The sequence below is a fragment of the Salvelinus namaycush genome, chromosome 8 (assembly GCF_016432855.1).
Source record: "Salvelinus namaycush isolate Seneca chromosome 8, SaNama_1.0, whole genome shotgun sequence".
Taxonomy (NCBI): domain Eukaryota; kingdom Metazoa; phylum Chordata; class Actinopteri; order Salmoniformes; family Salmonidae; genus Salvelinus; species Salvelinus namaycush.
In genome coordinates this window covers 47341723-47413811 of record NC_052314.1, presented here as the reverse complement: position 1 = coordinate 47413811, position 72089 = coordinate 47341723, and the positions used below count along the sequence as shown (strand labels likewise).

General features: G+C 43.5%; 1 protein-coding gene across 2 annotated transcripts; it reads right to left on the bottom strand.

Annotated features, from left to right (window-relative positions):
- Nucleotides 1-34705: 34705 nt before the first annotated feature.
- On the bottom strand, nt 34706-68502 carry LOC120052756 (tetraspanin-5-like). Of its 2 annotated transcripts, XM_038999852.1 has the most exons (10): nt 68148-68502; nt 60435-60485; nt 59135-59281; nt 54379-54549; nt 44806-44931; nt 43902-43949; nt 39374-39490; nt 38124-38185; nt 37580-37625; nt 34706-37303 (listed from the first exon to the last, which is right to left on the bottom strand). In XM_038999852.1, exons 1-9 carry the CDS (start codon nt 68229-68231, stop codon nt 37613-37615), a joined length of 819 nt encoding a protein of 272 aa, XP_038855780.1. In that variant the 5' UTR covers nt 68232-68502; the 3' UTR covers nt 34706-37303; nt 37580-37612. The 2 variants fall into 2 exon arrangements, with proteins under 2 accessions (XP_038855780.1, XP_038855778.1); XM_038999850.1 differs by lacking the exons at nt 34706-37303; nt 37580-37625; nt 38124-38185 and having other exon boundaries at nt 38562-39490.
- Between the last annotated feature and the right edge of the window lie 3587 nt (nt 68503-72089).

The window sequence follows — 72089 nt, the reverse complement described above, 5'->3', positions numbered from 1 at the left end:
CCAGGCTCTGGGCGTGGTCCCCATCCCACCTTAGTCAAACCCCGCTTTTGTAGCCTCCTCCAAATGGCCACCCTCCAAATTAATCCCACCGGACTAAGGGGCAGCACCGGACTAAGGGGCAGCACCGGACTGAGGGGCAGCACCAGAATGAGGGGCAGTACCAGAATGAGGGGCAACACCAGAATGAGGGGCAACACCAGAATGAGGGGCAACACCAGAATGACTGGCGGATCCTGGCTGGCTGGCTCTGGCGGATCCTGGCTGGCTGGCTCTGGCGGATCCTGGCTGGCTGGCTCTGGCGGATCCTGGCTGGCTGGCTCTGGCGGATCCTGGCTGGCTGGCTCTGGCGGATCCTGGCTGGATGATGGCTTAATGCTGGATGACGGCTCTGGCTGGTCATGGCTGGATGACGGCTCTGGCTGGTCATGGCTGGATGACGGCTCTGGCTGGTCATGGCTGGATGACGGCTCTGGCTGGTCATGGCTGGATGACGGCTCTGGCTGGTCATGGCTCGCTGACGGCTCTGGCTGGTCATGGCTCGCTGACGGCTCTGGCTGGTCATGGCTCGCTGACGGCTCTGGCTGATCCTGTCTGGCGGAAGGCTCTGGCTGATCCTGTCTGGCGGAAGGCTCTGGCTGATCCTGTCTGGCGGAAGGCTCTGGCTGATCCTGTCTGGCGGAAGGCTTTGGCGGCTCCTGTCTGGCGGAAGGCTCTAGCGGCTCCTGTCTGGCGGAAGGCTCTAGCGGCTCCTGTCTGGCGGAAGGCTCTAGCGGCTCCTGTCTGGTGGACGGCTCTGTAGGCTCATGGCAGACGGGCGGTTTTGCAGGCTCATGGCAGACGGGCGGCTTTGAAGGCTCAGTACCGACGGGTGGCTTTGAAGGCTCAATACAGACGGGCAGTTCATGCGGCGCTTGGCAGACGGACAGTTCAGACGGCGTTGGGCAGACGGGCAGTTCAGGCGCCGCTGGGCAGACGGCAGACTCTGGCCGGCTGAGACGCACTGTAGGCCTGGTGCGTGGTACCGGAACTGGAGGTACCGGGCTAAAGACACGCACCTTCAGGCTAGTGCGGGGAACAACAACAGGGCACACTGGACTCTCAAGGCGTACTATAGGCCTGGTGCGTGGTACCGGCACTGGTGGTACCGGGCTGAGGGCACGCACATCAAGGCGAGTACGGGGAGAAGGAACAGTGCGTACAGGGCTCTGGAGACGCACAGGAGGCTTGATGCGTGGTGCCGGGACTGGAGGTACCGGGCTGGAGACACGCACCACAGGGAGAGTGCGTGGAGGAGGAACAGGGCTCTGGAGACGCACTGGAAGCCTGGTGCGTGGTGTAGGCACTGGTGGTACTGGCCTGGAGCGGGGAGGTGGCGCCGGAAATACCGGACCATGCAGGCGTACTGGCTCCCTTGAGCACTGAGCCTGCCCAACCTTACCTGGTTGTATGCTCCCCGTCGCCCGACCAGTGCGGGGAGGTGGAATAACCCGCACCGGGCTATGTAGGCGAACCGGGGACACCATGCGTAAGGCTGGTGCCATGTAAGCCGGCCCGAGGAGACGCACTGGTGGCCAGATGCGTTGGACCGGCTTCATGACATCCGGCTCAACGCTCAATCTAGCCCGGCCGATACGTGGAGCTGGAATGTACCGAACCGGGCTATGCACTCGTACAGGAGACACCATGCGCTCTACTGCGTAACACGGTGTCTGCCCGTACTCTCGCTCTCCACGGTAAGTACAAGGAGTGGGCGCAGGTCTCCTACCTGACTTCGCCACTCTCCCTTTAAGCCCCCCCCCAAGAAATTTTTGGGGTTTACTCACAGGCTTTTCGGGTTTCCAGCCACGTCTCCTTGCTGCCTCCTCATACCACCGCTCCTGGGCTTTAGCTGCCTCCCTCTCTTCAACAGAGCGGCGATATTCCCCTGTCTGAGCCCAGGGTCCTTTTCCGTCCAATATTTCCTCCCATGTCCACGAGTCCTGGTTTCGCTGTTGCGCTCTCCCACGCCGCTTGGTCCTAGGTTGGTGGGTGATTCTGTAACGGCTGTCCTCCTCCTCTTCGGAAGAGGAGAGGAGAGAAGGATCGGAGGACCAAAATGCAGCGGGTTGTGAATACATAATGAATTTATTGAAAGACGAAGACGAACACGAAAAACACTTGGAAAATTACAAAACAACAAAACGACGTAGACAGACCTGAACATGGAACTTACATAAATACACGAAGAACGCACGAACAGGTACAGACTACAACTAACGAACGAACAACCCGAAACAGTCCCGTGTGGTGCAACATACACAGACACGGAAGACAATCACCCACAAACAAACAGTGTGAACAGCCAACCTTTATATGGTTCTCAATCAGAGGAAACGTCAAACACCTGTCCCTGATTGAGAACCATATAAGGCTAATTACAAGTGACCTAAACATAGAAACACAAAACATAGAATGCCCACCCCAACTCACGCCCTGACCAACTAAACACATACAAAATAACAGAAAACAGGTCAGGAACGTGACATAACCCCCCCCTCAAGGTGCGAACTCCGGACGCACCACCAAAAGTCTAGGGGAGGGTCTGGGTGGGCATCTGTCCACGGTGGCGGCCCAGGCTCTGGGCGTGGTCCCCATCCCACCTTAGTCAAACCCCGCTTTTGTAGCCTCCTCCAAATGGCCACCCTCCAAATTAATCCCACCGGACTAAGGGGCAGCACCGGACTAAGGGGCAGCACCGGACTGAGGGGCAGCACCAGAATGAGGGGCAGTACCAGAATGAGGGGCAACACCAGAATGAGGGGCAACACCAGAATGAGGGGCAACACCAGAATGACTGGCGGATCCTGGCTGGCTGGCTCTGGCGGATCCTGGCTGGCTGGCTCTGGCGGATCCTGGCTGGCTGGCTCTGGCGGATCCTGGCTGGCTGGCTCTGGCAGATCCTGGCTGGCTGGCTCTGGCGGATCCTGGCTGGATGATGGCTTAATGCTGGATGACGGCTCTGGCTGGTCATGGCTGGATGACGGCTCTGGCTGGTCATGGCTGGATGACGGCTCTGGCTGGTCATGGCTGGATGACGGCTCTGGCTGGTCATGGCTGGATGACGGCTCTGGCTGGTCATGGCTCGCTGACGGCTCTGGCTGGTCATGGCTCGCTGACGGCTCTGGCTGGTCATGGCTCGCTGACGGCTCTGGCTGATCCTGTCTGGCGGAAGGCTCTGGCTGATCCTGTCTGGCGGAAGGCTCTGGCTGATCCTGTCTGGCGGAAGGCTCTGGCTGATCCTGTCTGGCGGAAGGCTTTGGCGGCTCCTGTCTGGCGGAAGGCTCTAGCGGCTCCTGTCTGGCGGAAGGCTCTAGCGGCTCCTGTCTGGCGGAAGGCTCTAGCGGCTCCTGTCTGGTGGACGGCTCTGTAGGCTCATGGCAGACGGGCGGTTTTGCAGGCTCATGGCAGACGGGCGGCTTTGAAGGCTCAGTACCGACGGGTGGCTTTGAAGGCTCAATACAGACGGGCAGTTCATGTGGCGCTTGGCAGACGGACAGTTCAGACGGCGTTGGGCAGACGGACAGTTCAGGCGCTGTTGGGCAGACGGGCAGTTCAGGCGCCGCTGGGCAGACGGCAGACTCTGGCCGGCTGAGACGCACTGTAGGCCTGGTGCGTGGTACCGGAACTGGAGGTACCGGGCTAAAGACACGCACCTTCAGGCTAGTGCGGGGAACAACAACAGGGCACACTGGACTCTCAAGGCGTACTATAGGCCTGGTGCGTGGTACCGGCACTGGTGGTACCGGGCTGAGGGCACGCACATCAGGGCGAGTACGGGGAGAAGGAACAGTGCGTACAGGGCTCTGGAGACGCACAGGAGGCTTGATGCGTGGTGCCGGGACTGGAGGTACCGGGCTGGAGACACGCACCACAGGGAGAGTGCGTGGAGGAGGAACAGGGCTCTGGAGACGCACTGGAAGCCTGGTGCGTGGTGTAGGCACTGGTGGTACTGGCCTGGAGCGGGGAGGTGGCGCCGGAAATACCGGACCATGCAGGTGTACTGGCTCCCTTGAGCACTGAGCCTGCCCAACCTTACCTGGTTGTATGCTCCCCGTCGCCCGACCAGTGCGGGGAGGTGGAATAACCCGCACCGGGCTATGTAGGCGAACCGGGGACACCATGCGTAAGGCTGGTGCCATGTAAGCCGGCCCGAGGAGACGCACTGGTGGCCAGATGCGTTGGACCGGCTTCATGACATCCGGCTCAACGCTCAATCTAGCCCGGCCGATACGTGGAGCTGGAATGTACCGAACCGGGCTATGCACTCGTACAGGAGACACCATGCGCTCTACTGCGTAACACGGTGTCTGCCCGTACTCTCGCTCTCCACGGTAAGTACAAGGAGTGGGCGCAGGTCTCCTACCTGACTTCGCCACTCTCCCTTTAAGCCCCCCCCCCCCAAGAAATTTTTGGGGTTTACTCACAGGCTTTTCGGGTTTCCAGCCACGTCTCCTTGCTGCCTCCTCATACCACCGCTCCTGGGCTTTAGCTGCCTCCCTCTCTTCAACAGAGCGGCGATATTCCCCTGTCTGAGCCCAGGGTCCTTTTCCGTCCAATATTTCCTCCCATGTCCACGAGTCCTGGTTTCGCTGTTGCGCTCTCCCACGCCGCTTGGTCCTAGGTTGGTGGGTGATTCTGTAACGGCTGTCCTCCTCCTCTTCGGAAGAGGAGAGGAGAGAAGGATCGGAGGACCAAAATGCAGCGGGTTGTGAATACATAATGAATTTATTGAAAGACGAAGACGAACACGAAAAACACTTGGAAAATTACAAAACAACAAAACGACGTAGACAGACCTGAACATGGAACTTACATAAATACACGAAGAACGCACGAACAGGTACAGACTACAACTAACGAACGAACAAACCGAAACAGTCCCGTGTGGTGCAACATACACAGACACGGAAGACAATCACCCACAAACAAACAGTGTGAACAGCCAACCTTTATATGGTTCTCAATCAGAGGAAACGTCAAACACCTGTCCCTGATTGAGAACCATATAAGGCTAATTACAAGTGACCTAAACATAGAAACACAAAACATAGAATGCCCACCCCAACTCACGCCCTGACCAACTAAACACATACAAAATAACAGAAAACAGGTCAGGAACGTGACATAACCCCCCCCTCAAGGTGCGAACTCCGGACGCACCACCAAAAGTCTAGGGGAGGGTCTGGGTGGGCATCTGTCCACGGTGGCGGCCCAGGCTCTGGGCGTGGTCCCCATCCCACCTTAGTCAAACCCCGCTTTTGTAGCCTCCTCCAAATGGCCACCCTCCAAATTAATCCCACCGGACTAAGGGGCAGCACCGGACTAAGGGGCAGCACCGGACTGAGGGGCAGCACCAGAATGAGGGGCAGTACCAGAATGAGGGGCAACACCAGAATGAGGGGCAACACCAGAATGAGGGGCAACACCAGAATGACTGGCGGATCCTGGCTGGCTGGCTCTGGCGGATCCTGGCTGGCTGGCTCTGGCGGATCCTGGCTGGCTGGCTCTGGCGGATCCTGGCTGGCTGGCTCTGGCGGATCCTGGCTGGCTGGCTCTGGCGGATCCTGGCTGGATGATGGCTTAATGCTGGATGACGGCTCTGGCTGGTCATGGCTGGATGACGGCTCTGGCTGGTCATGGCTGGATGACGGCTCTGGCTGGTCATGGCTGGATGACGGCTCTGGCTGGTCATGGCTGGATGACGGCTCTGGCTGGTCATGGCTCGCTGACGGCTCTGGCTGGTCATGGCTCGCTGACGGCTCTGGCTGGTCATGGCTCGCTGACGGCTCTGGCTGATCCTGTCTGGCGGAAGGCTCTGGCTGATCCTGTCTGGCGGAAGGCTCTGGCTGATCCTGTCTGGCGGAAGGCTCTGGCTGATCCTGTCTGGCGGAAGGCTTTGGCGGCTCCTGTCTGGCGGAAGGCTCTAGCGGCTCCTGTCTGGCGGAAGGCTCTAGCGGCTCCTGTCTGGCGGAAGGCTCTAGCGGCTCCTGTCTGGTGGACGGCTCTGTAGGCTCATGGCAGACGGGCGGTTTTGCAGGCTCATGGCAGACGGGCGGCTTTGAAGGCTCAGTACCGACGGGTGGCTTTGAAGGCTCAATACAGACGGGCAGTTCATGCGGCGCTTGGCAGACGGACAGTTCAGACGGCGTTGGGCAGACGGACAGTTCAGGCGCTGTTGGGCAGACGGGCAGTTCAGGCGCCGCTGGGCAGACGGCAGACTCTGGCCGGCTGAGACGCACTGTAGGCCTGGTGCGTGGTACCGGAACTGGAGGTACCGGGCTAAAGACACGCACCTTCAGGCTAGTGCGGGGAACAACAACAGGGCACACTGGACTCTCAAGGCGTACTATAGGCCTGGTGCGTTGTACCGGCACTGGTGGTACCGGGCTGAGGGCACGCACATCAGGGCGAGTACGGGGAGAAGGAACAGTGCGTACAGGGCTCTGGAGACGCACAGGAGGCTTGATGCGTGGTGCCGGGACTGGAGGTACCGGGCTGGAGACACGCACCACAGGGAGAGTGCGTGGAGGAGGAACAGGGCTCTGGAGACGCACTGGAAGCCTGGTGCGTGGTGTAGGCACTGGTGGTACTGGCCTGGAGCGGGGAGGTGGCGCCGGAAATACCGGACCATGCAGGCGTACTGGCTCCCTTGAGCACTAAGCCTGCCCAACCTTACCTGGTTGTATGCTCCCCGTCGCCCGACCAGTGCGGGGAGGTGGAATAACCCGCACCGGGCTATGTAGGCGAACCGGGGACACCATGCGTAAGGCTGGTGCCATGTAAGCCAGCCCGAGGAGACGCACTGGTGGCCAGATGCGTTGGACCGGCTTCATGACATCCGGCTCAACGCTCAATCTAGCCCGGCCGATACGTGGAGCTGGAATGTACCGAACCGGGCTATGCACTCGTACAGGAGACACCATGCGCTCTACTGCGTAACACGGTGTCTGCCCGTACTCTCGCTCTCCACGGTAAGTACAAGGAGTGGGCGCAGGTCTCCTACCTGACTTCGCCACTCTCCCTTTAAGCCCCCCCCCAAGAAATTTTTGGGGTTTACTCACAGGCTTTTCGGGTTTCCAGCCACGTCTCCTTGCTGCCTCCTCATACCACCGCTCCTGGGCTTTAGCTGCCTCCCTCTCTTCAACAGAGCGGCGATATTCCCCTGTCTGAGCCCAGGGTCCTTTTCCGTCCAATATTTCCTCCCATGTCCACGAGTCCTGGTTTCGCTGTTGCGCTCTCCCACGCCGCTTGGTCCTAGGTTGGTGGGTGATTCTGTAACGGCTGTCCTCCTCCTCTTCGGAAGAGGAGAGGAGAGAAGGATCGGAGGACCAAAATGCAGCGGGTTGTGAATACATAATGAATTTATTGAAAGACGAAGACGAACACGAAAAACACTTGGAAAATTACAAAACAACAAAACGACGTAGACAGACCTGAACATGGAACTTACATAAATACACGAAGAACGCACGAACAGGTACAGACTACAACTAACGAACGAACAAACCGAAACAGTCCCGTGTGGTGCAACATACACAGACACGGAAGACAATCACCCACAAACAAACAGTGTGAACAGCCAACCTTTATATGGTTCTCAATCAGAGGAAACGTCAAACACCTGTCCCTGATTGAGAACCATATAAGGCTAATTACAAGTGACCTAAACATAGAAACACAAAACATAGAATGCCCACCCCAACTCACGCCCTGACCAACTAAACACATACAAAATAACAGAAAACAGGTCAGGAACGTGACAGAGTGGTTACATTTCTCCCGGCCCATCCCTCAGTTTTTTACCAAAACAGAGGTGGGGCGACCGTTTTGTTATTGTTTCATCTGTGGATTTGCCCTTTAAACAGCTACATATTATCAAGATATCAAAGTATCAATAACAAAAAGTTAAACAATAGGCCTATAGAAAATGCAGCATATGGCATTCATTTTTCACATGTAAATAGCACTTTTCAGTAGTGCTCAAAGCATGCTATTCCATGAGCTCAGCATTTATTTTTCAACTCGAATCAATGAGCCCAATCATAAACAACAGAGTAGGCTGGCTAATAAGTCCTTAGTTTTGGGGTTATGCTCACGTAAAACAATTTGGCTAATCTATACTTCCATATTTCCAAGTCCTATTCTTGAAGATCAAGTGGTATAACATTAATTGGAATGACTGAAATTCTGATAGACTTTGGTTTTTAATATTATTATATGTAGTAGAAAGCGTTGGGTTAGAAGAAGCCTACATAACCAACCCATAAAGTAAAATTTAACATCCATATATGACCTGCTTTTACATTGATTTATACTGCAATAGATGTGGTTATATTGGTAACATACATTTTTGTCTTCTTCTAATGCCTCTTAAGGGGAAAGTAATATAAAAGTAACAGAATGAAATCAGATTACGTTACTGAGTTTGGGTAATCCAAAAGTTACGTTACTGATTACAATTTTGGACAGGCAACTAGTAACTGTAACAGATTACATTTAGAAAGTCATCTACCCAACACACACACACACACACACACACACACACACACACACACACACACACACACACACAGATTACATTTAGAAAGTCATCTACCCAACACACACACACACACACACACACACACACACACACACACACACACACACACACACACACACACACACACACACACACACACACACACACACACACACACACACACACACACACACACACCACTGATTACATTATCAATGGTGGTTATGAGATTAGCCTGGTGGAAGTAACCTGATCGCTACGTTCACCTTTCTATACTGAACAAAATTATAAACGCAGCATGCAACAATTTCAACAGTTTTACTGACTTACAGTTCAGAAAATGAAATCAGTCAATTGAAATAAATAAATTAGGCCCTAATTCATGGATGTTACATGACTGGGCAGAGACGTGAAGAAGCCGGATGTGGAGGTCCTGGGTTGGCGTGGTTACACGTGGTCTGCAGTTATGAGGCCATTTGGACATACTGCCAAATACTTTAAAACAACGTTAGAGGCGGCTTATGGTAGAGAAATTAACATTCAATTATCTGACAACAGCTCTGGTGAACATTCCTGCAGTCAGCATGCCAATTGCACACTCGCTCAGAACTTGAGACATCTGTGGCATTGTGTTGTGTGACAAAACTGCATATTTTAGAGTGGCCTTTTATTGTCCCCAGCACAAGGTGCACCGGTATAATGTTCACTAATAGGTCTGGTATTACGTCATCAACTTGTATCGATCACATTTTTACTAACATGGCTGAACATTCTTCTAAAGCTGTAACAGTGGCACTAGGTTACAGTGATCATAACTTGGTTGTGTTGTGGAAAATATTGATTCAAATACTTCTAAGATACCAGAGCTTGTGAATTCAAATAGACTTTATTACAGAGTAACAAAGCCGAGCAATTCCATGGAAGAACTAACTCTACATTCTTAGTACTTGGCTTTTATACAGTCTTATCCTTACATAACATCGTCACTCCACTTTATGAATCTTGTTGTCTTACTTAGTTTCCATTCTCTTATTGGCTCAGACATTGGGGCATAGATTCTATTGGTGGCGTGACATGCCCCCTCATACTGTTGCCCCTCACTGATTAGCTAATGTTCCTGTCCAAAGGTCTTTACAAGTTCAGGCCAATGTTGTCTATGTATGATTAATATATTAAGCGTATCTTTAAAATATATTGTGAGCTAAATTGAGTCTAGGCATCAGGTATTGTTATGGAAAAAGCTTATTTTAATTTTTTTCCCTCTAGGGGGTGGATCAGCTTTAATATTGTCCATGTCCATTTGGCTAGCTAGTCCGACACCAAAGCCAGCCAACTACGCTGTCACAGCCGTTGTAAGGAGGAGACCAAGGCGCAGCGTGGTAAGCGTACATTCTTCTTTATTATAAGAACGAACACTGAACAAACGAACATGGCTAGCTAAATATGATCCCCAATCAGAGACAACGATAAACAGCTGCCTCTGATTGGGAACCATATCAGGCCACCATAGACATACAAATACCTAGACCAACAAAAAACCCTAGACAATACAAGAACTAACGTATCCACCCTAGCCACACCCTGACCTAACCAAAATATAAAGAAAACAGAGATATCTCAGGTCAGGGCGTGACAGTACCCCCTCCCAAATGTGCAGACTCCCGGCCACAAACCTGAACCCATAGGGGAGGGTCTGGGTGGGCATCTACCCTTGGTGGCGGCTCCGGTTCTGGACGCAGCCCCCCCTCTTTACGCTGATCCCTCCACCTTTGTAGACCCGGACCGTGGATCATCGCCGAGGCTTTCGACTGCGGATCATCGCCAGAGGCCCCGGACTGGGAACCGTCGCCGGAGGCCCCGGACTGGGAACCGTCGCCGGAGGCCCCGGACTGGGAACCGTCGCCGGAGACCCCGGACTGGGGACCGTCGCCGGAGGCTCCGGACTGTGGAACGTCGCCGAAGGCTCCGGACTGTGGAAAGTCGTTGGAGGTTCCGGACTGAGGCCCGTCGTTGGAGGTTCCGGACTGGGGCCCGTCGTTGGAGGTTCCGGACTGTGAAACGTCGCCGGAAGCTCTGGACTGGGTACTGTCGCTGGAAGCTCTGGACTGGGTACTGTCGCCGGAAGCTCTGGACTGGGTACTGTCGCCGGAAGCTCTGGACTGGGTACTGTCGCCGGAAGCTCTGGACTGTGGAAGCGTACTGGAAGCCTGATGCGTGGTGCCGGAACTGGTGGTACCGGGCTGAGGACACGCCCCTCAGGGCGAGTGCGGGGAAGAGGCACAGGCCGTACTGGACTGTGGAAGCGCACTGGAGGCCTGATGCGTGGTGCCGGAACTGGTGGTACCGGGCTGAGACACGCCCCTCAGGGCGAGTGCGGGGAAGAGGCACAGGCCGTACTGGACTGTGGAAGCGCACTGGAGGCCTGATGCGTGGTGCCGGAACTGGTGGTACCGGGCTGATGACACGCATCTCAGGGCGAGTGCGGAGAGGAGGCACAGGACGTACTGGACTGTGGAAGCGCACTGGAGATCTAGAGCGTAGAGCTGGCACAATGCATCCTGGCCGGATGCTCACTTGAGCCCGGCAAGTGTGGGGAGCTAGCACATGACGCACGGGGCTGTGCAGACGCACCGGAGATACAGTACGCAGTGCCGACGCAGGATATCCTGGTCCAAGGAGGTATACTGGAGACCAGGAGCGCTGAGCCGGCACCATCCGTTCTGGCTGGATGCCCATTCTAGCCCGGCAAATGCGAGGAGCTGGAATAGAGCGCACCGGGCTATGAATGCGAACAGGAGACACCGTGCGCATCTCTGCATAACACGGTGCCTGACCAGTTACACGCTCCCCACGTTAAGCACGAGGAGTTGGCTCAGGTCTCCAACCTGACTCAGCCAATCTCCTCGTGTCCCCCCCCCCCAAAATAATTATTGGGGTTGCCTCTCGTGCTTGCCGCGTTTGTATTTCTCCTCGTAATATCGCCGTTCCGCTTTCGCTGCCTCTATTTCTTCCTTCGGAAGGCGATACTCCCCCGCCTGCGTCCAGGGTCCTGCTCCATCCAGAATCTCTTCCCATGTCCATTCCTCCTGAACATGCTGCTTGGTCCTTTTGTGGTGGGTTCTTCTGTCACGGTCGTTGTAAGGAGGAGACCAAGGCGCAGCGTGGTAAGCGTACATTCTTCTTTATTATAAGAACGAACACTGAACAAACGAACAAAATAACAAAACGAACCGTGAAGCTAATATGAGTAGTGCAGACAGGCAACTAAACATAGAACAAGAACCCACAAACACCAAAAGGAAAATGGCTACCTAAATTTGATCCCCAATCAGAGACAACGATAAACAGCTGCCTCTGATTGCGAACCATATCAGGCCACCATAGACATACAAATACCTAGACCAACAAAACCCTAGACTTACAAAAAACCCTAGACAATACAAAAACTAACGTACCCACCCTAGTCACACCCTGACCTAACCAAAATATAAAGAAAACAGAGATATCTCAGGTCAGGGCGTGACATACGCTAACGTAATTCACAATTGTTAGTCACGGGTAAATGTAATACATTTAATGGCGAAAAATCTAACTACTTACCCAAAGTTCGGTGCAGGTGTTGTTAACTGGTTCACCATGTTTAGAACATGTGGACATAGTGGGAAGATTTGATGCGTAGTGTTGACGTCAGGCCATCTGGTTAAGTAGCCAATTGTCACGCCCTGGCCTTAGTTATCTTTGTTTTCTTTATTATTTTAGTTAGGTCAGGGTGTGACATGGGGGATGTTTGTGTGTTTTTGTCTAGTCTAGGGTGTTTGTATTGTCTAGGGGGTTTTGTAGAGTTCATGGGGTTGTGTTCAGTGTAGGTGTTTATGTAAGTCTATGGTTGCCTGGATTGGTTCTCAATCAGAGACAGCTGTCTATCGTTGTCTCTGATTGGGAGCCATATTTAAGGCAGCCATAGCCATTAGGTAGGTTGTGGGTAATTGTCTATGTTTGACGTTAGTAGCTTGTGTCTGCACTTTCGTTTGTTAGCTTCACGGTCGTTTGTTGTTTTGTCTAGTTTGTATTAGTGTTCGTGTTCGTTTCATCTTCAAATAAATAGAAGATGTATTTATATCACGCTGCGCCTTGGTCCTCTCTTTCACCTAAAGACGATCGTGACACCAATAGAAAAATAGGCTGTCTATCATGTTCATTGATTGGGTTAAGTTGAACCGTCACTCCAAAATGAGTGGACCAATGGAGGCTCATTGTCTACACCTCCCTCTAAACCCTGCCCTTCATGGAATAATAATGCCAAAACTCGCAATCGAAAAAACTGGCAGTGAAAGCCAAGAAACACACATCAAAAACAAAGATACGAGTAGCGTAACCAAAGGTAGTAAATGCTGGCAAGAGCGTAGGCAAAATGTATTCAATAGGATTGGTTGCTGGGAAAGTCTAACTGAAAACAATTTTTGCATTCGTTTTCATTTTTTTAAATCATTTGTCACAGAGTTTTGCTCTCGCTTTAAAATGATTTGCTTTGTGCTTTGTTTTTTGGGTTTTGATTTTAAAACATGTATGTATTACAGACTCTGACAGGGAGAGGTTGAAAATGTTATTGAAGACACTTGCCAGTTGGTCAGCGCATGCTCGCAGTACACGTCCTGGTAATCGGTCTGGCCCTGCAGCCTTGTGAACGTTGACCTGTTTAAAGGCTTTACTCACATTGGCTGTGGAGAGCGTGATCACACAGTCTTCCAGAACAGCTAGTGCTCTCATGCATGTTTCAGTGTTATTTTCCTCGAAACGAGCATAGATGTAGTTTAGCTCGTCTGGTAGGCTCGTGTCGCTGGGCAGCTCTCGGGTGTGCTTCCCTTTGTAGTCTGTAATGGTTTGCAAGCTTTGCCACATCCGATGCGCATCACAGCCGGTGTAGTACGATTAGATCTTAGTCCTGTATTGACGATTTGCCTGTTTGATGGTTCGTCGGAGGGCATAGCGGGATTTCTTATAAGCTTCCGGGTTAGAGTCCCATTCTTTGAAAGCGGCAGCTCTAGCCTTTAGCTCTGTGTGGATGTTGCCTGTAATCCATGGCTTCTGGTTGGGGTGTGTATGTACGGTCACTGTGGGGACGACGTCATTGATGCACTTATTGATGAAGCCAGTGACTGATGTGGTGTACTCCTCATTGCCATCGGAGGAATCCCGGAACATATTCCAGTCTGTGCTAGCAAAACAGTCCTGTAGCTTAGCATCTGTTTCATCTGACCACTTTTTTATTGATCGAGTCACTGGTCCTTCCTGCTTTGATTTGTGCTTGTAAGCAGGAATCAAGAGGATAGAATTATGGTCAGATTTGCCAAATGGAGGGCTAGGGAGAACTTTGTATGTGTCTCTGTGTGTGGAGTAAAGGTGGTCCAGAGTTTTTTCCCCCTCTGGTTGCACATTTAACATGCTGATAGAAATTTGGTAAAACTGATCTAAGTTTCCCTGCATTAAAGTCCCCGGCTACTAGGAGCGCCACCTCTGGGTGGGCGTTTTCTTGTTTGCTTATGGCGGAATACAGCTCATTCAATGCTGTCTTAGTGCCAGCCTCTGACTGTGGTGGTATGTAAACAGCTACGAGAAATACAGATAAAAACTCTGTAGGTAGATAGTGTGGTCTACAGCTTATCATGAGATACTCAGATGAGCAATAGCTTGAGACTTCCTTAGATAACGTGCACCAGCTGTTATTTACAAAAAATACATAGTCTGCCGCCCCTCGTCTTACCAGACGCCGCTGTTCTATCCTGCCGGTACAGTTTATAACCAGCCAGCTGTATGTTGATAGTGTCATCATTCAGCCACGACTCCGTGAAGCATAAGATATTACAGTTTTGAATGTCCCGTTGGTAGTTTAATCTTTTGCGTAGGCCATAGATTTTACTCTCCAAAGATTGCACCTTTGCTTGCAGAATGGAAGGAAGTGGGGGTTTATTTGATTGCCTACGAATTCTCAGAAGGCAGCCCGCCCTCTGGCCCCTTTTTCTCCGCCGACTCTTCACGCAAATCACGGGGATCTGGGCCTGTTCCCAAGAAAACAGTATATTGTTCGCGTCGGGTGAGTAATCACAGTCCTCATGTCCTGAAGTTATTTTCGGTCATAAGAGACAGTAGAGGCAACATTATGTACAAAATAAGCTTAAAAAATAAGTTACACAAAATAAACAAAAAAAAACAATCGGTTGAGGACATGTAAAACGTCTGCCTTCTTCTCCGGCACCATACTACATCACATTAATCCAGCAATGATAATTAGTTTGATGAATACCCTAGGCTTTTATATGACGTTATAAGTTACGTTGAGATTCCATCTTAATTTGATCTAACTTTACAGAAAAAAGTTTATTCAATAAATAAACCATCTCCTCTCATACCGGGAAGGGAAAAAATGAATTTCCAGGCCTTAGGGGCAGTTTTATTTCAAATTTAGTACCCGGACGGAGAAAATCCAATAAGCGTTTTATAGTTACATCGTTAGGGTAAGTTAACCAAAAGTGGACACTCCAATCAGTTTGAGACAATTGCCCAGACTTTGTAGACAGTTTAATAATGCTTAAACCTCATCTTTATCAAATGATCCATTAAAGCAGGTATTCCCAAACTTCCCAGTACGCGCAATGCCCTCGGGGGTACGCCAAATAACAATGTGATTCACATTTCAAATAATTTGTTGGGGGGTATCTGGACTGGTGGCGCAAAAGCCATGACAGGGAGACATAGTGGAGTGGTCACGCTCGTGCAAGCAGTTGCTCCCCACTCCGCTTGGGTACACTGCAGCATCCACCGAGAGGCTCTTGCTGCCAAGGGAATGACTGACAGCTTGAAAGACATTTTGGACACTACAGTGAAAATGGTTAACTTTGTTAAAGTAAGGCCCCTGAACTCTCGTGTATTTTCTGCACTATGCAATGATATGGGCAGCGACCATGTAACGCTTTTACAACATACAGAAGTGCGCTGGTTATCAAGGGGCAAAGTAATGACATGTTTTTTTTTTAAATTGAGACGAGCTTAAAGTTTTCTTTACTGACCATCATTTTCACTTGTCTGACCTTTTGCATGATGACGAGTTTCTCACACGACTGGCCTATCTGGCTGATTTATTTTCCTCGCCTGGATGATCTGAATCTAGGATTACTGGGACTCTCCGCAACTATATTCAGTGTGCTAGACAAAATTGAGGCTAAGAAGTTGGAGCTCTTCTCTGTCTGCATTAACAAGGACAACACACAGGTCTTTCCATCATTGTATGATTTTTTGTGTGCAAATGAATTTAAGCTTACGGACAATGTCAAATGTGATATAGCAAAGCACCTGAGTGAGTTGGGTGCGCAATTATGCAGGTACTTTCCCAAACAACTGGATTTGTTATCCCTTTCATGCCCTGCCTCCAGTCCACTTATCGATATCTGAACAAGAGAGCCTCAACGAAATTGCAACAATCAATTTTGCTCATTTTCTGTGAAAATGTAATTTAATCAAAGCCACTGCAAGATTTCTGGATTGGGCTGCGCTCAGAGTAACCTGCCTTGGCAAATCGTGCTGTTAAGACACTGATGCCCTTTGCAACCACGTACCTATGTGGGAGTGGACTCTCGGCCCTCACTAGCATGAAAACTAAATACAGGCAGAGACTGTGTGTGGAAAAATTATTTACGACTGAGACTCTCTCCAATACAACCCAACATTGCAGAGTTATGTGCATCCTTTCAAGCATACCCTTCTCATTAACCTGTGGTGAGTTATTCACAATGTTTGATGAACAAATCAGGTTTTATATGTAAGATGATTAAATAAAGAGCAGAATTATTAATTATTATTATATTATTATTTGTGCCCTAGTCCTATAACAGTTCTGTCACTTCCCACGAGCCGGGTTGTGATAAACTCACACTCATTCTTATGTTTAATAAATGTACTGTATAGTGTGTGTGTGGCAGGCTTACAATGAATGCAAAAAACAACATTTGAGTGTGCTGACCCTGGTGCTAGAGGGGGTACGCAGCTGAGGGTTGAATGTTTGAAGGGATACGGGACTATAAAAAGTTTGGGAACCACTGCATTAAAGGGACCAACTCAAAACCTACGTACGTCTACGTATGGGTTGTTTAAGTTGCATCTCATTATATTCCCAGTATTACTTTAGCAAATCTCTAGTAATCGATTATACACACATACAATTCATCATATTTTCATATCTTCACAGAATCCATATAGAATGTTAGAAATTCTTAGGTACTCACATCAACCAAATACATTGGTTCAGCAATCTCCCAGCAGAAAAAAAACGTACGTTTCCCGGACACTGCCCAAGCGGGTCGTAGGAATAATGCTCTTCAGGTATAAAATAACATCCCGCTCTCAATTCCACCCAGTGATATTCTATGATGGGTAGTGATGGACAGAACCCCAAGATAATATTATATCAAAACTTATTATCCAAATGTCAATCTTATTTAGCAAAGTTCTATATCTTATTATTCAAATTTCAGATTAACACTTTTTTCTACCCTCACACACTCTCGTATACAATTCACAGAAAACACGAACAAAAGACAGAGGGGAATGAGACAGACAAAAGGAAAAACCGGTTAGGGTTTTAAATTTAAAAAACAGCACTGTCTATATGAACAGGGAAACCCATACCATTATCAAAATATTGCCTAATTAGTGGTCCCAAAACCAGGTGTTGTATCTACACTGGGATATCGCCTACTGCGATTACTATGGTATAGATTATTTTACATCTATCCAAATGTGCAAAACTCCCCTACAGATTACCCATGTTTCCTATCTAATTATGTAACATGGTCCCAAAAATCCAATCTTACCTTGTATTTAAGTACCAGGAATATCAAAACACGCACAATAACACCTAACAATAGTAACCCAGGGCATACCGGTTTACCTCATTTAACAAAACATTTTATCAATTACATACACGTTAAAATGTGAACTTAACCAAGTCAGATGCCCTCACAAGGTGTCACCTGCACTATAGTCCCTCATTCAATGAGCTTCACCAAGCCGAGTTCTCGCAAGATTAACTGTGCTCTCGTCCTTCACTCTACATTAACCTCACCAGTCCTACTGTGATCAACTCAGTACCACGGATCTGGTCTTTTGGTTGCCTGCAACTGGCTAATTAACAATTATGCCCAAGGATACCTCACTTAAAACCTCTTTGGGCTAGGCGTGCCTCAAGCGACCCACCTGACAACATCCGATTAAATTGCAGAGCGCCAAATTCAAATTACAGAAATCGTAATATTAAACTTTTATGAAAATACAAGTGTCATACATCATTTAAAAGATAAACTTCTTGTTAATCCAGCCGCATTGTCAGATTTCAAAAATACTTTACGGCGAAAGCACACCATGCGATTATCTGAGGACAGCGCCCCGCATACAAAAGCATTAAAAACATTTTCCAACCAAGCAGATGCATCGCGAAAGTCAGAAATAGCAATAAAATAAATCCCTTTGAAGATCTTCATATGGTTGCAATCAAAAGGGTCCCTGTTACATAAATGGTCCTTTTGTTCAATAAAGTCCTTCTTTATATCCCAAAAAAGTAAGTTTATTTGGCGCGCTTCATTCAATAATTCACCGGTTTCCCCTAGTTCAAAATGCATACAAAATGAATCCCAAACGTTACCAATAAACTTGGTCCAAACATGTCAAACAACATTCCTAATCAATCCTCAGGTACCCTAATATGTAAATAAACGATCAAATTTAAGACTGAAAATAGTATATTCAATACAGGAGATAAAAAACCAAGTGCGCGCCCTCACCGGAGCGCGTCACAATAATTTTCCAGCCAAGCAGATGCATCACGAAAGTCAGAAATAGCAATAAAATAAATCGATTACCTTTGAAGATCTTCATCTTTTTGCAATCCCAAATGTCCCAGTTACACAATGAATGGTCGTTTTGTTCGATAAAGTCCTTCTTTATATCCCCAAAAACTCAGTTTAGCTGGCGCGCTTGATTCAATAATCCACCGGTTTCCCTCCTTCAAAATGCATACAAAATGAATCCCAAACGTTACCAATAAACTTCTCCAAACAAGTCAAACAACGGTTATAATCAAACCTCAGGTACCCTAATACGTAAATAAACTATAAAAATTAAGACGGAGAATCGTTATTGTCATTACCAGAGATAAACAACAAAGTACACGCATTCGCCAGTTCGCGTAACAAACACTACAGCCAAAATGGGAGCCACTTAGAAAAACTACAAATTCTAGCTAATTTTTCCAACAACAAGCCTGAAACTCTTTCTAAAGACTGTTGACATCTAGTGGAAGCCCTAGGAACTGCAATCTGGGAGGTTTTCCCTTCATATTAAAAATGACAGCCATAGGAATCAATGGTGGGCTGAATTTTTTTTCTTCCTGGATGGTTTGTCCTCGGGTTTTTGCCTGCCATATCAGTTCTGTTATACTGAGACATTGTTTTAACAGTTTTAGAGTGTTTTCTATCCAAATCTACCAATTATATGCATATCCTAGCTTCTGGGCCTGAGTAACAGGCAGTTTACTTTGGGCACGCTTGTCATCCAGACATCAAAATACTGCCCCCTAGCCCAAAGAGGTTAACAACACTCTTATCAACTCAACTCAGTCCTGCTAGTTACCTCAGCTGTGGCACTCTTAAGGAACACCTTGCTCTGAGTGTACCCTCAGAGGCATTTTTGTAGTATTTTTTTATCATTTAATCACTTGATAGTTTGTCCACTCCGACATCAATGTTCAATCAATGTCTAATTAGTACTTTCAATTCTGTGCATCTTCAAGTTCAATTATTGAAAGAAACCAGTCTCACCCTTAATCCAATTATCAAGGTACAAGGCGAGACCCAGATGCAGACACATGAGGTAGATGGTTGGAGTCTTACAATGTTTATTAATCCAAAAAGGGGTAGGCAAGAGAATGGTTGCGTACTGGTAAAATGTCAAAACCAGTTCAGAGTCCAATAGGTACTGAAGGGCAGGCAGATTCAAGGTCAGGGCAGGCAGGATGATCAGGCAGGTGGGAAAGTAGTCCAGAGTAAGGCAGTGGTCAAAACCGGGAAGACTAGCAAAAGAGAATAGATAAAAAACACGCTGGTTGACCTGACAAAACATACAAGACAAACTGGCACAGAGAGACAGGAAACACAGTTATAAATACACTGTGAAAAATAAGCGACACCTGGAGGGGGTGGAGACAATCACAGGGACAGGTGAAACAGATCAGGGCGTGACACCAATTCTGTTCGAAATGATGTATCCATTCAGCTCCCAGCCAGGTGGGGATCTGATCTGCTCCGAATAGTGAAGAGTGGCTTTCCCCAGCTGCATCTAATGCAACTCCCCATTCACGGTGAACCTGGGTTTCACTGGGAACAATCAGAAATATGAAGTTTATCGTCACATCCTCGTCAACAAAATTGTCGTGGAATTATTGAAGTCAAAAGGAGAGACTTTCATATTTCTTCAAAACAAGTAAACTTTATTATTGAATTTTTGCAGTAATGGAGCCTGTCAACAACCCCCCCCCCCCCCCCCCCCGTAGGTGATTCGTTGAGAGCCCAACCAGCAGGACTAAGCCACAGCATTTTATAGCAAATTCCATCTTCCTGGATGTTCATGACAAATCACAGATGAGAGAATTAAGAATACTAAACCTAGAACCCAGAATACTAAAACCATTATTTAAAGAAACTGGAGACTGATTCTCCATGTTACCACAGACAGGCACACAGGTAGAGGTGAATGCCTCTGACGTTGGCGTGGGTGCGCTTCTGTCTCAGCTCTCAGCTAAAGACCAAAAGCTTTATCCCTTCATCTCCAGGCATCTCACTCCAGCGGAGAGGAACTATGATATCGGCAGTCGGGAGCTTCTTGCGGTCAAACTGGCTTTGGAGGAGTGGCGGCAATGGTTGGAGGGTTCGGAACATCCCTTGACGGTTTGGACTGACCACAAGAACCTGGCCTACATCCAGGAGGCTAAACGCCTCAGTTCCCAACAGGCTCGTTGGGCTCTTTTCTTCACTTGGTTCAGATTCACATTTTCTTACCGTCTGGGGTCTAAGAACGTGAAGCCGGATGCCCAGCTCCAGTGAGGATCGGCTGCTTGGATCCATCATCCCCAGGTTGCTCATTCTCGCGACGGTGTCCTGGGGTATAGAGACTGTAGTGAGTGAGGTGCAAGGTAGGGAGGCAGTTCCTGACGGCTGTCCTTCTAACAGACTTTTGTTCCTCTTGGGGCACAGTCCAAGGTACTTCAGTGGGCTCACTCGTCGCGTCTCACCTCTCATCCGGGAGGGCGGCGAACGCTAGAGTTTTTTTTTTTTTTTTTTTTTTTTTTTTTTTTTTTTTTATTGGGGTGGATCAGCTTAATATTGCGGAAAGAATGTTGCTTCCAATGTAATTGTCTGCATCATTTCCAATCCCCCATATTTTTTTGGGTAAATATATATATCCATACACGCATGCATACATATATACATATATACATACACATACCTATATAGACATACATACTTTTTTAAAGAATATACCTTTATTATTATTCCCCGCAACCCTACCACCGCTCCCCCAATTGGAGTAAACTAATAAACACTTCTGCTTTTACCTTCAATTTATACATCTTATACCTATTTTACAGACACAGACTACTTTATAATAGTTCTCTCTTGTTTGTTCTTAGTCCTTCCTCTATTTCTGTTGTCCATCCAATTTTATTTCCACTTGTAACTGTGCTATTTCACAAAAGCTCCGCACCTATACACATTTCACAGATCCCGTATGCCCTACATTGTTTATCTTGTTATTAGTCCCACCCTTCAGTTCCACTCAACCCTTCCCATCTATCTTCCAACATCATCCATTTCGGATTTTTATTTGCCATATATTTTTCAACTGTGCTGTGATGCTTCACAAAAGATTTGAACCTTCCCATTTCTCATAGCTTCTACAGATTGTAAATTAAAAATAAACATTTTTGCTAAAATAATTATTATATTATTGATTGATTGACTATGGCTTTTCAAATCCCCCAGTATTGCTATCTGTAGCGTTAGTTCTAGGCAAATGTTGCAATTCTTCAGCCATTCCTGGACCTGTGACCAAAAACGAGCTACATATGGACAATACCAAAATAAATGATCTAATGACTCTGCCTCCTCACAACAGAATCTGCAGAGCTGGGAAGATTGTATACCCCATATATATAACATTCTATTAGTTGCAAGAATTTTGTACAGTAATTTAAATTGAAAAATTCGAAGTTTTGAATCCGGCGTTGTTTTGCGTATCAATTCATAAACCATGTGCCATGGAATGGGTACATCGAAAATCTCTTCCCAACTATTTTGCAATTTATATGGCACAGCTGTCAGTTTTTTGGTCCTTAAATGAAATTGGTATATGTTTTTATTTATCACACTTTTCTTTAACCATTTATGTTCTTTAATACAGGGCCGACATACAAGTTCCTTACTTTTTTCCCCTTCTACTTGCCTCTTCCATTTTTGTGGTAATGCTGCAATTAATTGGTTGTAATTTTGGGTAGAGCAGACATTTCCATATGTCTGTGTTAGCTGCATGTGTGACATAACTCCACCAGTCCTATTTATGATATCATTCACAAAAATTATACCTTTTTTAAACATTTCTTCGATAAATACAGTTTTTTTATCAATTACTATATTTGAATTTAACCACAATATTTGTTGTACTATTTGTTCCGTCCTTTCAGGTGGATTAAACTGAAATTGCAACCAACTTTCTAAGGCTTGTTTAAAAAATAAGGATATTTTGGAGATTATTTCCTTTTCAAACAACCGAAAGTGAGCAGGTGTAATCTGAATAAAGGGAAAAAGGCCCTTCTTGAACATAGGATGAGACATTCGTACCAATTTACTAGAGAACCAGTTTGGATTTAAGTATAACTTTTGTATGACTGATGCCTTTAGTGAGAGGTCTAATGCTTTAATATTTAATAATTTCTGCCCTCCGAATTCATATTCGTTATATAAATAGGCCCTTTTAATTTTATCTGGCTTGCCGTTCCAAATAAAATGGAATATTTTTTGTTCATATAATTTAAAAAGCAGGTCACTAGGTGTAGGCAAAACCATAAGCAAATAGGTAAACTGTGATATGACTAAAGAGTTAATCAGGGTGATTTTTCCACAAATAGACAAGTATTTTCCTTTCCATGGTAGCAAGATCTTATCTATTTTTGCTAACTTTCTATAAAAATTTATTGGAGTGAGATCATTTCTTTCTTTTGGGATTTTTATACCGAGTATGTCCACATCTCCGTCAGACCATTTAATTGGTAAACTACATGGCAATATAAAATGTGTATTTTTTAGTGATCCAATACGTAATATGGTACATTTATCATAATTTGGTTTTAATCCAGAGAGGATAGCAAAGGTATCTAGATCCTCTATGAGGCCGTGGAGAGACTCTAGTTGTGGTTTTAAAAGAAAACATGAATCATCAGCGTACAATGACACCTTAGTTTTTAAGCCACGGATTTCTAATCCATTAATATTAATGTTTGATCTAATTTTAACAGCTAACATTTCGATGGCAATAATAAATAGATATGCCGATAGTGGACAACCTTGTTTTACTCCTCTAGATAGTTTAAAACTTTCTGAGATGTAGCCGTTATTTACTATTTTACACCTAGGGTTACTATACATAATTTTAACCCATTTTATAAGAGATTCCCCAAAATTGAAATATTCTAGGCATTTATATATAAACTCCAGTCGTACTTTATCAAAAGCCTTTTCAAAATCAGCTATGAAAACCAGACCTGGTGTCCCCGATATTTCATAGTGTTCTATTGTTTCCAGTACTTGCCTTATATTATCTCCAATGTATCGTCCATGTAAAAAACCTGTCTGATTAGGATGAATAATATCTGACAAAACTTTTTTTATTCTATGCGCCAAGCATTTTGCTAGGATTTTTGCATCACAACACTGAAGTGTAAGAGGTCTCCAATTTTTTAATTGGACTGGATCTTTATATATACCACTTGGGTCCTGTTTCAGTAATAACGATATCAGACCTTCTTGTTGCGTGTCTGATAATCTACCATTTATATAGGAGTGGTTAAAACAAGCTAATAATGGTCCTTTGAGTATATCAAAAAAAGTTTTGTATACTTCCACTGGTATGCCATCCAGCCCTGGAGTTTTCCCATCCTTAAAGGCCCCAATTGCATCAAGCAGTTCCTCCTCTGTAATTTGGCCTTCACATGAGTCTTTCTGTACAGATGTTAATTTTACATTATTAATAGGAAAAAAATCCATACAATTAGTTTCAGTTAGTGGAGATGGAGGAGCCTGAAACGAAAACATATTCTTAAAGTACTTTACTTCCTCTTTCAAAATATCATTTGGTGAATCATGCGTGACTCCATCATTTGTAACAAGTTTTAATACATTTTTTTTGGTAGCATTTCTATATTGAAGATTGAAAAAGAATTTGGTGCATTTTTCCCCATATTCCATCCAGTTCGCTTTATTTTTATAATATATTACACTGGATCTTTCTTGAATAAGTTCCTCCATTTCTTTTTGTTTTTCCTCTAACTTATTCTGTGCCTCTATGGTACTGTTTTTATTGCTATCTAACTGTACTGTTAGTCCTTCAATTTCCTTTGTTAATATGGACTCTTTTGATCTAAATTCCCTTTGTTTTATAGATGAGTACTGAATTGCATGGCCTCTAAAGGCACACTTAAAAGTGTCCCATACAATAAGGGGATCTGCTGTACCTATGTTATGTCTGAAAAAGTCAGTTATAAAATCTTCTGTCCTAGTTCTAAACAATTTATCATCTAGTAGACTTTGATTAAATTTCCAATATCCTCGCCCACGTGGAAATTCTGTAAGAGAAATATATATGCCAATTATGTGATGATCCGACCGCATTCTGTCCCCTATCAACACTTTTTTAACTTTTGGTGCCAGAGAGAATGGTATAAGAAAGTAGTCAATACGACTAGCTTGATTCAGCCTCCGCCATGTATATCTCACTAAATCAGGGTATTTAAGTCTCCATATATCCACTAATTCCAATATATCCATGACATTCATGATTTCCTTAAGTGCCTGAGGGTGATAGTTTGTAGTGTGATTTCCTTTCCGGTCTATAGAGGTATTTAAGACCGTATTAAAATCTCCCACTATAATAATAGAGTCTAGTGTTGCTTGTAGAGTTGATAAATTCTTATATATATTTTCAAAGAAGCTTGGATCATCATTATTCGGACCGTATAGGTTAACAAGCCATATTTGTTTATTGTCCAATAACATATTTAAAATAATCCATCTACCTTGAGGATCTGTTTGGACAATTTGCACATTTGGATCAAAATTATTGTTAATTAAAACCATCACCCCTTTTGAATTTCTTTGCCCATGGGAGAAATATATTTTGCCCCCCCAGTTCTTTTTCCACAAAACTTCATCTAAAACTGTTGAATGGGTTTCCTGTAAACAATAGATATTATAATCCTTCTCTTTTAGCCAGGTAAATACTGATCGTCTTTTCTTATTATCTGCTAAGCCATTACAATTGTAACTGGCTATACTTATTTCACCACTTACCATAATGAGACACACCTTTCATTCTTTTAATCAGAATATATTTTTGTAAACGTACTATTAAAAAGTAACATAATGATTGAGTGTCTATATAGTTGTACCATGATATTTGCATTTCTACTAAGTAAACCTCCAATTGGTCCCTACTATTCCACCCGCTAAAAGGCCTCATCTCGAGATGGCTTGTCATCCCAATGCCCGGTAGACCACCCTCGACCCCCTGTATCCCATAGCCCTGAACCGACTGGGATCCATTCTTTGAAAAGAGCATACAGTGCCATTTACCGAATTGAAGAAGATCAATTACCATATGCATTTCCATTGCCCTCACCTCGATTTGTATTATATATATCTGTGGATCATCCTCTATTGTCCCTAACATCTTTTACTTCTTCCTTCGCAACAGTTGTGGGATACACACATACACCCACACACACTCAGCCCTTACCCCCACACAACCATAAGCTCACTTTCTCAACAATTGCACCATCCCAGAGCCCAACTCAAGATGGGTCATGATTTACAAATGCACTTGCAGTTGCAGCTGCATGAGAAGGCCTGCAAGACCGCACAAAAAATTAGCAAAAATTGAGAGATTTATTTACCATTGTCATATCCTAGATAATGGAGGTCAAATGTACACCTTATTCCTGAAACACCCACAATACGGCCACCCGTCATGACCATGTCCCCACGCATCTCCATGCAGTCCGACTTTGATTTTGTGCCGCCAGGGCCACAATAATATACCCCCTCTCTGAATGTCCGAGTGTGACCCCCTCCCCATGGGTTACTGCAGCTAGTGTTGCCAGCACTGCCACTGCCTGGGTGGGGGCACCCCACCGGAATCCCCACCGGCTAGGTACAAGGTCGTCATGGTTCTCATTAGCAGCTTTGAGAATTTCCTTGTATATTATGCTCTCCCTTTATGGGGCTTTGGCTTTGCAGGACCAACCCTGCCAAGCAGGCTCAGAATCTTGAGGGGGCAGTGCTGCTCTTGGTCTCTGACCTCATTTTAGCTGCATACAGACCGCTTACAGCGGGCATATATAACAGTTAGGGACTTCTCCTTAGTATCTGGGTCATTCAGGTGGGTGTCTAGGGTATAGTGCCATGGACCGTACCATTAAAATAGGATAATAAATAATTAGATATAATTTATAAAAAAATAAATAAAAAATGTAGTTCTCCATGATAGGACAATAAATAAATAAGACGTATAATTCATTATAAAAGTATATCCATCATCTTAACAACATTGAAAGCCCTCTCATACCCGGCTCACAGCAATACATTGGCTCTGGGATATGCAACCATTTCATTACTCACTCACTCAACTTTCCAAACATAACAAATAAAATAAAAAATAAACACAAACCATACCATCCACACATACTGTGCCTTCTGTTTACTTCGTTTTTATCTTCACTATGTTGAATTAGTGCTTGTGTGTTCAATTAGTTATATGTGAAGATTTATAGAAAAGCTATATTTTTTATTGTATTGTTACAATCAGTAACCGGGCTTGAATTGTGTTTATTTCCCTCGTCTATGAGAACTTTGTAATTTTTAAAATAACCATGGAGTAGTCTTTGTGTCTCTGAACAACTGGTTATCAATATATAGTTTATCAACGACGAGAGCTACTCGTTTCGCTTTTAATCTATTTTCTTTGAAAATTGGATACAGAACTTTGCGCCGTTCTGCAATTTCCTTCGGAAACTGATCATTCATGCCAATTTTGGTCCCAGCAAGTCTTTTACCCAGGCTTTTAACCATTATTTTATCTTTAAATGAAGCAAATTTGGCAACGATTGGGCGTTCGTACCTCTGCCCTCTCTGTCCGAAGCGGTGAACGCGTTCAAGTTGGATTTTGTCGATAACTTCGCGTGGAATCTGAAGCGCTGTAAGGAGGAACTCTCTAACTATAGATTCAGGAACTTCTCCTTCTTTTTCTTGGATACCTGTAAGTACCAAATTCTCTCTCATGGATCTAGTTTGTATGTCCAGTAAGGTTTCCTTCAGAAAGGTGTTCTCCTTTTTAATTCCATTCATTTCGGTTTCAATCTTATTGACTGTCCCTTTTAGCGCGTGTGTTTGCTTCTCCAATGTCGCAGCTTTTTCATCACTCATCTCTAGGCTTGCCTTCAACTCTTTTATATCCTTACTAACTAATTCAAGTATACCCAGTTTGTCATTTATTGATTTTAACAGATCGGTTTCGACCTTTACCATTCCCGGTGGTGAGAATATTAAATCATCAGTGTCTGTAGAAGAGTCACGTTTTCGTTTTGTAATCGGTTCCCCTGTCTTACTCTCCGTCATGTTTGGTTGTTGCCTGTTTTCGTAATATTTGTCGATAAATGTCTCTAGTTTTAGGATTTGTTTTGTGTTATTGTCCAGATTGAAGGTTATCACTCACCAGATTAAGTAGTGCTAATATTTTAGTCTAATTTAGCAGATATTTCGAATATTATGTTTTATCTTGAGGTGCTCTACATAAATCCCTTCAGTCCGCCATTACCCTTACGTTACCTTTACGTCATACGTCAGCATGAACACTTACTTGCCCCGTTCTCAGCGAACGCTAGAGTTTCTGAGGAGGAGGTTTTGGTGGCCCGTGGCGGAGGCGGACACTCTGCCGTTTGTGGCTGCCTGTCCGACAAGCGTCTGGAACAAGACTCCTCGTCAGCAGCCTCTGGGGCTGCTTCATCCACTGCCAACACCTTCTAGACCCTGGTCTCATCTCTCTATGGATTTCATCACGGGGCTTCCATCCTCAGTGGGCCACATTGTCATCCTGGTCATTGTGGACCGCTTTTCCAAGGCGGCACATTTCATTCCACTGCTTAAGCTTCCATCTGCCCGTGAGAGTGCTCAGCTAGTCATTCAGCATGTTTTCCGCCTTCACGGACTTCCTCTGGACATCGTCTCTGACCAAGGCCCCCAGTTTGCCTCCAGATTCTGGAGGGCGTTCTGTACTCTTCTGGGGGCATCAGCCAGTTTGACCGTTGGACTGAGGGTGATAGCCTGAAGACAAACGGAGCGGGTGAACCAGGATCTGGAGACTGCCTTACGGTGCTGTGTGTCCGCCAACCCCGCCACTTGGAGTCAGCATCTTCCCTGGGTGGAGTACGCACACAACACTCTCCAGTGTTCCTCCACCGGCCTGTCACCATTCCAGGTTTTGTACAGATTTTGTACAGTTTTGTACTCCTCTGTTTCCAGATCAGGAGATTGATGTGTTCAATAACAACGTGGAGTTTGATGATGACAACATGCTGAGGAGAGGGGTGGAGAAGGACTAGGTGTCTATATGTTCAGTAGTCAAAGGTTTGTCTCCTCTGTGACTGAATGTTAGTGTGCTCTTGCAGGAGATGTGCAAGCTTTCTCTAAACATGAGGAGCAGTCCTTGTCGGACAGCGTCTTTGTGATCGTCATGTCACAGGGGAGCTGGGAGCATTGTCCACTAAAAGAAAAACTACCCTAAACCTGAAGTCTTCCCCATCAGCAACATATTCACACACTTGAACTGCAAGGCCTTGAGCAACAAATCCAAAGTGATCCTTGCATTTTCGTTTTGTGTTTCAAAAATGTTTGTAAACAATTCACAGTTTTTTATTTAAATAGAAAGCCTACAGATGATTTGCATGTTTGTTGTTTCAGTCAAGGAATGGTCTGTTTGGGTCAGTGACATAGTGCCTGGGGTTAGAGAATGACTCTATCAGGAGGTAGCACAGAGATAAGGACTTCATCTCCCTTCTGTCCTGCACACCAGGTTAGTGGATCACATTAACACATATTCATGCATTATATTGTTTGTAAATCAGTCTGAGTAAACCCTCATTCTATTCCCACCCCAGATACTAAGTCCTACAGACATAGATATGGGCACATTGTTTGTCCAGCTCATCATGGAGGCAAATCAATATCTATGCCTGTGTGGATTGTATTTATGAATTGTTTAGAAAGGCAAGTATCTGAAAAGAGACCAGGTAACAGTGCTTTTTCTTTAGGGATGAATTATCCCTTTAAAGCAAAATAACCGGACATGGTGTTTGTATTTTCTCACATGCAGGTCATGCATCGCATTGAACAAAATTTCCCAAACCAGAACTCAACCACTCTAACAAAGGCCTTCCCAGGCCTCTGAGAATCTGTGATTGTTGATGAATTGTACTGTATTCACAAAGGAGGAATAAAGGAGGAACATTGTTTTAGTGCATTTGTTTTGTAATCCCAATGAAACCATACAGCACATTAACGTGTTATGTATACTCTCCTGTTAAGCATATCACTAGTATGCTTTGATTTAATTATTTTAATATACTTTTTTACATGTTATTTTATCATCAGCAAATTATGTATTATTATCAAAATTAAAAACATCCTCCTGGAGATACTGGGTAGCCCCGATAGGCTTTTCTTTCCAGCCCTGCTTTAACACACAATTTGGCTAATCAATGTGAAGATGAGCAGCTAATTAATAGAATCAGGTGTGCTAGAGCAGGGCTGGAAGAAACACGTATAGGGTAGGCCACTCCTGTCTTAACATTTGGAAGATAAGAAGAGAGGGTGTAGTTTTAAAGCAAATTTCCTGTCATTCTACACATTTTGTAATGACTTATGCCATGCTAATACACTGCTCAAAAAAATAAAGGGAACACTTAAACAACACAATGTAACTCCAAGTCAATCACACTTCTGTGAAATCAAACTGTCCACTTAGGAAGCAACACTGATTGATAATAAATTTCACATGCTGTTGTGCAAATGGAATAGACAAAAGGTGGAAATTATAGGCAATTAGCAAGACACCCCCAAAAAAGGAGTGATTCTGCAGGTGGTGACCACAGACCACTTCTCAGTTCCTATGCTTCCTGGCTGATGTTTTGGTCACTTTTGAATGCTGCCGGTGCTCTCACTCTAGTGGTAGCATGAGACGGAGTCTACAACCAACACAAGTGGCTCAGGTAGTGCAGTTCATCCAGGATGGCACATCAATGCGAGCTGTGGCAAAAAGGTTTGCTGTGTCTGTCAGCGTAGTGTCCAGAGCATGGAGGCGCTACCAGGAGACAGGCCAGTACATCAGGAGACGTGGAGGAGGCCGTAGGAGGGCAACAACCCAGCAGCAGGACCGCTACCTCCGCGGGGGCTCTGGCAGTGCAGGAGGTGCACTGCCAGAGCCCTGCAAAATGACCTCCAGCAGGCCACAAATGTGCATGTGTCAGCATATGGTCTCACAAGGGGTCTGAGGATCTCATCTCGGTACCAATTGGCAGTCAAGCTACCTCTGGCGAGCACATGGAGGGCTGTGCGGCCCCACAAAGAAATGCCACCCCACACCATGACTGACCCATCGCCAAACCGGTCATGCTGGAGGATGTTGCAGGCAGCAGAACGTTCTCCACGGCGTCTCCAGACTCTGTCACGTCTGTCACATGTGCTCATGTGCTCAGTGTGAACCTGCTTTCATCTGTGAAGAGCACAGGGCGCCAGTGGCGAATTTGCCAATCTTGGTGTTCTCTGGCAAATGCCAAACGTCCTGCACGGTGTTGGGCTGTAAGCACAACCCCCACCTGTGGACGTCGGGCCCTCATACCACCCTCATGGAGTCTGTTTCTGACCGTTTGAGCAGACACATGCACATTTGTGGCCTGCTGGAGGTCATTTTGCAGGGCGCTGGCAGTGCACCTCCTTGCACAAAGGCGGAGGTAGCGGTCCTGCTGCTGGGTTGTTGCCCTCCTACGGCCTCCTTCACGTCTCCTGATGTACTGGCCTGTCTCCTGGTAGTGCCTCCATGCTCTGGACACTACGCTGACAGACACAGCAAACCTTTTTGCCACAGCTCGCATTGATGTGCCATCCTGGATGAACTGCACTACCTGAGCCACTTGTGTGGGTTGTAGACTCCGTCTCATGCTACCACTAGAGTGAGAGCACCGCCAGCATTCAAAAGTGACCAAAACATCAGCCAGGAAGCATAGGAATGAGAAGTGGTCTGTGATCACCACCTGCAGAATCACTCCTTTTTTGGGGGTGTCTTGCTAATTGCCTATAATTTCCACCTTTTGTCTATTCCATTTGCACAACAGCATGTGAAATTTATTGTCAATCAGTGTTGCTTCCTAAGTGGACAGTTTGATTTCACAGAAGTGTGATTGACTTGGAGTTACATTGTGTTGTTTAAGTGTTCCCTTTATTTTTTTGAGCAGTGTATTATCTGAGTGAGGAATCAGTCAAAATGTGTGAATTTAAGTATGCTCTCTCTAATTCTCTCTCTCGGAGGACCTGAGCCCTAGGACCATGCCTCAGGACTACCTGGCATGATGACTCATTGCTGTCCCCAGTCCACTTGGCCGTGCTGCTGCTCCAGTTTCAACTGTTCTGCCTGCGGCTATGGAACCCTGACCTGTTCACCGGACGTGCTACCTGTCCCAGACATGCTGTTTTCAACTCTCAATGATCGGCTATGAAAAGCCAACTGACATTTACTCCTGAGGTGCTGACTTGTTGCACCCTCGACAACTACTGTGATTATTATTATTTGACCATACTGGTAATTTATGAACATTTGAACATCTTGGCCATGTTCTGTTATAATCTCCACCCGGCACAGCCAGAAGAGGACTGGTCACCCCTCATAGCCTGGTTCCTCTCTAGGTTTCTTCCTAGGTTTTGGCCTTTCTAGGGAGTTTTTCCTAGCCATCGTGCTTCTACACCTGCATTGCTTGCTGTTTGGGGTTTTAGGCTGGGTTTCTGTACAGCACTTTGATATATCAGCTGATGTAATAAGGGCTATATAAATACATTTGATTTTGATTTGAAATCAATGGGGGACCCCTGGAGGTCAGGGCCCCTGGGCACGTGCCCTGCATGCCCGGTCGGTATTCGGCCATGATTACTACAAGTTTAGGTAGCTGGCTAGATTAACTACCAATCTAAAATGTGTTAGCTGACATGGCTAATTGAGTGACAGCCAGTGACTGATATAACAAGAGAAAAACTGCTTCTGCACAACCACATTTCGAAATTGCACCTGGTGCATTCTCCTATTGTTACTCTCAATAGTAAGTTGAGACCCCCGGCTGAGTTACGGCGATGTCACTTGTGCCTGATGTCACTTATGCCTGGAATCGGCCCTGGCTGAGTCAATTATCACTGGATGGTTACCTCACCCATGTAGATTGTGTACTGTCACTAATTCACCTGCAGCTAGAGACATTTAGCAGGAAAAGGCTTATGATGATATCTGAGATCAAATGGTTTATTTGATTGATATATTTACATTTTATTTAACCTTTATTTAAATAGGCAAGTCAGTTAAGAACAAATTCTTATTTACAATGACGGCCTTCCCAAAAGGCAGGATTAAAAGGGATGGAGGCAGGGATTAAAAATAAATCTATAAAAATATAGGACAAAAAACACATCACGACAAGAGAGACAACACAACACTACATAAAGAGAGACCTAAGACAATATTATAGCATGGCAGCAACACATAACAACACAGCATGGTAGCAACACAACATGGCAGCAGCACAACATGGTAGCAGTATAAAACAGGGTACAAACATTATTGGGCACAGACAACAGCACAAAGGGCAAGAAGGTACAGACAACAATACATCACGCAAAGCAGCCACAACTGTCAGTAAGAGAGTCCATGATTGAGTCTTTGAATGAAGAGATTGAGATAAAACTGTCCAGTTTGAGTGTTTGTTGCAGCTCGTTCCAGTCTCTAGCTGCAGCGAACTGAAACAAACGAGCAACCCAGGGATGTGTGTGCTTTGGGGACCTTTAACAGAATGTGACTGGCAGAACGGGTGTTGTATGTGGAGGATGAGGGTTGCAGCAGATATCTCAGATAGGGGGGAGTGAGGCCTAAGAGGGTTTTGTAAATAAGCATCAACCAGTGGGTCTTGCGACGGGTATACAGAGATGACCAGTCTACAGAGGAGTATAGAGTACAGTGATGTGTCCTATAAGGAGCATTGGTGGCAAATCTGATGGCAGAATGGTAAAGCACATCTAGCCACTCAAGAGCACCCTTACCTGCCAATCTATAAATTACGTCTCCGTAATCTAGCATGTTAGGGTCATCTGAATAAGGGTTAGTTTGGCAGCTGGGGTGAAAGAGGAGGCATTACGATAGAGGAAACCAAGTCTAGATTTAACTTTAGCCTGCAGCTTTGATATGTGCTGAGAGAAGGACAGTGTACCATCTAGCCATACTCCCAAGTACTTGTATGAGGTGACTACTTCAAGCTCAAACCCTCAGAGGTAGTAATAACACCTGGGGGAGGATGGACATTCTTCTTACCAAACCACATGACCTTTGTTTTGGAGGTGTCCAGAACAAGGTTAAGGGCAGAGAAAGCTTGTTGGACACTAAGAAAGCTTTGTTGTAGAGCGTGTAACACAAAATCCAGGGAGGGGCCAGCTGAGTAAGACTGTATAATCTGCATTGAAATGGATGAGAGCTTCCTACTATGTTGTTGATGTAAATTGAGAAGCGTGTGGGTCCTAGGATTGAGCCTTGGGGTACACCCTTGGTGACAGGCAGTGGCTGAGAGAGCAGATGTTCTGACTTTATACACTGCACTCTTTAAGAGAGGTAGTTAGCAAACCAGGCCAAAGACCCCTCAGAGACACCAATACTCCATTGGCCGGCCCACAAGAATGAAATGGTCTACTGTATCAAAAGCTTTGGCCAAGTCAATAAAAATAGCAGCACAACATTGCTTAGAATCAAGGACAAGGGTGTCATCATTGAGGACCTTTAAGGTTGCAGTGACACATCCAAAACCTGCGCGGGTACCAGATTGCATCGCAAAGAGAATACTATAGACATCAAGAAAGCCAGTCACTTGATTATTGACAAGTTTTTCCAACACTTTTGATAAACAGGGCAAAATAGAAATAGGCCTATAACATTTATGATTAGCTTGATCTCCCCCTTTAAATAAAGGACAAACTCGTGGCTGCCTTCCAATCAATGGAAACCTCCCCAGAGAGGAGAGACAGGTTAAAAGGTCAGAGACAGGCTTGGCGATAATAAGCAACCTTAAAGAAGAAAGGGTCTAAATCATCTGACCCAAATGTTTTTTGGGGGTCAAGTTTAAGGAGCTCCTTTAGCACCTTGGACTCAGTGACCGCCTGCAGGGAGAAACTTTGTAGCGGGTAGAGGAAAAAGAGGGAGGCGCATCGGGACTAGTCGCATTAGAAGGGGTGGGAGATGAGGAAATGTTGGACGGGCAAGAAGGCATGGCTGAGTCAAATAGGAATCCTGACTTAATGAAGTGGTGAGAGCTCAGCCATGTGCTTCTTGTCAGTAACAACCACATCATCAACTTTAAGTGACATGGGCAGGTGTGAGGAGGGTTTATTCTCCAGGTCTTTAACCGTTTTCCAGAACTTTTCCAGGGTAAGACCCACAGAGAGAACTGCTCCTTAAAGCAACTAACTTTGGCCTTCCGGATAGACTGAGGGCCCTTATTTGTTGGATCTTGATCAAATACAGTTCCAAAGCAGCACAATCGTAAGCTGAATCAATCTGGTAGCCTCTTAAACTAGTCTAACATACCAGCTGACAGTCTTATAGGCCGATGTCCATTCTCTTCTTACATTGGCAGATTATATTTTTTTTTTAATAATGATGAATTGGCCGGTGGTTAATGGTCAACGTGTCAACAAACATGTTACCCTTTTACACAAATACATGAATGAATCACCTATCAGACCCACTTTAATACAAAGCAGCATACATTTATTTGAACATATTTACAACTTCTCACTATCCAGTTATTTACATGATTTAAAACACATATGACATGAAAGTACAGAACATCATGATCACACCTATGGCACAGGGAAAATGTTTGTTTTTGTGTTTTGTGAGATGGCTCCGTGAAAAGTACAACCTACATGCAGCCCCCAAGAAAATCAAAAAGTCCGTTTTTACAAAATATGTGATATTCTTACTCTATACCCCAAATAGGGCCAGATTTACTTAGAGTGTGCACCAGTGGAGGCTGCTGAGGGTAGGACGGCTCAAAATAATGGCTGGAATGGAGTGGTATCAAATGTGTTTGATACCATTCCATTTACTCCATTCCAGTTGATACCATTCCATTCACTCCATTCCAGCCATTATTATGATCCATCCTTCCCTCAGCAGCCTCCATTGGTGTGCACCAATCGACTGTTTGCACCTATTAGTTCAATCACATGAAGAAATTTGTTGTTTTATTCTAATGAAAATATTGCCTTAGGAAATAAGGGCCACAGCGTCTAATGTAGCTTTTGCACGTCTTTTGAGGATCTAGATTTGAGAACAGAGGTCACTTCAATACATGGTTGTGGTCACCTCCATTTCAATTCAGAAAGTTTATTGAAATTCAAAATAGCACTTGTAAAGTCTTGAATTGTTAGTCATGTCATTCTAAATTGAAATGGTTTTGACCACAACCCTACTTCAATCAATACAATGTGGTCTCACATAGATGTAATACAAATATCTCAGTTCCCTCTTAAAATCTGCTGGTGAGAGTGCAAATGTCGTCTGCTTCCAGAAAGCTAACCAGCTGGTGATGTGCTGTGTGCCCGCCAAGAACATTAGGTTGGTGAATATCAGAGAAGTCTCATCCAAGCAGGCAAAACTGGTTGCAATGTCATTTTGATGACATGGTCAGGTTTCATAAGTAAGTTTTGTTATTGTCTTTTTATTTACATTTTATTCATTTAGCAGACACTCTTACCCAGAGCAATTTAGAAGAGCAGTTAGGGTTATACTTTTCACTTAGTCGGCTCAGGATTCGAACCAGTGACCTTTCAGTTACTGGCCTAAACGCTCTTAACCGCTAAGCTACCTGCTGACCCTATTGGGTTGTAATCTGACCAAATAACAACCAAAATATTACTCTTTCCCATGACCTCTTGATGTCATCATGAAAAAATATGTCTTTGCCTGGTTATACTGTAACAGAGACCGTTCGGTTGCATCTGGAAATATGAAGTCTCAACCATACAACCACAAAATGATGCCATTAAGACGACATTTGCCAAATTTTTGCCTCATGGGATTCTTCTGTTGAAAAAATTCGGACAAAACAGAGAAATAAACTAATAACAGCTAAAAGTCAATCAAAATTCAGTAAAGAACCTAGTTGGGTTTTGATACCTCACCTTTATGGGGCAACTGTTATAAATTGAACACAACACTGAAATACAACACTTGTGGCTGAAATAGAGTTAGTTCATGGTTCTTGCTAGTCTTCTTATTGCTAGTCAATAGACAGGATGTGTGTGGTATTAGCAAAACGAATACTCTTTAAAACTTGTTCCCTCTTTAGAAACTGAAACACTTAATTACGAGACTCAAACTTCATGAAGCATAGATGAATTCTGCCATGACATGACACCAAGCACATTACCTAATGATAGTTCATCATGTCACTTTATGACCAACGACATCACAAAACACAGTCATTAATTTAAATGTAACTTACTAAAGATCCCAAATTGCTGCATGATATTGTAATGTCATGCAATACTGTGTGAAGTGTCACAAATTGGTTTAGGGACCTGTCCCAAAACCAATTTGTGACACTTCACACAGTATAGCATGACATTACAATACATGTTACTGCTACAGCTATGCAGGCTTTATAACACAGTGTGCAAAGTGCTACCCAGCCAATTCACTCCATACTGGTAATCTGACTTATACTGTACAATACATCAGACATTATAACAATAAAGAATACAGGTAGGAGAACGAATGCCCTATGAATAGGCATGCAGCGCATTTACAGAACGACCTCAGCTCTATACTGTACATGACCAGAGCCATATAGATACATATGTATGGCTCCCTTATATACACATATGTATACATATGGCTTTGTACACGACCCTTCCAGGCAGTGTTTGACACTGCATCAGTGAGACATATAAAAACAAATTCTTACAAAAGTATTATATACAGAGCATAAAGGAAGCAGCGAGACTCTTCATTTTGTACATTTCTCAAGTGTCCTGATCGTCTCCCTTTAGAAGGTGGCAAAACTCAAGAGATCTGCATGGGAGATACGAAATCAAATCAATATTTCATTTAAATGTATGGATTAAAATATTTCATTTAAATGTATGGATGAAAGATGCAGGTCAAAGTATGGTAGTTAATCTTAAGGACATATATTTCAATCAAGAGAATACTACAATCGTAGCAGGGAGGACTTCTTTCACTGTTATTTATCAACTATAGTTTTATTGGTTCCCTGGTCTTTAATAGATGAGATTAAAAAGATTCTGGAGTCTAGAACGATTGTAGAACAAGCGTAAAGGGGCTTACCTTCGTTACAACCTTTTGTTTGCTTGAGATGTTTCAGGTAAACAAACTGATGTGTGACGGGGAAAGAGAGGAAAGTGAAAATAAATTAAAAGTGCACTCACCAAATCCTGGATTTATAATCCTGGTTGTATTTAAATGTTTTTTCAATACCTCATCTCTAAGCAGAGTGATTCAACAAAACGTCAACAGAATTTCATCCCTTAGCACTGGCTATGACCACTAGGTGGCATAACTATACTGAAACCACACTTTTTTGTTGGGTTTAAAGGAAAACTCCACCCCAAAATATGTAACTTTCAAAATACAGAACTCTGCAGCATCATATGATTCAAAATGCATCATACAGGCCAGATTTTTGTATTTTTAAAGTTACATATGTTGAAAACTTGATTGCTGACATGCAAAACATTTTGGGGACTATATCATCAATGGACTAATGAAACAAATACCAAAATATAGTTTTGGGGTGGAGTTTTCCTTTAACATGGAAGTAATTTTTTTTGATAAGTATATAAGTTTTTAAATAATCAATTGGGGTTCTTACCAACTCTCTCTCACTACTTCAATGTCGCTCACTAGATTCTGTGCTAAACAGATCCCAAAAATCTGAAAAAGGGCACAAAGATTAGGTGAGACATCTCTACTTTTGAACGGCTACTGTGGTGATAGATCTAGTTGATTTCAGTGTTTCATGGTCAGTTTTATGATCAGCAATAGTTTGTTTAATGTCTAAATTCTAGTCTCAGACAATAGCCTAAGTCATCATTTAGTATCATTTTGGTTGGCAGGTAGCCTAGTGGTCAGCGCTTTGGACCAGTAACCGAAAGGTTGCTAGATCGAATCCCCGAGCTGACAAGGTAAAAATCTGTTGTTCTGACCCTGAACAAGGCAGTTAACCTACTGTTCCTAGGCCATTATTGTAAATAAGAATTTGTTCTTAACTGACTTGCCTAGTAAAATTAAAAATTAAAAAATAGTAGCAAGTAAAATTCACAAGCATAGTCAGCTATGAACATAAAAAGCAGAGATAAACAATGTTTCAAGACATCTTAAGAAATTGATCATTGACACCACTATCAAATTTAAAAAAACCTGTCCATTTCAAGTTACAGTCCATTCCCGCGACAAGTCAGAGAAAACACGATGTTGAAAGTACAACCACTTAAAGCTACATTCTGGGATTTGAAAAAACAACAAAAGGGTTGTTTTGTTTTATTATACATCTGAGGGATGGGGGTTGGGAAATGTAACCCCTCTCAAATTCATAGACAGCACTCTAGATGTAAGGTCTGACAGTCCATGACATCTACATGATAGTTTCAACCATATATGTCGTTAGTTCACATTCTTCGTGTTTGTAAACAATGGAATAATGAAACCTTGGAGGGGATTCAACCCATAGAACGTTGTCGACAATGTACCTTTTAAAGCCAATGTTACCGCATACGTGGAGATCGCATCCAAGGTAAACATGGCAGATGTCGGCTCTATTGGAAATGATCTGAATATGTCAAGTGCTCCATAACGCAGCTTTGGATTGATTTCCGTCCCTTATATTTTGCATTATGGTGAAGACAGACAGTTGTGCTAAACTCATGAGGCATTTATAAGTTATACATATACAGTGAGCTATATCAATGTGTAAAATATCAAGAATTTAAATGACCATTGAACAGCTTCTCAAATCCCAGGCTTTAGCTTTAAAACCAAAATGCACTGAAAGCAGACACAGGTAAAACCAGAGTTCATACTCCGGTGTATTTGGGGATTATGTATCAGACATTTGTTCCCAACCTGTAGTAAAGCAATTCCTATGAAGATCCCTGCCACCACTGTCAGGTTGTCTTGAAGCCACTTCTCAAACTGAGGCACACAGCCTTTGATGTAGATAAAGGTCATCTGCTCCGAGTCCTAACACAGCAGAGACAAAACAAAACAAAACAATGACCTTTAATGCTAACATTTTTATCTTACAGTCCATAATTTAATTGGTATTTACTCTGTTATCAAGTGTAGCTCAGTTGGTTAGAGCATGACGCTACCACCACATATACAAAAAACAGTTACTATACTAGAAGTCGCTTTGGATAACAGCGTCTGCTAAATGGCATAGCTACTTTAAAGTATTGTTATATTATTATGTGAATTGTACATCAGGTTAATCATGCTTCAGTAGCCTAGATGTTAAATGTCAGCTTTTGTTAGCCACCTTATTAGTCAGCTCAAGTGTTTTCGCGGGCACTATAGGGTGAAGTTTCTCCTACATGTAGATATAGATCTAGGATCAGCTTCCCCTCCCCAATCCTAAATGTAAAACTGACCAAAGATCAGCGTGTAGGGGCAACTTCACCCTGACTTGCATGCCATATACAGTGAGCTCCAAAGGTATTGAGACAGTGACACATTTCACAACATTTGTTGTTTTGAATTGTGAATAAGGATGAGTGAGAAAGTTACAGATGAAAAAATATGCGTCTGTAACTTTGTCACTCATCATTATTCACGATTCATTAAGGATTATCTGTACTCATGGTAGCATCCACATTAATGTAGAAGTGTTAAGAAACATATTATATTCTTATTAACAATAAAAGTGACTCCAAAATGACCAAATACATTATTTACCATTAATTTCTATTGGGCACAAAAGGATCTGAAACACAACCAAAACAAACAGCAAAATCATCCAACAAGTGTTTAGACCACAAGCTTGATGTAATCATTGCGTGGCAATCATTGCGTGGCATGTAAACATCTACTGGCATCCATGCATAGCCTACAAGCCACTGATGCAGACCTTAGGAACATCTACACTTTAAAAAGTCTAAGAAATCCATGTACTATAGCCTACACCATCACAATAAATCCATTATTTATTTTATACCAGTCTAAAGAAACATGATATGAAGAAAATGTAGTGTGTTTCAGAAGAACAGAATAGCATACTCTGAGTTGTCCTTATCTGGCTTATCTTATTTTATCTGGCTTATCTGGCTATGCCATATGGCTGTGGGCTACACTAGTTCATTTAGCAGACATGATTTGCTTTGAATTCCGTGGCATTATTTTAGATCATTTTATATAGTATGAAGATAGCTGAATAAAATAGAAAGGATATTTTCTCCAAATTATTTGGGGGAGTGCGCTATTCTGTGTTGAGAGGTTAATAAAGAAACAGGTACTCCTATATGCTTAATTTAGAGTTATTTATGTAACTTTAGTTGTGAAACAAACATTGGGCTATATGTTTAGATTTTTAAAACATTCTAAGGCTGCATAATGCGACTCTAATGATGATTTGAAAGGCATGAGCTCTGTTTTGTTTTTTGCACAGGCTGTACACACTTCATCAGTCTTTCAAAATTTGACAAGCACTGGATAATGCATCAAATTTCATGGCGGCATACTTTTTGTGTGGCTATAATGCCCCCTAAACAAATCCATGCCTTTTGCGACCAGTAGCTGTTGTGTCCTTGGGCTGAATATAATAATTATAATTCCCTTCTCCCAGCTGGGCGCTCCGAAGAACCTCTCACTCTCTGTCACCTGATCGGGTCTTTCTCACAGGCTACAAGTGAAGACCGACACATCGGGGACGCAACTGTCCTTCTTATCTAACTCCGAAGCGCAAATTGAAGATATTGTAAGAACTGTCCACATTTACTTTTGTCAATCAACAAGAGAAGTAGGCCTAACGAACAGCAAACGCACAACCTACTATCCCCCATAGAACAAAAGTTGACCTATTCTATTCTGTGCAGGAAATAAATATTCCCAGCATAGTCTGGGACAGTTGTGGGATGCGATAGATCCCAAATTAATTAATATCCCAAACACTAGCATCAAAAAACCTTTTTAAGTAATGACGCAACAGATCAGAACGTTTAACTTAAAATGTTGCTAAACTATTAGGCTATTTCTTCACATTATAAGCTCAGCAATGCGCCATGGCATTAGGCTATACGTGCAAATGTTCCATTAACAGGAAAACACCATCCTCAAACGTGACTGCAAATGCGATTATGCATGTAATGCTTTTATTATAAATGTGTATTTTAAATGGTTAAAATTATATTGAAACTCAAACTTGATACTCACTCGCTGCATATGTATGCCAGTTAGGCTCTACACATGTTGTAAATCAGATTAATGAGCTTAACTTTAAGAAGTTATATGGCCACTTGAGTTGTGATACTGTCACGACCGTCGTATGAATAATTGGACCAAGGCGCAGCGTGAGTAGAGTTCCACATTTTAATGATAATGAAACTTCCAAAACAACAAAGATATAATGATCGTGAAATACGTAGCGCACATAGGCACTCATACAAAACAATATCCCCCATAGCAGGTGGGAAAAAGGACACACTAAGTATGATCCCCAATTAGAGGTAACGATTATCAGCTGCCTCCAATTGGGAACCATACACACACACCAACATAGAAATATAATACCTAGAAACCCCCCTAATCACACCCCGACCCACTACACCACAGAGAACCCCGAGGGCTCTCAATGGTCAGGGCGTGACAGATACAAACGTTGGGCTATATGTTTCGATTTTTTATATATTCTAAGGCTGTATGATGCGACCCTAATGATGATTTGAAAAAATGCCTAGAATTTCCCGGCAGCAAATATATCATTCACAAGGGATAGCCTAATATTGTCAACCATCAGACTATTCTTGATTTAATCTTGTCTTTACATATACTAAATAATATATGTGTGAATTCTTATTTATTTAGAATGGACCATTATCATGCACCTGTCTCGAAGCAGGGGCAGGAGAAAAAAATACATGTCATCTATGCACTTAAATAGCGAATGGAGGATGCTATTCCCATTGTTAATCTTCATGCCATCCTGTTGTAAAGAGAAGCAATGTGCTTAATATTAGAAAAGTTGAGAAATAAATATAGTAGGCATAGCTTATAGAAAGCTGATGGGATCCTCCTCTTTTTAATAGAGGCCATCACTCTGTTTTCTCACGCAATTGCATAGCCTATAAAAATGTAGCACAACATGAGCTCATGGGTTCTCGTGAAGTGTTTGATTAGATATTCGATAACATTTGCATTGGTGTCAGAGTGATTAGAGGGACAATAGAGTGCTGAGTACCAGGCAATTAGCCAGTTTGGTAGGCTACTAATGACCATCAACAGCCTCAGAGCTTGAAGAAGCCTAATTACCATGACTAAACGGTCACGTGGAATTTGACTGCCATCATGACTCATGACCGCCGGTATGGCGGTAATTACGGTCACCATAACAGCCCTAGTCACAATACTTTTTGGTCCCCCTAAAATGGGTGGACTATGTACAAATCGTGCTGCAATTTTTAAACGGTTCCCCCGATATGAATAAAAATACCATCAAATTAAGCTGACAATCTGCACTTTTAACCAAAAATGTTTGTATCATTTCAAATCCAAAGTGCTGGAGTACAGAGCCAAAACAACAAAACATTTGTCACTGTCCCAATACTCTTGGAGCTTACTGTATCTCACCAACTGGCCATTCCATGAACATCCTGCAGTTCCCCGTGTCCTTTTGTTGAAATACCTTCCCTGAACTGAATCTTATCAAAACAGTCTCCAAATTTATGCTTTTCAGTTTGAGGGTAATGTTTGGAAAATAAATACACCCCTTCCTTACATTACTCTCTCTCCCATGGTACTTGGCCAAAAGCACATTTCTCCACCATGAGTAATTCCAGGCAACCCATAGTACTGAGGGAACCAGCTGTTGTTAAATGGGGGCTGGGAGAGTGGTGATGGACTGTGAGACCAGTGTTGTGACTTAGACTTGGGTGGAGTGCAGTAAGAATTACCTCATCTAGCTCAACCAACCTGCCAATGGCTAATGGGAAACAGTTTTCTACGATTCCTATTTCGCAATTCCACTGTTTTATTCTGAGGGCTGCCTTTTGATGAAACAACCCATCCCCATGCTGTAGAAAAAGCTCCCAGAGCTTGCTTCCAAGTGAACAGACTGCCGTAATGTTGGATTCTGGGGCTGTTTGTATCAAGTGTCTCGGAGTAGGAGTGCTGATCTAGGATCAAGTCCCCCCTTTCCATGTAATATTATTCATTTTGATCCAAGAGGCAAGACAGCAGGTCTCTGAAGAACGTTTTCCCCTATACTACTCAGGCATTGCACCAGCCTCACTGTGTCGGCTCAACACTAATAACAGCAACTTTCGAATTAGAATATAGGTGCAGACTCTTGGATTAAGTACTTCACAGCATTTCCAGGAATCTCAAATAAGTTACTGTTGGGAAATAACATATTTTCTGCAATAAGAACGATTCAACTCACCGCTTTAGCCCGAATGTCGTAGCCACACTGGGTGTTAATGACATCCTCCTACAATATAAAAGAGAGGATATTTATAAACGGTATATTCACAGCATTTGCCTAATTGACTCAAAACCAAACCTGCGACAAGTTTGCAAACAGTAGATAGAAATGGATGTAGGGGCTGCTAAAACTGGGGTTGTTAATGAGCTTGATATAGGCATATATATTGACCTGTATAGTAAGCCAAACCATTAGTTATTTTTCAAATATCATGGATAATGTCAATGTCAAGGACTTAGATTTTGCACGTGCTTGTAGGCAAGGAAATGTCATTTGAAGAAACATGCCATCTGGTCTTGTTGCATGCTAAAATAAAAGAGATTTCATCATAAACATCTTCAAATAAGGTTCAGCTAGGGTTATGTAGCCTATTTGTGTGCTGTTTGGCTGTAGTATGAGTGAGTTCTGTGCAGCACAGGCTAGTTGTGTCCCTCCTTGTTTGTATTGTATGAGTATGATTTATGGTGACGTAAAGTTAGCCACTGTGAGACGTTAGCCCCTTAAAAAGGGACATGAGCTAAGATAGGACATTCTGTTCCGCAGCCTCTGAGAATTCTAAACACTGCGATCTGAATGCTGTAATCTAGCCAGTGCGTTTGACTTAGTCTACAACATGGCTTCTGACTAGGCAGAGAGAAACAACTAGGACGGTGTTGAGCTTTAACCTACTGACTCTGCTAAGTGTGTTCGCAGGCCACTTTACTATTTCAATTGTATTGGTATGAACTAATGCAATACGCTGGTGGCTGGACATTAGAATGGGGTATTTTATAACTGAAGTACTGACTGAACAACTCCAATAAAAGCTGTCTGTATTTCAGAAGATAGTGGGTATAGTTCAGTGAAGTGAGAGAACACGTACTGCGGGGTCTTTGGTGCAGCATGAAAAGGGGACTCCGCACTTCTCGCGACTTGGGTTGGAATCAGTGCAGTTGAAGTAGATGTTCAAGTTCCAGTCGTCTGCCCCAAAGGCGCCACAACACTCCCACTGGAAAGGCCAAAGAGACAGAACAACATCCTTTTTAGACATCAACAACGTCTTATGCTGAGCTTAGACAAGGAACGCAAAAACCGTCATACCAGTCAGACAAGAAAGCAAGAAAGAGAGTGACCGCAAAAGCAAGCTAGCGCAACGGTATGAGTTGCTATGGTGATTTCAGTAAACAAACTTTGCAAATCAACATCAGGTAGGAAACAAAGCTATGGCACACACCAAAAGTTGAAATATTTGAACTCTGGCGGCAAGTTTCGCCTCAACAGCATTTACCGTCATGCTCTCATTGAAAACAATGACATCCGGTTTGCAATCAACCTTGTACCATATAAACGCAGCATTACTGAGAGGTAAACATTGCATTCAGTAACACACATAATTGAATTGCTACTAGCATCACAGTGGCTGTGGCCCTTACATTACTTTCCATTAACCTAGGTAGTTGTCAATCCACATAGACAGTTTTATGTGCATTTGGTTATTTAGCTAGCTAGGTAATGCTAGCCAGAAGCTTCTGAAAATAACTAGACCAATAACCCATACATGCTGTTAAAAACTGTGAGAGTTGATTCACAACATGTTCATTTGTATTTTTTGTGAATTATATATTCCAAGGCCATTAAAGTCACATGTGGAAATATTTCAGGTGCACCCAGTGGTGTAGTGGTGCCTGAAGAAGTGGGTATACATTTCCCAAATGGCCCACCCTTGAAGGAAAGGTCTGAAAAAGTTTATGCTTAAAACCTTTTCTCAATAGGGGGTGCTGTTTTCACTTTGTAAAAATTTCGTTCCCAAATTAAACTGCCTCGTACTCAATTCTTGCTCGTACAATATGCATATTATTATTACTATTGGATAGAAAACACTCTCTAGTTTCTAAAACCGTTTGAATTATATCTGTGAGTAAAACAGAACTCGAGTTGGAGCAAACTTCCTGTGAGGAAGTGAGAAATCTGAAATAAGGCAGGCTGTTCTAGGGTCAGTTTATTAATTTGCATGTCTTCTATTGGTCGAGATGCACTGCATACGCCTTCCCCTAGATGTCAGCAAATAGGGAGAATTGGAATGGAGTTGCTAGGCAGATCTGAGGCCATATAAGGGCTCTTGGAACCGGGGGTGCACTCTTTTCAACTTTCGCCATGACGCAAGACAGACCTCAGGATGGCGTTCTGGAAAGCTCCCGTTATAGGCCTTAGATATATCCGGCTCTGATTTTATTCGATATAGGTGTTAAGAACGTCATAATGTAGTTATTTTAAACCGAGTTATATCATTTTATATCAGTATATTGCGATTTTCGGAATTTTCTTTGTGCTGCGCTATAGTGAGTTGGGCACGTCTTCGCCACATGGCTAATGTTTACTGCTAATTCCAAAGTTGAAGGCGACAATCTACAACCGAGCAACGATTCTTCTGGACAAAGGACAACTTGCCCAAGATTCTGATGAAAGCTCATCAAAAAGTAAGAACTATTTATGATGTTAATTCGTTGTTCTGTTGAAAAATGTAAAACTCCTATTCCGCCATTAATTTCGGTGCGGTCTCGCTTTAACGCACGCTGTATGTCGTAGTAACGTTAATTTTAAAAATCTAACACAGCGGTTGCATTAAGAACTAATGTATCTTTCATTTGCTGTCCAACCTGTATTTTTTAGTCAAGTTTATGATTAGTTACTGATTAGATTAGGTGTCTCTCCCAAGATTTCTCCCGACATTTTGTTTGCATTTTGGCTACTATTCATATTGTATAACCACGATTTGTGCCGGTAAATATGCACATTTTCGAACAAACTCTATATGTATTGTGTAATATGATGTTATAGGACTGTCATCTGAAGAAGTTTGAGAAGGTTAGTGAAAAAATTAATATCTTTTGCTGGTTTATTCGTTATCGCTATTGTTGGCTTGAATCAATGCTGTTGTGTGGTTGGCTATTGTAGTAAGCTAATATAATGCTATATTGTGTTTTCGCTGTAAAACACTTAAAAAATCTGAAATATTGGCTGGATTCACAAGATCTTTGTCTTTCATTTGCTGTACGCTGTGTATTTTTCATAAATGTTTTATGATGAGTATTTAGGTAATTCACGTTGGTCTCTGTAGTTATTCTAGTTGCTTTGGTGAGAGTTGTGATGGTGGCTGCAATGTAAAACTATGATTTATACCTGAAATATGCACATTTTTCTAACAAAACATATGCTATACAATAAATATGTTATCAGACTGTCATCTGATGAAGTTGTTTCTTGGTTAGTGACTATTTATATCTTTATTTGGTCGAAATTGTGATAGCTACCTATGCAGGAAAAAAATGGTGGGAAAAAAAAAGTTGTGTCTTTTGCTATCGTGGTTAGCTAATAGAAATACATATTGTGTCTTCCCTGTAAAACATTTTAAAAATCAGAAATTATGGCTGGATTCACAAGATGTGTATCTTTCATCTGGTGTCTTGGACTTGTGATTTAATGATATTTAGATGCTAGTATTTACTTGTGACGCTATGCTAGGCTATGCTAGTCAGCTTTTTTACTGATGGGGGTGCTCCCGGATCCGGGATTGTGATGAAGTAGAAGTTAAAAAAATGAATAAAAAAATTACGCTATAAAGTGCCTTCAGAAAGTATTCATACCCCTTGACTTGTTCCACTTATTTTTCACCCATCTACATACAAAGTGAAAACATGTTTTTTGAAAAATGTGTAAATTGATTGAAAATTAAATGCCTAATTTACGTAAGTATTCACAACCCCTGAGTCAATACATGTTAGAATCACCTTTGGGAGCGATTACAGCTGTGAGTCTCTCAGAGCTTAGCACACCTGCATTGTACAATATATATCATTTTTTATCAAGCACTATCAATTTGGTTGTTGATCATTCCTAGACAGCCATTTTCAACTCTTGCTATAGATTTTTTCAAGCTGATTTAAGTCAAAACTGTAACTAGGCCACTCAGGAACATTCAATGTCGTCTTGGTAAGCAACTCCAGTGTATGGCCTTGTGTTTTGGTTCTTTTCCTGCTGAAAGGTGAATTTGTCTCCCAGTGTCTGTTGGAAAGCAGACTGAACCAGGTTTTCCTCTAGGATTTTGCCTGTGCTTTGCTCTATTCTGTTTCTTTTTATCCTAAAAAACTCACTAGTCCTTGCCGATGACAAGCATATCCATAACTTGATACAGCCACCACCATGCTTGAAAATATGAAGAGTGGTACTCGTGATGTGTTGGATTTTCCCCAAACATAATGTTTTGTATTCAGGACATTAAGTTAATATCTTAGGCACATTATTTTTGCAGTTTTACTTAAGTACCTTATTGCAAACAGGATGCATGTTTTGTATTATGTGTATTCTGTACAGGCTTCCTTCTTTTCACTTTGTAATTTAGGTTAGTATTGTGGAGTAACTACAATGTTGTTGATGCATCCTCAGTTTTCACCTATCACAGTCATTAAACTATGTAACTGTTTTAAAGTCACCATTCAGCCTCATGGTGAAATCCCTGAGCGTTTTCCTTCCTCTCTGACCACTGAGTTAGGAAGGACGCCTGTATCCTTGTAGTGGCTGGGTATATTGATACATCATCCAAAGTGTAATTAATAACTTCACCATGTTCAAAGGGATATTCAGTGTATTTTTTATTTGTATTTTTACCCATCTACCATTAGGTGGTCTCTTTGCAAGGCATTGGAAATCCTCCCTGGTCTTTGTGGTTGAATCTGTGTTTGAAATTCACTGCTCGACTGAGGGACCTTACAGATAATTGAATGTGACTTGTTCAGCAAATTTTTACTCCTGAACTTATTTAGGTTTGCCATTGAATACTTACTGACTAAAGACATTTCAGCTTTACATTTTTTATTAATTTGTACAAATTTATAAAAACATAATTCCACTTTGACATTTAGGGGTATTGTGTGTAGGCCAGTGACCCAAAATCTCAATTGAATTCATTTTAAATTCAGGCTGTAACACAGCAAAATGTGTACAAGTTTAAGGAGTGTGAATACTTTTTGAAGGCACTGTAGTTTTTTCTAGATTTTACTCTTAAAATCACACTTTAAAAAATAATAGTCCACAACAATGCTTAAACCATATCAGGAGACCATTTTTGATGTCAGTGAAAAATATACAAAATAGATTTTTTTCAACTGAACACGGGCAACAGACCATTTGGCTAGTGGTGTTTCTGTACTGTAGGCCTATGACAATGTAAGGAGCTGTTGGTGGACTTCAGGCCTCCATTAACATCGACGGGGCTGAAGTGGAGCAGGTCGAGAGTTTCAAGTTCCTTGGTGTCCACATCATCAACGAACTATCATGGTCCAAACACACCAAGACAGTTTCACAACTGGAGGGCAGGAGACTGAAAAGATTTGGCATGGGTCCCCAGATCCTCAAAAAGTTTTACAGCTGCACCATCGAGAGCATCCTGACCGGTTGCATCATCACCTGGTATGGCAACTGCTCGGGATCTGACTGTAAGGCGCTACAGAGGGTAGTGTGTACGGCCCAGTATATCACTGGGGGCAAACTTCCTCACATCCAGGACCTATATACTAGGCAGTGTCAGAGGAAGGCCCAAAAAATTGTCAAAAGACTCCAGTCACCCAAATCATAAACTTTTCTCTCTGCTACCGCACGGCAAGCGGTACCCGAGCACCAAGTCCAGGATCAAAAGGCTCCTTAACAGCTTCTACCCCCAAACCATCAGACTGCTGAACAATTAATCAAATGGCCACCTGGACTATTTACATTGCCCCCCCCCCAACCCCCCACTTTGTTTTTACACTGCTGCTACTCGCTGTTTATTATCTATGCATAGTCACTTTACAAATTACCTCACCTAACCTGTACCCCCGCACATTGACTCAGTACTTGTACCCCCTGTATATAGCCTCATTATTGTTATGTAATTTTCTTGTATTACTTTTTGACTTTATTATATTTAGTAAATGTTTTAACTCTATTTCTTGAGCTGCATTGTTGGTTAAGAGTTTGTAAAGCATTTCACAGTGTTGTATTCGGTGCGTGACAAATACAATTTGATTTGAATGTAGGTCCACAGTCAGCGGCGGCTCACCCATTAGGGCATTAGTGGCCGTGCCCCACTTGTGATTGGTCCACAAAAAATAAAAAAACTTGTGATAAAAAAGTTACACTATTTATATTTAAAAATATATATATGTAATTCATGGATTGGGTTTTAAATGCTCACAAAGTGTGGTAAATGTTCAAAACAAGCTGCTGAGCTACTCTGCCCCTCAGTGACTGCCAGCAGTAGCAGCTTCGCCTCTGTGGGCGCATAGGCCGTGCGAACATTGCTTGGATTGTTTTGCCAGCTATTTGCTATGAGGGGGAACTACCCCGGATTGTATTACAAAGCACTGGGTGTATCACAAAGCATGATCAATTTAATTAGCCAGCTACAGTAATTTTGAGAAACATTGAGAAATATTTTTATGTTTTCAAATTAACCAGTTATCTACCTTTAAAAATCAGCTAGCTAGCTAGCTAGCACCCATGCCAATTTCAGGTCTTTATAAATTCATATGAAAGTTAACTGGCTAGCGAATCATGCTTTGTGTTTTCACTTATTGCATCTGCATGCTTGTTGCGTTCTCCCTGGTGCACTTGTTTGTTTGTGAGCTGGCTGCTCATTCTAAATAGCATAATCTAATCTGTTCAAAACAGCGGCAGTGGTCATTCGGTTTTTGACATGCAAAAGTGAAATAGGTCTATTTATACTGTTGTTCAAATGCACAGATTGCTTCATACAGTATATATTTTCTAAGAAACTAACGGTAGTTAAAAACTGGGAATCATGTTTTTGTCATGCTCCTTTGTTGACAACTCCAACCACCTCGCGTCACTGATATACAGCCAATCAGCAGCCACCGCTGCCCACACTTTGCTTTAACAAATGCCCTCCCGATTGATACAAATCATCATGATATCATTCTGCCTACTTTGCAGTGAACATTTCATTGGGAAGGTTTATTGGGGTCTGAATTGCGCATCGCAAAGATTCAACCAAGACTCCGGACCAAACTTTTGTTGCCTTAGTTAACTTTTACTGATAGATATCATAAGTTGAAAGGACATAAAGCCATTTTTTTCATCAAATAATTGTTAAAATTCAAACAAATTTTGCTATTTGATTTTTAAGACCCCTTGAAGTAACAAAAAACAATATTAAAAAAGTATTTAATTAGCATTTGTATTTGGCCTTACTGCTATTAGCCCATACAAACTGTAACGATGTGCGGTGAGAGTCGGGAAGCAAGTTCAGGGAGTGAGTGTTTTAATAAATAAACACAACATAATACAAAATAAGAAACACGGACAACGCACAGACATGACACAGAAACAATAACACCTGTGGAAGGAACCAAAAGGAGTGACATATATAGGGAAGGTAATCAGGGAAGTGATGGAGTCCAGTTGAGTGATCACGTGCAGGTGCGCGTAACGATGGTGACAGGTGTGCACCATTAAGAGCTGTCTGGTGAACAAGAGGGCGGAGAGGGAGCACACGTGACAGTACCCCCTCCCTGTAGCGCGGCTACAGCCGCAGGACGCCGACCAAAATGACAATCCCGGGGATCAGGAGCGGACCAGTCACCTCTGCTGAGGCGAGGGAAACCTGTCTGTCCGGCTGAGACGCGGGAGCATGGCGACCTAGAGCACCGGAGAGAGCAAACGTGACGGTACCCCCTCCCCGGCGCGTTCAGCTCCAGCCTCAGGACGCCAACCCAAGGGACGATCCCGGGAATCAGGAGCAGACCGGTCATCCCTGCTGATGCGCGGGAACCTGTCGCCGGCTGGGACGCGGGAACCTGACAGACCAGCTGAGGCAGGGGAGCCTGGCAATCCGGCTGAGGCACAAGAGCCTGACGAAGCAGGGGAGCCTGGCGATCCGGCAAAGGCTTAAAAGTCTGACGAGCTGGCTCAGGCAGTGGAACCTGGCAATCCGGCTGAGGCATGAGAGCCTGACGAGCTGGCGGAGGCAGGGAAGCCTGTAGCGGCCCCCGGACCCGACATCATTCCACCTGACACAAAAAAAAAACACTCCCTGATGCTTACCTTAGGTGAGGGGTTATTCTTGAACGATGTGCGCTGAGAGTTGGGAAGCAAGTTCAGGGAGTGAGTGTTTTAATAAATAAACACAACATAATACAAAATAAGAAACACGGACAACGCACAGACATGACACAGAAACAGAAACAATAACGCTTGGGGAAGGAACCAAAGGGAGTGACATATATAGGGAAGGTAATCAGGGAAGTGATGGAGTCCAGGTGAGTGATGACGCGCAGGTGCGCGTAATGATGGTGACAGGGGTGCACCATCACAAGCTGCCTGGTGACCTAGAGGCCGGAGAAGGAGCACACGTGACACAAACGCATTGAATAACAGATTCCCTAAATGGAACAACAGATAGTCCCAATCAAAAGGAAGTTTGTTCTGAAGTGTCTGTCCTGTATCTGAGATTTTTTTAAATCCTGATCTTTCTTATATTACATTTGTACATGTATTTTACCCCTTATTTTTGTCACTAAACAGTCTCCATATATAAACTCAGCAAAAAAAGAAATGTCCCTTTTTCAGGACCCTGTCTTTCAAAGATAATTCGTAAAATTCCAAATAACTTCACAGATCTTCATTGTAAAGGGTTTAAACACCGTTTCCAATGCTTGTTCAATGAACCATAAACAATTAATGAACATGCACCTGTGGAACAGTCGTTAAGACACTAACAGCTTACGACGGTAGGCAATTAAGGTCACAGTTATGAAAACTTAGGACACTAAAGAGGCCTTTCTACTAACTCTGAAAAACACCAAAACTAAGATGCCCAGGCTCCCTGCTCATCTGCGTGAACGTGCCTTAGGCATGCTGCAAGGAGGCACGAGGACTGCAGATGTGGCCAGGGCAATAAATTGCAATGTCCGTACTGTGAGACGCCTAAGACAGCGCTACAGGGAGACTCACCAGACATCACCGGCAACAACGTCGCCTATGGGCACAAACCCACCGTTACTGGACCAGACAGGGCTGTCAAAAAGTGCTCTCCACTGTCGAGTCGCGGTTTTGTCTCACCAGGTGTGATGGTCGGATTTGCGTTTATCGTCGAAGGAATGAGCGTTACACCGAGGCCTGTACTCTGGAGCAGGATCGATTTGGAGGTGGAGGGTCCGTCATGGTCTGGGGCGGTGTGTCACAGTATCATCGGACTGAGCTTGTTGTCATTGCAGGCAATCTCAACGCTGTGCGTTACAGGGAAGACATCCTCCTCCCTCATGTGGTACACTTCCTGCAGGCTCATCCTGACATGACCCTCCAGCATGACAATGCCAACAGCCATACTGCTCGTTCTGTGTGTGATTTCCTGCAAGACAGGCATGTGTTCTGCCATGGCCAGCGAAGAGCCCGGGTCTCAATCCCATTGAGCACGTCTGGGACCTTTTGGATCGAAGGGTGAGGGCTAGGGCCATTCCCCCCAGAAATGTCCGGGAACTTGTTCCAGAGTGCTCAGGACCTCAGACTAGGGTGAAGGTTCACCTTCCAACAGGACAACAACCTTAAGCACACAGCCAAGACAACGCAGGAATGGCTCTGGGACAAGTCTCTGAATGTCCTTGAGTGGCCCAACCAGAGCCCGGACTTGAACCCAATCGAACATCTCCGGAGAGGCCTGAAAATAGCTGTGGAGCGACATTCCCCATCCAACCTGACAGAGCTTGAGAGGATCTGCAGAGAAGAATGGGAGAAACTCCCCAAATACAGGTGTGCCACACTTGTAGCGTCATACCCAAGAAGACTCAAGGCTGTAATCGCTGCCAAGGATGCTTCAACAAAGTACTGAGTAAAGGGTTTGAAAACTTACAGTTGAAGTCGAAAGTTTACATACACCTTAGCCAAATACATTTAAACTCAGTTTCACAATTCCTGACATTTAATCCTTGTAAAAATTCCCTGTCTTAGGTCAGTTAGGATCACCACTTTATTTTAAGAATGTGAAATGTCAGAATAATAGTAGAGAGAATGATTTATTTCAGCTTTTATTTCTTTCATCACATTCCCAGTGGGTCAGAAGTTTACATACACTCAATTAGTATTTGGTAGCATTGCCTTTAAATTGTTTAACTTGGGTCATAACCTATCAGGTAGCCTTCCACAAGCTTCCCACAATAAGTTGGGTGAACATTTGCTAAATGTGTCATTATGGGTTAGTGTGTAGATGGATGAGGGAATTATAATTATTTTTTATCCATTTTAAAATAAGGCTGTAAAGTGACAAAATGTGGAAAAAGTAAAGGGTTCTGAACACTTTCCAAAGGCACTGTACCTGCGTATAGCCCCCAATACACCACTGGGTGCACCAGTACATTATTAATCTTATCACACAGAAAGACAGTTGTGAAAAGATAACTGCACTTACGTATTCTTGGGTGAAATCTATGAGATTCTGTAGGTCAATGTCATCCCGGTACGCCCGGATGTTGTTGTTGATGAAGAAGTTGAGCTGGTCCTTTATCCAGTCCTTGAAGACGAAGGCCAAGACTCCAGCTGTCAGCTCCAGGAAGAAGATGATCCCCAGGAACACAGAGAACTGGAACAGAGTGACATTGGCCAACACTTAATATGGGATACCCAGCAAGAAAAATTGGTTCAAATCACTTAATGATCAGGTTGTATACTGGTTGCGATAGGAGCTTTTGTAAATGTATTTTTATTATTATTTTTAAATTGTGTCCCATCTCCACTCTTTGGAGGACAAAAATAACTTTTCGTTTTTTTTGTTACATGTACATTCTACACACGTTTTACATAAATGGCACTTTTTTCACAGTAGTTACATAGCAAGAATATAGTTATTTGATATGCATTATATCTGGATAGATAATACTTAAACACATTCCGTATACATTATATATCGTGTTTTCAGTCATAACTATTATAGAATATGAGATTTTAAACCCACCCCTCAGCTACTCTCAGTCCATCCCACCTATCTCTGTAAACCACACTCTTATGATTTCCATGTGCCATATATTTTTCAACTGTGCTGTGACGTTTCACATAAATTCTGAACCTTTCTAATCACTTAGTATCTACAGATTGTAAATTAAAGATTAATATTTATAATAAAATTATTATTATATTGTTGACTGATTGCCTTTGGCTTTCCAAATCTCCCAACAGTGCTAAACGTCATTATAGCAACCAGAAAAAATGTCCTTTAACTGGTTGTTATCTGACCAGATTACAAACAAAATATGATGTCTTTCCCGGACTTGTGTCATGACGTGCCCTGGGTGGAGGATCATAGCCCCCCCCCCCCCCCCCCCCCCAGTTTTATGACTTAACGACAGGTCGTAAATCCCTGGAAGGGACCTCTCCCCCTTTGGACATGCAGTATGGGGAGAGGGGATTTCACAGTGGAACAAAGAGTTTCTCTTTGTTCAACTCCTAATCCCCAAAATTGGAGGATTAAACAATATTTCTATTTTTGAGAATATGGGAATGGTCTGCGGGTATTTAATGAACAAAGTTGTTTCATTTGGTGATCTCATGAAGGACAGGAAACACACATAACTGTATCTCTTAGTGTACATTTCCCGGCTGTCAGGTTTACATCTAAATATTGTGAAACATATGTGATTAAACATGAAACTATTTGTGGAAAGATGTAATGTGATGTTAACCTTCTAAATGAGAAAATATAGGTTTTCATATAGTTAACCACATCAATGGCCACACCCACGTGAGTATAGACATTACGTTGGCATCATGGACCGCCCTTTTCTCTGAAGTGTATAAAACCCACTCCTGATGAAATTCACATTAGACTAGAAAACATGCAGCTGAAGCTACAGTATGTGTGAAATTGGTTAAAACTACAAGACCAGAAGCCCATACCACACGGAGCATTGGCTACACGGCTGGAAATGGTTCAACTCTGAGACTATCGATCACTACAGAATAAGTGAGAAATTCTAGACAAACGAATTACTAGTCTGCAGCTAGAAATGACGTAAACCTAGAACGAGAATACCGACAACCGCAGAACAACATCTATTCTAACATTCCCGAATGGTATCTATACTAACCACCTACGACTTTGATCTTCAGGGAAATGCAACCAGAGACTTTTCTGTTGACTCTCTCCAGCAGATGGACCGGCGACCACAAAGAGAGACAGCAAGACATACACTCGTAAATATATGTAAATTGCTATTTATTTTCGAATGAGTGGTCGTTCATGTAAACTATTAGCAATTTCTAACTGTCTTCACATTTAATGATAGTCCAGACATGACACTTGGTTATGACATCATGAAAAAATGATGTGATCTCTACAACCAGCAAACCAGTTAACAGCCAGGACATGAAGTCATTATGTTTTCGCATTCCAACTTTTCCCCACTGGATAGAAGCATATCACAGTATATGAAACATGAACAAATACTACATATTTGTAGATAAAGCAACTGAACTTAAAAAACCCCAGAGCTAATCAACACTGCCAACCAAATATATTATGCAAACACATTAGTAATCACTGTTGTTGTTTTGAAGCTTTCTACTATCAGCTACCCCTTCCATCACCCAGTTCAAGAGAACCCGGGGGTGTAACCAAGCCATCAGAGAGAGAATGAATCTATTCTGGACCTCTAACAATTCATTGCCAATCCATTCAACATTGCATTGACATTTTCTAAGATGTTGCCTTGGTTTATAAGACTCAATATAAAGCTTTTTGTCATAAACCTAAACCTCCCTTTCATCTACACTCCTGGAAAAAAGGATTCTGAAAGGGTTCTTCGACTGTCCCCATAGGATAAAGCTTTTTGGTTTCAGGTAGAAGCCTTTTGAGTTCCATGTAAAACCCTCTGTGGAAAGGGTTCTAGATGGAACCAAAAAGGGTTCTACCTAGAACCAAAAAGGTTCTTCAAAGGGTTATCCTATGGGGACAGCCGAAAGAACCCTTTAAGGTTCTAGATAGCACCTTTTTTTCTAAGAGTGTACCATATTTATATCAAAGGCCCACCAATCCCCAGTGGGAAAAACAATTCTGGTTGTTAAACTGGTTTTCTGGTTGAGAAGTCATCATATAACCAGATTACAACCAAATGGTCTCTGTTACCCAAGGTCTCTTTCATGACGACATCAAGAAGTCATGGGAAAGATTTTGGTTGATATCTGTTCAACCATATTACGACCTGATAAAGACACCCTTTTCTGGTTGTTAAAAAGATGTTAACAAAACGTCCTTATACAAACTGACCTAACCATGACTTCATAAAAGACATCACAATGTAATAAAATACATAATTAAAGACATAATTGCGAGCAAAAATTCACCAGTCCAAACAAAACAAAAACAGACACTTGTTCCGTAAAGCTGTGTGCTCTGGTTTAGTACACACATTGTAGTGGACCTACAGTTGAAGTCGGAAGTTTACATACACCTTAGCCAAATACATTTAAACTCAGTTTTTCACAATTCCTGACATTTAATCCAAGTAAAAATTCCCTGTCTTAGGTCAGTTAGGATCACCACTTTATTTTAAGAATGTGAAATGTCAGAATAATAGTAGAGAGAATGATTTATTTCAGCTTTTATTTAATCACATTCCCAGTGGGTCAGAAGTTTACATACACTCAATTAGTATTTGGTAGCATTGCCTTTAAATTGTTTAACTTGGGTCAAACCTATCAGGTAGCCTTCCACAAGCTTCCCACAATAAGTTGGGTGAATTTTTTGGCCCATTCCTCCTGACAGAGCTGGTGTAACTGAGTCAGGTTTGTAGGCCTCCTTGCTCAAACACGACTTTTCAGTTCTGCTCACACATTTTCTATGGGATTGAGGTCAGGGCTTTGTGATGGCTACTCCAATACCTTGAATCGGTTGTCCTTAAGCCATTTTGCAGCAACTTTGGAAGTATGCTTGGGGTCATTGTCCATTTGGAAGACCCATTTGCGACCAAGCTTTAACTTCCTGACCGATGTCTTGAGATGTTGCCTCAAAATATCCACATCATTTCCCCCGCTCATGATGTTATCTATTTTGTGAAGTGCACCAGTCCCTCCTGCAGCAAAGCACCCCCACAACATGATGCTGCCACCCCTGTGCTTCACGGTTGGAAAGGTGTTCTTCGGCTTGCAAGCATCCCCCTTTTACCTCTAAACATAACGATGGTCATTATGGCCAAACAGTTCTATTTTTGTTTCATCAGACCGGAGGACATTTCTCCAAAAAATACGATCTTTGTCCCCATGTGCAGTTGCAAATCGTAGTCTGGCTTTATTATGGCGGTTTTGGAGCAGTGATTTCTTCCTTGCAGAGCGGCCTTTAAGGTTATGTCGATATAGGACTCGTTTTACTCTGGATATAGATACTTTTGTACCTGTTTCCTCCAGCATCTTCACAAGGTCCTTTGCTGTTGTTCTGGGATTGATTTGCACTTTTTGCACTAAGGTACGTTCATCTCTAGGAGACAGAACGCATCTTCTTCCTGAGCAGTATGACGGCTGCCCGGTCCCATGGTGTTTATACTTGCGTACTCTTGTTTGTACAGATGAACGTGGTACCTTCAGGCGTATGGAAATTGCTCCCGAGGATGAACCAGACTAGTGGAGGTCTGCAATTTTCTTCTGAGGTCTTAGCTGATTTCTTTTGATTTTCCCATGATGTCAAGCAAAGATGCACTGAGTTTGAAGGTAGGCCTTGAAATAAATCCACAGGTACACCTCCAATTGACTCAAATGATGTCAATTAGCCTATCAGAAGCTTCTAAAGCCATGACATCATTTTCTGGAATTGTCCAAGCTGTTTAAAGGCACAGTCAACTTAGTGTATGTAAACTTCTGACCCACTGGAATTGTGATACAGTGAATTATAAGTGAAATAATCTGTCTGTAAACAATTGTTGGAAAAATTCCTTGTGTCATGCACAAAGTAGATGTCCTAACCGACTTGCCAAAACTATAGTTTGTTAACAAGAAATTTGTGGAGTGGTTGAAAAACGAGTTTTAATGACTCTAACCTAAGTTTATGTAAACTTCCGACTTCAACTGTATAATTGCTTGGTAGGGTAGGGTTAAGTATTGACAGGGGGAGGAAAAATACTTCCAATGTTATGTCATATCAATGTAAAATATAATGGTCTCGAATAAAAAGGAGAACATACAAACTTGAGAAGGAAAGAGTTCTCCCTCAGTGCTCCGATGCAGCCGGCAAAGCCAAGGATAAACATAACTCCTCCCACCACCAGGAAGAGCCAGACGGGGTCAAAGCCCCCCAGGTCTGTGATGGACGAGATGTTGGAGAGCACACCCTGGAGAGAGAGAGAGAGAGAGACAGAGAGAGAGACAGAGAAAGAGAGATCACTAGATATAATTGACTCATGAAGAGTCAATTAGTCATGTTATTTATTCATAGTCAATCATGTCAACTGTTTTATAGAGTTTGAAACATGGAGCTTGAGCAATGGAGACCTTATTGGACATACAAAAATGATTCCACTCTAGGACTCTCATAACAAAGACATGAGCATTTTGGGCTCCCGAGTGGCACAGCTGTCTAAGGCACTGCATCTCAGTGCAAGAAATGTCACTACAGTCCCTAGTTCAAATCCAGGCTGAATCACATCCGGCCGTGACTGGGAGTCCCATAAGGCGGCGCACAATTGGCCCAGCGTCATCTGGGTTTGGTCGGGGGAGGCCGTCATTGTAAATAGGAATTTGTTCTTAACTGGCTTGGCTAGTTAAATAAAATAAAAAACATATACATGCATGCACGCACACATCCACACCAGGATATGTACACGCGCACACATATATGCATGACAGCTTGGAAATATGAGCCAAAAGAGGAGAAAACACAATGAAAAAATGGGTATCCCTAATAAATACAAATGAACCTGTGAATGTGTCCAATCCATTCAGGAGCCATTGTGAAGTCACGCCTCCCACTGGAAAACTCCAGTGTTTTCACTTTTTTTTTACAGAAATTATCGCAGTCAGGGCAGATGGATGTGGAACACTCTTTAACATGGGTCAGTCTCGTCATATACTTATAAACCTGTGATCTATTACCATGGCACATGATACTTCTTTATTGGTAGAACAGAAATAATAAATAACACTAGGATCTCTTCTGTAACACTTAAAGCCTGCAAGCATAATGCTTTATAACTTGTTATAAGCATGTATATGAGCCTTTATAATGTGTTATAAACAGGCTTATAATGTTGTAAGTCTATGTATGAACATTTCAACTGACTCAAATTGGCTGGTATTTAGTCTGGATCATTATTAAATAATTATAAGACATTATGCTCAAAAAGTCTTACAATGCATTATAACTGCATCATAATGCACTATACCTGCAGACACTTGCAATGTGTTTCGAATTCTTTGAGCAGTCAGCTAGCAGATTATTAGTTATCTAGAGGATACAGGACACCCAGGGATCTCAGCTGGACTCACCTTCTCGCTCCATGCCCAAAGCCCTATGCCAAGGAATGCCACTCCAAGTAACTGTGAACCACGAGAGAGCGAGTGAGAGAGAGAGAGAAAGAGAGAGAGAGAGAGAGAGAGAGAGAGAGAGAGAGAGAAAGAGAGAGAAGTATTTTAGATATGACTTATTAATATAAAACTAGAGCCATCCTCTCTGGCTTATCGACTGAGTTGTGGTTTAGCAAAGTTATTACACCATTAATCAACCATCAAGACATGAAAAATGTACACAGATATGCTGTACTGAATATTGTTGGGGTTAACATCAACCAATTATTGCTCATATGTAGGAGGATTTCTTTAATTTTTTTGCCAGGAATTTAGAACTGCCATAACTCTATGGAGTTGGACTAATACGCAAAATTGTATAACCCTGAAATAATGTGAGCAAAAATACTACAGCACAATAGCCTCCTGCATTTCCATCAATGCATACTACCAATACCTGTAAAAGCTATTGATGAGGGAAAAACTGTACAGGCATTTCATTAACTGGGTTATCATCTTGTGCTAAAGCACATGGACTGAACCACTGTTTATGTTGTCTGACACAATAGTCGTCACAGTATCCAGGACAAACCCTGAAACATACATGGCCCTAGTGTCGGAGGCTTTCTAGGGCCTCCTACACTAGGATCAATCTTTAAGCAATTTGAAAGCATAATAAAGGAAGCACAAGTTTTCTGCAGAGATACAGTTTGCTCTTTCAATGCTTTAATTTAAGAACAGGTAATCTGTGTTCCATGTATCTTAAATTATAACATTGTAAGTATGACATGGCCCTCAAACCTAAACCTTACACTTGCCTGTAGCTCTTCCCTGCCCTCAAGATGGTAAAATGGTTGAATAAATGACTCTGCAATAAAATGATATAAGACACTTATTTGATATGACGATGACCACAAGGGTTGGGAAAACAGCACAAACAGATCTTAGACCAGGCTAGATTAGGCCTTGACTAGTTCTGGACTAAAGAGCACTCTAAGGGCCAGTTTCCATGATACAGATTAAGCCTAGTGCTGGACTATAAACCATATTCAAATTGAGATTGTCCATTGAAAATGATTATTAGTCCAAGAGGCTTATATTCAGGAAACTGGCTCAGAATCTCCAAATAGAAAGCGCTTTTTAGTCCAGGACTAGGATTAATTGTGTCCAGTGAACCTGCCTATAGGTTTTATATCAATGGATCTACATCCTTACAACAGAAGTCATATATACGTGAATTAATATAGTGCACATCCATCCGTAACAATTAGATTTGCCTCACTGTATATTAGTGTGCTGTAGTGTACATTTAACCTGAAGTTCACTTCATCTGTCAAGTTATGCTGTACAAGATGTGAGGATCTACCGTATATGATAATAAATAATTAGCCCAAAATTATTATTATTATTTTTGTTGTTTTATAAGACAAGGATTCCATCAGTAGTCTACTGAATGTATAATCTAACCTATCAATCAGCACAGGAACATCTTACAATGGCAACAAATTGTAGGCTATGGGAAGCACTGTGTCACGGTTTTCTTCCATAGGTGAAGGAGAGGACCAAAATGCAGCGCGGCTAGTGTTCAACATGTTTAATTAGACGAATAAACGGTAACACTAATACAAATAACAAAATAACAAATGTGAAAACCGAGACAGCCCTATCTGGTGCAGAACAAAACACAGAGACAGGAAACAATCACCCACAAAATCCCAACACAAAACAAGCCTCCTATATATGATTCTCAATCAGGGACAACGATTGACAGCTGCCTCTGATTGAGAACCATATTAGGCTGGACACAGAAACAGACAAACTAGACACACAACATAGAATTCCCACCCAGCTCACGTCCTGACCAACACTAAACAAGCAAAACACATAAGAACTCTGGTCAGGACGTTACAGTACCCCCCTCCTGAGGTGCGGACTCCGAACGCACCCCTAAAACTCAAGAGGAGGGCCTGGGTGGGCATCTGTCCGCGGTGGCGGCTCCGGCGCAGGACGAGGACACCACTCTACCACTGTCTTTGTCCCCCTCCTTAGCGTCCTTTGAGTGGCGACCCTCGCCCCCGACCTTGGTCTAGGAACCTTCACCAAGGCCCCCCCTAGATAGAGGAGATAGCTCAGGACAGAGAGGTAGCTCAGGATAGAGAGGTAGCTCAAGACAGAGAGGTAGCTCAAGACAGAGAGGTAGCTCACGACAGAGAGGTAGCTCACGACAGAGGGGCAACTCCGGACTGAAAAGCAGCTCCGGACAGAGAGGCAGCTCTGGACTGAAGGGCAGCTCCGGACTGAATGGCAGCTCCGGACTGAGTGGCAGCTCCGGACTGAGTGGCAGCTCCGGACTGAGTGGCAGCTCCAGACTGAGTGGCAGCTCCGGACTGAGTGGCAGCTCCGGACTGAGTGGCAGCTCATGACTGGAGGGCAGCTCATGACTGGAGGGCAGCTCATGACTGAGTGGCAGCTCATGACTGGAGGGCAGCTCATGACTGGAGGGCAGCTCATGACTGGAGGGCAGCTCATGACTGGAGGACAGCTCATGACTGGAGGGCAGCTCATGACTGGAGGGCAGCTCATGACTGGAGGGCAGCTCATGACTGGAGGGCAGCTCATGACTGGAAGGCAGCTCATGACTGGAGGGCAGCTCATGACTGGAGGGCAGCTCATGACTGGAGGGCAGCTCATGACTGGAGAGCAGCTCATGACTGGCTGGCGGCTCTGGCAGCTCCTGACTGGATGGCGGCTCTGGCGGCTCCTGACTGGCTGGCGGCTCTAGCGGCTCCTGACTGACGGACGGCTCTAACGGCTCGGGACAGACGGGCGGCTCTAACGGCTCGGGACAGACGGATGGCTCAGACGACGCTGGGCAGACGGATGGCTCAGACGGCACTGGGCAGACGGATCGCTCAGACGGCACTGGGCAGACGGATGGCTCAGACGGCACTGGGCAGACGGATGGCTCAGACGGCACTGGGCAGACGGATGGCTCAGACGGCACTGGGCAGACGGATGGCTCAGACGGCACTGGGCAGACGGATGGCTCAGACGGCACTGGGCAGACGGATAGCTCAGACGGCGCTGGGCAGGCAGGCAGCTCAGACGGCCCTGGGCAGACGAGCAGTGCAGGCGGCGTTGAGCAGACGAGCAGTGCAGGCGGCGTTGGGCAGACGGCCGACTCTGACCTGCTGAGGCGCACAGTAGGCCTGGTGCGTGGTACCGGAACTGGAGGTACTGGGCTGGAGACACGCACCATAGGAAGAGTGCGTGGAGGAGGAACAGAGTTCTCGAGACGCACAGGAAGCCTGGTGCGTGGTGTAGGCACTGGTGGTACTGGGCTGGGGCGGGAAGGTGGCGCCGGATATACCGGACCGTGAAGGAGTACACGAGCTCGTGAGCACCGAGCCTGCCCAACCTTACCTGGTTGAATGGTCCCCGTAGCCCTGCCAGTGCGGCGAGGTGGAATAGCCCGCACTGGGCTATGCTGGCGAACCGGGGACACCATTTGTAAGGCTGGTGCCATGTACACCGGCCCGAGGAGACGTACTGGAGGCCAGATATGTTGAGCCGGCTTCATGGCACTTGGCTCAATGCTCACTCTAGCCCGGCTAGTGCGGGGAGGTGGAATAACCCGCACCGGGCTAAGCACACGTACAGGAGACTCCGTGCGCTCTTCCGCACAACACGGTGTCTGCCCGTACTCTCGCTCGCCACGGTAAGCCCGGGAAGTTGGCGCAGATCCCCCCCCCCCCCCCCCCAAGACATTTTTGGGTGAGCCTCTCGGGCTTCCAGCCGCTCTGCCTTGCTAGCGCCTCATAATGCCGCCTCTCCGCTTTTGCTGCCTCCAGCTCCGCTTTGGGGCGGCGACACTCCTCTGGCTCTGCCCAGGGTCCTTTTCCGTCCAGAATTTCCTCCCATGTCCATTCCTCCTGGTACCGCTGCTGCTGTCGCTGCTGCCCGTTGCCACGCTGCTTGGTCCGGGTTTGGTGGGTGATTCTGTCACGGTTTTCTTCCATAGGTGAAGGAGAGGACCAAAATGCAGCGTGGCTAGTGTTCAACATGTTTAATTAGACAAATAAACGGTAACACTAATACAAATAACAAAATAACAAATGTGAAAACCGAGACAGCCCTATCTGGTGCAGAACAAAACACAGAGACAGGAAACAATCACCCACAAAATCCCAACACAAAACAAGCCTCCTATATATGATTCTCAATCAGGGACAACGATTGACAGCTGCCTCTAATTGAGAACCATATTAGGCTGGACACAGAAACAGACAAACTAGACACACAACATAGAATTCCCACCCAGCTCACGTCCTGACCAACACTAAACAAGCAAAACACATAAGAACTCTGGTCAGGACGTTACACACTGTGTCAACAGATATCACAGACTTTACCAGGGTATACTGACTCAAACAATCAATCTGGTGTATAATGGTTCACTTCATAAGACATAGTCGAAACACGTTGCATGCACCATATCTGCATTTGTTTTCTGGTCTTTTTGGAGTGTATTGATGGCAAAAATTATATAATGTGATACAAATTCAATACATTTGTATGTACAAGGATACCCTATCTATTTTGGATATAGATGTAATTCATGCCCCTTATCCTTTAGTGCCACTCAACCTATTGTCACTTCAGTGAAGGCAATTTGCAATCATGAATTTGGGGTCCCACTTTAAATTGTCCCTTAGCATAGATTCGAATAGAATAGATACACTATTGTCAATTTCATAAGAAACAGAAATTTGTATACTGTATATCTCAACCTGACCCTATATACTGTGCTGTATATACACACGTTGAGAGATGCAGTGTCAGCCATGGAGCAGCTCTTCTGGATGGAGAGCAGTTTAAATGTAAATGCCTTGCTCAGATGCACAAATGCAGTTGATGGTACCTGCCAGTACTTGCCAGTTTACGCATGGCCCGAGACTTGAAACAGCAACCTTCCAGCTACTGGTCCAACTAGGCAACCTGCCTCCATGGTAGGCAGGCACAATGAAATTATTGTAGAGATAAATATTAATATGATAATACAGTATTGTGACAGTAATCCAGACCTGAATTCTTCGGGGCATGGATTCTACAAGTCGGAAACGTTCCACAGGGCTGTTGGTCCATGCTGGACAGTGGTACACCACCGCCACTAGCCTGTACCGTTGACACTAGGCAGGATGGGTCCATGGGCTCAGGCTGCTTAGGCCAAATCCTGACTCTGCCATCAGCATGACGCAACAGGAACCATGATTCATAGGACCAGGCAATGATTTTCCACTCCTCAATTGTCCAGTGTTGGTGATTGTGTGCCCACTGGAGCCGCTTCTTCTTGTTTTTAGCTGATAGGAATGGAACCCGGTGTGGTCATCTGCTGCAATTGCCCATCTGTGACAAGGATCGAAGAGTTGTGCATTCCCGAGATGCAGTTCTGCACACCACTGCACCGTTATTTGTCTGTTTGTGGCCCGGCTGTTAGCTTGGACTATCTTTGCAATTCTCCTTCGACCACTCTCATCAACATGCTGTTTTTGCCCACAAGACTACCGCTGACTGGATGTTTTTTTATTTGTCGCCTAGACACTGTCGTGCGCGAAAAGTCCAGGAGGACGGCTGTTTCTGAGATACTGGGTCCGGCGTGCCTGGCAATGACATACCACGCTCAAAGTTGCTTTTTCTGCCCAGTCTAACGTTCAATCCAACAGTAACTGAATGCCTCGATGCCTGTCTGCCTGCTTTATATAACAAACCACAGCCACTTGACTCACTGTCTGTAGGAGCAATCCATTTTCATGAACGGGGTGGTGTACCTAATAAACTGACCGGTGAGTGTATATCTACTCTAGGCTATAATTACATATAGGCCCCTATGCAGTATGGCTATAGGGTTCAATGGAGAATGCCATTAATTTCCGCAGATTTGGAGGCAAGGCCTCAGTTCATGCATTCTACAGCCTACTGGCAATTGATAGATGTATGGCCAGAAGGAAACACTGTATCCTTAACCTTGTTCGGAACACCTTCAAAACAAAGGTCATGTGGTTTGGTAAGAAGAATGCCCATCCTCCCACAGGTGTTATTACTACTTCTTGAGGGTTTAGAGCTTGAGGTAGTCACCTCATACAAGTACTTGGAAGTATGGCTAGACGGTACACTGTCCTTCTCTCTGCACATATCAAAGCTGCAGGCTTAAGTTAAATCTAGACTTGGTTTCCTCTATCGTAATCGCTCCTCTTTCACCCCAGCTGCCAAACTAACCCCGATTCAGATGACCATCCTACCCATGCTAGATTACGGAGACATAATTTATAGAACGGTAGATAAGGGTGCTCTTGAGCGGCTAGATGTTCTTTACCATTCGGCCATCAGATTTGCCACCAATGCTCCTTATAGGACACATTACTGCACTCTATACTCCTCTGTAAACTGGTCATCTCCGTATACCCGTCGCAAGACTCACTGGTTGATGCTTATTTATAAAACCCTCTTAGGCCTCACTCCCCCCTATCTGAGATATCTACTGCAGCCCTCATCCTCCACATACAACACCCATTCTGCCAGTCACATTCTGTTAAAGGTCCCCAAAGCACACACATCCCTGGGTCTCTCCTCTTTTCAGTTCGCTGCAGCTAGAGACTGGAACGAGCTGCAACAAACACTCAAACTGGATAGTTTTATCTCAATCTCTTCTTTTAAAAACTCAATCTTGGACACTCTTACTGGCAGTTGTGGCTGCTTTGTGTGATGTATTGTTGTCTGTACCTTTTTGCCCTTTGTGCTGTTGTCTGTGCCCAATAATGTTTGTACCATGTTTTGTGCTGCTACCATGTTGTTGTATGTTGTGTTGCTACCATGCTGTGTTGTCATGTGTTGCTGCCTTGCTATGTTGTTGTCTTAGCTCTATCTTGTTGTGATGTGTGTTTAGTCCTATATTTATATTGTATTCTTTTTTTTATTCCAGGCCCCGTCACCGCAGGAGGCCTTTTGTTAGGCGGTCATTGTAAATAAGAATTTGTTCTTAACTGACTTGCCTAGTTAAATAAAGATTAAATATCAGATAAAGTAGATATTTTTCTCAATAGTCTGCATGTTGACATAATTGTCATGCACAGTGATGCCAAGATGTTATAAAATAGAAACAATAGAGGGAGCATGTTATCAGATGTAAGCTGCTATAGCTTGCATTTCATTTAAGGAGTGCCATGAGCAGTAGGCCTACAAATGTAATGACAAAAAATGACATTATGACGTAATCACAAATGGATACTTAGAATTACAACGAGCAGCAAGAGGGAAGCTGCTTATCTAGGTCCGGACCCCGCGTTCATCAAAATAAACCATAATTCTACTATTTTAGTTCAACATTGCCGCATTTACCACCGATTCGGCTATTATTGGTGTCCCGTATGTTGGTGTCCTCATAAAGCACCTATTCAATGTTAATAATGGTCGACCAATAACCTAATGTGCACTGCATTCAGATTTCAATTCGTTCAATTATCTTATTTATTGCATCCGTTGATGTAAGACTTAAAAAACATTAATGATACAAATTCCTTGCCCATTTTCCCCCATATGTGAAACGCAGGCCAAGGTTGAAAAGCATTTCAATATGATGTAGGCTAGTCTATAAAGCCATGACAGACACTGAAAACGTCATATAGCAGATTTACTTACCCAAAATATGATATTGAATCCAAATATGAAATATTTGATACAGCAACTGACTTCATGAGCCTTGAAATACTTTCCGGACATCATTTGGCTCGTATTTACAAATGTCGCCCACCAGAATAGGGCTAAATCACATCCAATCTGGTTTGGGTTCGACAGATCGTTTCAGAAACCCGCAGTTAACGGTTCAACCAGTAGAAATGTTCCGACAATTGTTCAGCGTGTAATAACGTTCAACATCTTGCTTCCTCTTTGAAATGCGTAGGGTCACAAACTATCTGCTTTAAAATAAATATCGAATGTCGTATCCTATATATATATTTTTCACCCTACAGTATATGAGCCCAACCAGATTAAAACCTTTCTTCTGTCTGGTCCATGATCTAGACACGGCTGTTATTTGATGGACGTGTCTGCCTACCAATGAGAGCTTTCCTGTCATGACTATACATGGCACGTACAAAACAACTGGGAACTCGGAACATGGAACTCAGAAATGTACGACTTCCGACCGTTCAAAACAACTGGGAAACATCGTTTTGAACAGTCATCCAACTCTGAATTCCTTTTTCTAGAGCTCTGATTTTCCGACCTGAAGTTCACTGACGTCATGATTTGACCTCATATTTTTCCGAGTTCCCAGTTGTTTTGAACGCAGCAATAGACCTTTAACAAAGATGTTTATAACTAACCCAAGATAGACCACAGCCTGTAGTTTCCAACGGGAACAAATGAGTCATAGTTGGCAGAACAATTAGGAGGCGGGCAGAGCCAAACACGAGCTAGCGAGATCATATTGGCGCGTTCTAGCATGTATTTGCATATTTCCGTAAGAGAACGCAAAAACTCGATTCGCCCTAGCACTCCTTCTGAACCTTTTATTTATAAAAAATGTCTGGCAAAGGGTAAAGTCTACAAATCTTAGTCCACTCTGTTCGTAACAGATTCAAGTTTTGGGAACAGAAAACTGTGTTGAGATCAAATGTTTAATCGATGAGAACATTTGCAGAATGTTGGCCAAAATCCATCTCGTTCTATCTTCTCTCTCTGCCGGCCACTGGGCTTCTTCTCACCATCATATTTAATAGTGAGTGGAAACGCCAAGCGGATGCTTCACATTTATACATCCGTTGAAATATCTGCCTCATTGTTCTATCTGTGCCTATACCCTGGTTTTAATGTCCATGCCTATACCACAGCGCAGCAGTTTGTTTTGACTTGCAAAGGTTGCCTAATGGTTAGAGCGTTGGGCCGGTAACTGAAAGGTTGCTAGATCGAATCTCAGAGCTTACAAGGTAAAAATCTGTCGTTCTGCCCCTGAACAAGGCAGTTAACCCACTGTTCCCAGGCTGTCTTTGTAAATAAGAATTTGTTCTTAACTGACTTGCCTAGTAAAATAAAAAAGCAGCCTGGCAAAGTTGCACTCCTTGTGATGACAAATTGACTAAATTAGTTTAATTCTTTAGGAAATATGTAATCGGGACAATTGTCAAAATGTTCTTAGGGGATGTGTGTGTGAATGGGGGGGAACTGCAAACTTGTGGCGCAGCAGTCTAAGGCACTGCATCTCAGTGCAAGAGCTGGTTCGAATCCAGGCTGTATCATATCCAGCCGTGATTGGATATGGGCGGTGCACAATTGGCCCAGTGTCGTCTGGGTTTGGACTGGGTAGGCCGTCATTGTAAACAAGAGTTTGTTCTTAATTGACTTGCCAAGTTAAATAAAGAGTACCTTTAATTTTTTTTAAATGCCCATAGTCCAATAAAGACATGTTATTGATAAGTACAGTCAGCAGCCATATCACCTGGCATTCTTCTGCTGGGTTGCACCCAGTTGGGCTTTGGAAGAGGTTTCTACTGTGATGAGGGCACTGTTATCAAAGGGTGCCATCCTTGCTAAAACTGTAAACTGATGCCCTGATTGAGGACAAGTATTCCAGGGCAGGGCTGTGCACAGACGTTTCAGTGGGCAGGGGCTCAAAATGTAAAATAATCTACTTTAAGCATTCATTTCTAGAAATTCACAACAGCCCCTGTAGTGATTTTTTAAAAGAATATGCCTATATATTTCTTGCAACAACACTTACTCATCACAAATTGTAAGCAAGCTAACTTAGTTGCCTCCTAAAGACATTATTGAGATCGGTAAAAGAGGGTGGGCTATTAACTGATCATTGATGTTGATGATTGATGGACATTTGCAAGTTAGCTAGCTCGATAAATCACAATGAGTAAAAATGATTTTATTTTAAATTCTCCTAAATAATAACTTCATAGTATAATATTCTAACCCATGATATGTCTGGCTGGCTAGTGGCCTGTGTGGATATTATAGTATATTGTGGTTAGCTAATTAACTACCTCTGTTGCTGCTGACACACCTGCAACTCCCGACTGAAGAAATTATGGAGTTAGGTCAGAGGATAGTTGATGCAGCCGCTCCTCTCCTCTCTTTTTGCGTCTCACTGCTGTGCGTATCAGCCAACCAGACTGAATCTTGATGATGATGTAAATCAAGTGTTAATCAAATGTTATGCTGCTGTGGCAGTACTGTTGATATTTAAAATATGTAGCTTGTCACACACACACACACACACTAGAGGTCGACCGATTATGATTTTTCAACGCTGATACCGATTATTGGAGGACCAAAAAAAGCCAATACCGATTAATCGGCTGATTTTTAAAATTTATTTGTAATAATGACAATTACAACAATACTGAATGAACACTTATTTTAACTTAATATAATACATCAATAAAATCTATTTAGCCTCAAATAAATAATGAAACATGTTCAATTTGGTTTAAATAATGCAAAAACAAAGTGTTGGAGAAGAAAGTAAAAGTGCAATATGTGCCATGTAAGAAAACTAACGTTTAAGTTCCTTGCTCAGAACATGAGAACATATGAAAGCTGGTGGTTCCTTTTAACATGAGTCTTTAATATTCCCAGGTAAGAAGTTTTAGGTTGTAGTTATTAAAGGAATTATAGGACAATTTCTCTCTATACCATTTGTATTCATTAACCTTTGACTATTGGATGTTCTTATAGGCACTTTAGTATTGCCAGTGTAACAGTATAGCTTCCATCCCTCTCCTCGCTCCTACCTGGGCTCGAACCAGGAACACAACGACAACAGCCACCCTCGAAGCAGTGTTACCCATGCAAAGCAAAGGGAATAACTACTCCAAGTCTCAGAGCGAGTGACGTTTGAAACGCTATTAGCGCACACCTAGCTAGCCATTTCACATCGGTTACACCAGCCTAATCTCGGGAGTTGATAGGCTTGAAGCACAGCGAAGAGCTTCTGGCAAAACGCAGGACCAGCTGTTTGAAATACGAGCCTTAGGTCATTAATATGGTCGAATCCGGAAACTATCATCTCAAAAACAAGACGTTTATTTTTTCAGTGAAATACGGAACCGTTCCGTATTTTATCTAACGGGTGGCATCCATAAGTCTAAATATTCCTGGTACATTACACAACCTTCAATGTTATGTCATAATTACGTAAAATTCTGGCAAATTAGGCGGCTCAAACTGTTGCATATACACTGACTCTGCGTGCAATGAACGCAAGAGAAGTGACACAATTTCACCTGGTTAATATTGCCTGCTAACCTGGATTTCTTTTAGCTAAATATGCAGGTTTAAAAATATATACTTCTGTGTATTGATTTTAAGAAAGGCATTGATGTTTATGGTTAGGTACACATTGGAGCAACGATACGCACCGCATCGATTATATGCAATGCAGGACACGTTAGATAAACTAGTAATATCATCAACCATGTGTAGTTAACTAGTGATTATGATTGATTAATTGTTTTTTATAAGATAAGTTTAATGCTAGCTAGCAACTTACCTTGGCTTCTACTGCATTCGCGTAACAGGCAGGCTCCTCGTGGAGTGCAATGTAATCAGGTGGTTAGAGCGTTGGAC

Bases quoted from the DNA above. Each gene is read 5' to 3' on its own strand.
- LOC120052756 (XM_038999850.1), bottom strand. From the start codon at position 68,231: ATGATGTCCGGAAAGTATTTCAAGGCTCATGAAGTCAGTTGCTGTATC. The intron at 60,486-68,147 runs GTAAGTAAATCT...CGTGGTTCACAG, and splicing joins GATTCAATATCATATTTTGG to TTACTTGGAGTGGCATTCCT. The intron at 54,550-59,134 runs GTATGTTCTCCT...ACTCTGTTCCAG, and splicing joins ACTCTTTCCTTCTCAAGTTT to TTCTCTGTGTTCCTGGGGAT.